Below are 70086 nucleotides of genomic sequence, written 5' to 3'. Positions count from 1 at the left end.
GGCCCCAATGACTTTGCTCTGGAGCACACATCCCTCCCTCTGAGCACTACAAGTTGTTAATCAGAGTTTGATACAGAGGAGTGTAGAGGACACCCAGCACCCCGCCAATCTAGTCTACCATCTACGAATTTATGATACATCTGCAATCAATTTGCTCTGGGCCAACGAAGCAGCAGGCAATTAATTTGTGGCTGGGTGTAGTTACATCAATAACAAAGTGGATAAAGGACACAAACTAGTCGTGCCTGCTACGAGCGAATTAACTGTCTGTTTGGGCAGAGCAGCATGCAGTAATGACCTGATAGCCGTATCAGTGAGTCATTAGAGGAGAGACTAGAGCTCCCGTTGGATGCTGTTACCGAGTTTTAGCTCTCCCCAGAAGCTAGGGCTTTGCAAAAAGGCAGGGCAGAAAAGACCACTTCCATCAGATTTAGCAAATGTGTGAGACACTGAGGTTTGGCCATGCTGCTTCTCACAGGGCCTCCAGCCTACAGCTGAGGCGCTCCCCAGTCTGGCTCTCCACCCCCTGCCAGTGATATCTCGCATGCACAGTGAGTGAGGGCTCATCTTCACTGACCCTGGGAGGCAGCTCAGCTCGCCAAGGAGGGCTGTGCCGGCAGGGCTCGGCAGTACAAGCTCACCTCACAGCACCAAGCACCTCCTGCCCAGCCCATCAGCACACAGCACCCTCTGCACATTTGTTGGTTTGAATACAGACACCTGGGGTTTGGGGTTTTTTTCCCCAAGCAGCAAAGACTGGAAGCCCAGAGGATCGTTGTCTTACTGCGTGTCTGACAGCTACTCCCATCCTGCATCTCCAGCTCTGGCCTTTTGGGCACAATTGCAACATAAATACCAGACTTGCTCCCGTTAACGCCTGCAGTGCTGCAGCCCCCTGAATTCAGGATCGGACAGACTTGACACCACCTATAACCCAATACCATGGGCAGCATCCTTCCTCCTCCAAAGCTCTCCCACACAGCACAGGAAACAAGCCTTTCAGGGGCTACAAGGATAGATGGCAGCAAGTTCTCAGCTCTTCAAATACCTGGAGGGTCCTGTGAGATATGCTTGTGAGGTCTTTCCCACCAACTTGCCACCCTATAACCACGAGTCATTTTGGGTTCTTATCCTTGACTATTGGTGCTTGGTGTGACAGGACTCTAACCCTCTGGCATTTCAACTCTGCCTCAACGGGGTCAGAGTCAGTTGAGTACGTGCTGGGTGTGACAAATCTCTCCCCGGGATCACATATAATTTCCTCCACCTTGAGACAGAAACTGCCTCTGAAGCAAAGGGCGGCAGCAGCTAAAAATCAAACCAGACAGCTAGACCAGGACTACAAACCGCATCACCACCATGTTGCTGCTGTAGGCAGTGCTGCTTCTAGTGCCTTCACACCGAATTCACACCCTGCCTTGTTAATAAGGCCTTTTGAGACAGGCCATGAAATTATGCTAAATTAAATTAAAAACCAAGGGTAAGACTGCCACATCAGAGGTACTCCTCTTCCTCCCAGGAGCCTGAATGCACTTTAAGTCAAACCTAAAAGGACTGGTGAGGGAAAAGTGTTGCATTTTCCTATTAGCATTTCCCCACTTCTCCTCAAAAAGCCCAACAAGCAACAGCTCCAGAAACTCATTTCTCTTACGAGTTAAAGTGGCAGAGAAGAAGCAACCAGGCAGCACTGTTACAGACCAACAGAGGAGGGAGATGGCCTCAGCAGTCATTTCAGACTTCCAGCTGAAATAAAGACCCTGCCCAGTAACAGCTGCAGCTCCTCATCCAATTTTAACCCTGCAAGGCAGCAGCCAAGCTCTGGCCTCTCTGTAAACACCCCAAACCCTGGACTCCAGCCTGCCAAACCAGCTGCCCCTGCAGCAAGGCACTGTATCCTCCCAAATCTCTACTTCTACCTGCAGCTTTTTCAAGAGATTTAAATTCATTTAACACCACAATTAAAGCTCAACCTTTCATGTTCTTTATCCTGAAAGAGCTGCAAAACCAGAAAATCCTTCACATCTGAGCAGGGGCAGGTCATCCTACATTAAAGATGGGGCAACAGAGCTGCATTTGTGCAGTGGTTAACAGCTAAGGATTAATTAGCACACACTGAACCCAGGCCAGTCCCTAGTTTGCTGGGCAGCCACACGAGAAGGCAACTGGACATCTTTTGGCAGCAAGCACTTGCCAAGACCTTTGTGGAAGGACACCCTTGACCTCTCATGGTTTAAAGCTCAGAGCTCAGTTCAGTCCTCTCCCCTTGCTGCAACTGGGGGGGCAACACTCCCCTCCAGCCAAAGGACCCATGACTCAGCTATGAATCACCTACCAGCCTCTTCACCTCATCCACCCGGCACCAAACCTTACAGATGAACAATTAGAGAGGTGTATTGTCGTGCTAAGCAGCCTGCTGGGCCCCTGCGGCCCCAACAACTCCTCCATTCACCGTCTGGGTTGCGGGGCCAGGGGTATTTTTAGTGCAGGCAGTGTTTTTAAACAAGAACTGGAAGTGGCGCTTTCCTGGCTGATTTCCCGGCAGCGGTTGCAGAGCGCAGGGCTGCCCAGTTGCCATCCTGCCTCGAACCAGGAGCCCCAGCAGGCGAATCGCACAGAGCAGCGAGGCTTGGGGGAGTTTTAGCCTCCGAGTTGTCAGAGCAATGCACAGCTTCACAGGTTCCCTTCCCAGCTGAGGTCAGCCCAGGTCTGTGTGCTGCACCCTCCAGAAAGGACCCTGCTCTGGCTGTGAGCTGAGTGACAGCTGCCCACAGTAGCTCAGTTTACTCCTTCAGGTCACACTGGAGACTCTCACTTTTGCCTGTGGAGAATTAAAGAGGCAAAAAGCAAAACCAAGAGGTTTCAGACAAGGAAAAGTGAGCAGCGTTTTTCCCAACATCTGTGTAGGCAGACAGTGGCTCAACACGCTGCAGACACCCCTTTGGGGTATCACAGCAGCTCTGCATCCATGGAGTGGCGAGTCTCCAGCACGAGCACATCACTGACAGTGATGCAAGACAGGTTTCTGGAGGTCTTCACTCTCCAGCACTGTCTTAGACAAATCTTCCCCAAACTGGTAGGCAAAATTATCCAGTTTTCTAAGCACGCTGAGGGATGAAGGCAATGGCAGAGAGGCAGCGAAGGACTGCCAGCACTGGGTAACAGTACCCTTTATCCTATAAGGTAAGCTACATCCTACAGAAGTAACAGCCCTACTTCACTGGGATGGGATGGGGGTGAAAGGGCTCATTCAAAGCAAAACCAAAGCAAAGACTCCTAAGCTCACTTTGCAAGAATTCACTATATCGCCCTCCAGAAAGTGATACTAACTAAACCCTGTCAGTCACACGTTAAACAATTTCTGCTTTGTGGGCTGCTCAAGAGCAGTTTTGTGAGCAGATGACATTTGAGATGGAGTAGGTTTTAGTTCTTTTTGCCAAGTGCAAGATACCATTTGATTTACAGGACAAAAACATTTTTATTTCAAAAGACAGATAAGCAGTTTCCAGCATCCACTACTTTCAAACTTTTCTGACAGGTGATGTAGCTGGGCACTCTTCAAGAGGGAAAAGAAGTCCCTTGTATGAGACAAGGACAAGACATTCAAGGATCTGCTCAGCTTTAAATAGAGACACTTCAGAAGGCAGCAGCCACTTCTAGAGTACCTCAAACACTTGAGCAGTTCAACATCTTTGTAAATTGGGAAACTGAGATTTTTAAGGATCACTTAATGGGCTTCAGTAGTTAAATAGCTTGTTCACATCCATCCTGGGAGGACTTATTCCGTTCCACTTTTGTGGTGAAAAAAGATCAGCCCCCATTCACCCACAGACAAAGTTCCCCAAACCTTCTTCTACCACCCATTGCCAGCAGCCTGATTCAGGCTCTGCAGGAGGTCCCTTGTCCCCAGGTAGCCATGTCCCCACCAGAGACCAGGAACTAGGGCTCACACACACCCTGCACCAGTTGCTGCAGCACACCTGGCTCAGGACAACCCCATTCCCCACAGACACATGCTCTGCCCCAACCCAGCTGTGGTGGGAAGCTGGTCAAGTTGAGCTCCAGCTTTTTTTTTGCCTGGAGTTAGAACTGCTCGTTTAGCAAAGTTACAGGCAGAGCTTATGATTTCCCAACATAAGACAAGCTTAAGAGAAAGGATCAGCTGGAATGAGGTAGGAGACTGGGAGAGATGCCACTGCCATCTTCTCCTCCTAGAGGTCCAACAGGCCAAGGGTCCCATGCTTTCCCACACCTGTGGGAGGGCAGCTGGCTCTTGGGTTTGGACCCTGTCCCTTCCCAAGCTGCAAGGGCTCTCTGAGCACATAAAGCCAGGAAAAGGGTCAATGTCCTGGCAGCCAAATTTGCAATCGCATGGACTCACAGCCCAGCACCCTCCGCAAGCACAGGCGGAAAGAAATATTGCAGCAGTGGCTGTGCTGCCTGGCAGGAGCCACACAGCAACTTTGCAGTCTGAAAAAAAAAATATCTGCAAACTCTGTGCTTTAATCATGTTTGAGGCCGGTGGAGCACAGAGGTACATCACTAAAACTGATTCATCTGCCCTGGAAAATTCATCTGATCCCATTTGGAGGGTGGTGGGGGGAGGTGCAGGGAGAGAGCGTGATACAAAATGAAGAGGGGTGGGTGCCCTCCTATTGTCCCTGCTCAGCACCAAGGCTTCAGCTCCATTATAGGAGACCTCTGTCTCATCTGCACACAGGCGAATCTCAAAGAACAAAGCATTTAAATGGACCGGCTTTTATTTCCAAAGAGGAGACGAATTCCTATTTGTTCTCAGGATTGCAGTTTACTCCCCATGCTGCAGAGGATACGAACAAATGAGCAGGGAAAGAAAGGGATTAATGAATGAATGGGACCTGGGCTCCCAGCTGCAGGAGGAAGGGGGGAAGCCAACCACAATGCGAGGGACTGCCGGAGCGAGATAACTGTCTGGCTAGTGTTTAGCATTACAGACACCAAAGGCTCCTGGGACCACCCCCGTTCAAATGGAGATGAATTAACAAGCATCTCTGAAAGGATTCACTTAAGAGGAAACCAAACAAAGAAAGGTAGGAAGGGTTTAAAGTTTAGACCAACCCCATATTGCATAAAAGGGGTGGTTTTGCAGAAACGCTGAACTTCTGGCTGCTGACAACACTTAGTTCCCAGCAGCTTTTGTCCTCTTTGAGAAATGGACCCATGTGATGCTATTTTCCTCCCAAAGTCTTAAAAGTTGCAGAAAACCAAAAAGGCATTTGCTATTTACTGAGCTATTTATACCAAGCATTGCTCATTTAAGACCTATTGACTCTCCTGGCTGGATCAGGGAGATGTAGCCCTCTGGAAGCTGCAAAACAAGCAAAAATTAAATCTTCTTTTTCCCTTATTCTCAAGCCATTTTAAGTCAAATCCAACATCAAGGGATTAGAGGATAAGTTTGGGATCAGGATTAGTTTTCAGCCTAGTGAGTGAGCTGGTCTGATTCACATGGCAGTCAGTTCCTGGTACTGACGATTTCCAGTGAACTGCATTGCTGCACCCTTGCTCACAATGCCCCAAGATCAATCTTTGCTTTGACTCCCAGTGCTTGGGAATGATGGGACACATTAAAGCCACATTAAAGTCACCAGTGTGTTTGGGTGGGAGAAGCAAGTGGCACAGCCATGAATCTAGAGAGTTAGCAGTTACCCATCATGGTACTATAATGCATGGCTTAATTCAAAAGCAAGCTTAATTTGCAGATTAATTATTATAGTCTCTGACTGGATGAGTTTGCAATAAATCACTTGGGTGTGAAATTGCACAGCAATTACCTGATTGTACGTTGAGCATGTAAATGTTGGTAAAGAGGTGTCACCTAATGGAGACTGATGTTAGGGAACGAAGAAAGTCACAGTGCAAAGCAGGTCAGGGGAGTAGGTGGCAAACAAGAACAGAGATTAAAATGTTCAGCACTATTCAAATCAACCTTCAGGAGCAACATGCAAAACCAACGCAGGATGTTCAGGGACCAGCAAATTATGATGGAAGCTGCTGGAATTTCTTGTAGGCAGTGCTGGAACAGCAGATTTGAGAGATGAGCCACAGGACAGGACAGCCCCAGCCTCACTAGCTTAGCAAGAAGCAACATGGACAGATCTCAAGAGGAGTAACTTTCAACAAACAGTGAGGTTGCAGCAGATGACAGCTTTCTGGCCACAAGCCTGGATTTCAGAAGCATCACACCCCACCATGGACAGAACAGTTGTGTGAAGCTATTCCCTTACAGCATCCTTTGGATGTAGCAGATCCCATTGACCTGCTGATCCTGGGCCTGGGGCAGAATATGTGCCCCTGGGACCTTGGAGCACACAAGCAAGAGACTCCCCAGCTCAGTCCCACCCCCAACTGGGTTTTCTCATGAATGCTGACACCCAATGCACCTCTCACCCTCATCAGGGAAGGTCTGAACCAGCCCGCTTCCACCGCAGTGGCTGCCCCCAGTGGCACCTTTCCGATACCAGAGCAGTAACACGCAAGTGTCTGCGCTCAGTGTGACTCACACAAACCCATGCAGAAACTTCTCTTTGCCTGCTTTTGCCACCGCTCAGTAGTGTCAGGCTCTGGTTTTGTTTGGGATTCCCTTTTTGAGGAACCAGATTTTCAGCTTCATTTTTAAAGAGTCTCAGCCCAAGACCACAGGGCACCCAAGACTAGAAACAGCTTTAGAACAGCAGAGCCAAGCATGTTATCTTCTCTAAGCCAGGATGAACAGGAAACAAGGCAAGTTTAAATAATTTTTTCACTGTAGCGGGGCATAAGCCTTGGAGAGCAGTTTGTCATCCTCAGGACTCACCTGCAAGGTGTCCAGGTGACTCCTCCCTCTCCTCAGCACCAGCACTCTCACCCCACGACACACTGCCTTGGCAGCCCAAGCACTTGCTGTCAGCACAGCACCAGTGCTGCTGGGTCAGGCAGTCCAAGAGGCAGAGGAAAAACCTCTCACATCCCTGGAGCTGATCCAAAAAATGGGCAAGTGGCATTGCCAAGGTAAGGTGGCACAGTCCTGCAGAGCCAGAGGAAGGTAGGAGATAGCAGAGCACCTCAGTCCATCAATGATAACAGCACTCATAACCTCCTAGGTGAGATTCAATTTGCCAGAGGAGCTGGGATTTATTACCATGATCAAAGCACTAGGAACAAATGCAAACACTGTTGGACAGAAGCTGTGAGCACTCCAGCATTATGAACACTCATCCACGGCTCAGGTTAAGAGAAGCAGCCGAACCAGGCTGCAATCTGCATCCAGGGCAGGGACCTTGATTAAAGGCGGCAGGAGACGCAGATCCTTCTCTAATTCACAGCCGCCTCCTTCACCACAGGCTGCCCACAGGGTTGCTCAGCAACACAAGGGCTGATACTGCCAATTTACCAAGAGCCAGCCCTCGGGCTCCCAAGAGGAGATGCTCTGTTTGCAAGTTGCATTTGCACTCAGCCATGGTGAGCTGCTGGGGAAAACCAGGAGCTCCCAGCAACGCAAAGGTAAGGAGGACATCGCTCAAAGGGCTGTGACCTTGCCTGCATTGGATGCATCAAGCAAAAAGCAGCACATTTACAAGGCACAGCTGTGTGAAACCTCCTGTTAACACATCCCATCCCAGCAAACAGGATCCTGGCACCAGCTCCAGTTGTCCAAACCATGTTGCAATAGGGCTAGATCCATCCAACATTGATTCTCCCTGCTGTTTCCCAGTAAGCTCTTGACATGAGGCAGACCTTGCAGGCAAGCAGAGGAAGAAGATCTGGAGCTGCCTCTGACAGCACGTTCACAGGCACAGAAATGCAGCAGGATCCTTCTCCAGGATAAAGACAGGTCACAATTGAAGTCCTGCAGCCCACAGCTGCAAGTTTTCCATCACGCTCCTTCCCTTCACCTCCCAAATGAAGCTTTTTGGCAGCAGCAGGCCCTCTGATGCACAGGACGCTCCCGGAACAGGGTTTGCTGTGCATGTGGCCCCTCCACTGGAGCATCAGGATTTGTCCAAAACCCCACAGCAGCACCTGACAGCATCCAGAGATCTTGACTTCTCCTTAACCCAAAGGGCCCTTGCCCAACAAACCAGCAAGAGCCCCAGCTGCAGCCCTATCTACTTCCCAACACACACAAATAAGAAAATTAAAAAGCAACAAAAAAGGAAATATGGAAAGCCCAAATTAATATTTATGACACCTGATTATCTGCATTATCAGGAAATTAGTAATGCTGTCAGGGGGAGCAGAGATAAACTGTTCCCCCAGGCCCCAGAGAGCCCCATGGGCCTTGCCTGGAAGGACCAAAGGCAGCACAAAAAAAAATTCATTCTTCACCAGGAAAGAAAAGTTTCATGAGGAATGAAAAGATGACAAAAGCTGCTTTGCTGTTGCAGAGCTCTCAGGGAAATGAGGCCAATTACAAAACCTGCCCAGGATTTAGCAGTCAGCTTCTGGGAAACATGGTGATTTGGATGGAGTAAGAGAAATTAGGTTGGAGAATTATTAGTGGTAAGAGAGAGGAGCTTTCCATGCTCTACACCCGAAGTCTATGCAAGTGTCTGTAGCATTTAATCCTTATCCACATCTGGTTGTACAGCTGAAGCTACAGGCCCATCACCTTGGGGACCACAGTGACTACCCAGGGCTCAAGCACAGCTCTCCATCCTGCTGTGGGTAGTTTCAGCCTCATCTTGCAACAGTGGAGCCTTTGCCTCTCCCAGCTGTGACACTGTCTGAGCTCCCTTGCTCTTTAACATCACATGCAGGGGATAAGTATATTGTTGTATGCAAGTTTTGACACATAGGATTGAGACAACTGGTCACATATCTTATTCTGTGCAATGGTAAAGGTGCAGGTCTGCTACTCTAGTGCACAGCAACATTCAATGCTGAGCACACAATGAGGTCCCAGTCCTGTGATTCCGCCCCTGGGCCCCCAACACCTCTCAGAGCTGCCCCCATCCACCCTTAGGATATATTTACCCTTTGGGCTCACACAACCAGTTTATTTCCTTGCTTGCCTGGGAGATGATTATTTTGCTGCTAGACAGCTAGTTCCCCAGAAAAAGCAAATGTATCTTTTGTGTCCCTAAGAAGCAAGGGCATCTCTGGGAGGTCTGGGTCTTCATTAGTCTCCAGACAATTTCCCATCGACAGCAGAAGGGAGAGGTTTCATTAAGAAAAAGGCGAGCCGTTCCCCAAGCAAGACAGCAGCTAGCAAAGGAAATCACTCAAAGCCACCTCCCAACACATACAACTTAATTAAACATGGATTCTTCCCAAAAGGCACCATCAGATTTCTGGAGCTATGGGAGAGCTGAGAGAAGAACTGAGCTGCCTGCAGCGTCCAGGGCTGTGTTAGCAGGTCACGTATCCGACACCAGAGAAAGCCACTCCATTTTTTTGCAATTAGAGCTTTTTGAGAGCAACACTTTCCTGAAGGTTTCCCATCCCTGAGTGGTGCCCTTGCCCAATGCTGCATCATCCCATTTGCACCCCTACAGACAGGGCTCAGACCTAGCATCCCTCCAGCATTAGGGCAAGTACCGAGGGAGCAGCATTTTAGGTGGACATTTCCATGCTCCTGAATCCTCCTTTGAAGACCTGTTGTCTCCCTGCAGCTTGCAACAGATCTGATTGACCCACATACCTTTCATCTCCAGTTCATAAGAGAGACACAAAAACTTATTTAATCAGGTGTTCTAAGCCTAGTGCTCCATTTCTCTCTACACCACCAGAGAGACTCACTGACAGCTTTTCCATCTGCAGATATGTCATTTAAATGGAATTATGCCAGTAGCAGGGATCATGCTGTTCCTGTTCTGTAGCCATGCTTTGGAAATGGATGCAAACTTATTTAATATCAAATTCTGACTTTCCTCAGATCTGTCAGTACAGCTCCCTTGGCTTCTGCACAACTGAAGTGCTGGGTGCAACCGAAAGCAAGAACTAGCATACAGCACTCCAGAATTATTAGCAGTGCATGAATAATGTGGGTACAATGCCCTTCTAATGCCAACAGCAGTGATAAAAGTGCAAGAATGGAGCCAGCAGAAGTAATTTTTCTACTCACATATGAGTACAGCCTGCTTTCCACCCACCGCCTCCAGCAAGCTTGGCACTAGGAAAGACCATGATTGCCACCGGCTCATGAAACACACTCTGGACACCTGAGTTTGTGGATGTTGAGGCCAAGGCAGGACCATCAGCCCACTTAACCATACAGCTGCCTTGTCACAGCCAGTACAAAGAGGTTGGCCAGGTGTCCGCAGGTGACCAGGAGCCCCAGAACTTCTGCTCACTGCAGCCCCTCAGTGCTGACAAGGGAGCCCATTCCCCACATCCCAGAGCAGGAAACACCTCCTCTTCCCAACTGACCAGTCTAACGACTATCGCCTTGTCAGCCAAACGAGGTGCTTGGTTTAGTCAAGACGCAAGTCTGGCCGATTTGTGCCATGCCATCAGACAACAAAATTTCCCCCTTGGGATGGAAGTCATTAGTTGACTGCACACTATTTCTAGCTTCAATTGGTCTGATTTTATCCTTCAGACACAGGATCTCATTGTGCCTTTTTTTTTTTTTGGCAAGATTAAAGTGCTCTTTGTTATCAGGGAAAGTACTTACAGTGTAATTAAGTCACCCATTCCTTCTTTTGATAAGGACTAAGCCGATTGAGTTCTTGCATTCTGTCCCTCCAAGGCATCTCCTTCTACATGCCTTCCAAACTTTCAACACGATTTTAAAAACCCTGATACCAAAGCTGTACAGGCAATTTTAGCATCTCTGGCCTTGCCACTACTCTCCCTGCCCTTGCCCCCCCCACCCTGTAACCTCCTCCAACCCACAGCAGCAAGAAGCAGGGAGACAACCTTCCCCATCCTCCACCCCCTTGGATGCTCCTATATTTCACCCATTTGATAGCAGTGCTGCACAATGGTAATATCAGCTGGCTGCAGGCATCCTGTTACAGCGTTGCACACTGATAACAGAAGGGTTTCTGTATCCAGGGTTACCTCTGGATGTGTAGGTATAATCAAAAGGCTTAACCTTGTCTGTTCCCAGCCCAGATCCCGCTAGGCTGGCAGGATTATTGCTAACCCACATTGCAGATGGCTTCCCACAAAACTCATTCCCTCCTAATGCTGTACCTGTATGCAGGGCAGCCTGCTAGCACGTATTTCAGAGTCAGCTCAGGCAGAAGCATAAATTCAATCTCATTTCAGGAGTGCACCAAGGAAAAAAGTAGTCTCTCCAGATGCATTGTGATAAAGTTACACCCAGCTCAAGTTGATACTGCCCAGCCACTTCCACTGGAACATCTTCTTGCTTAAATCTACCCATCCCTACAGCTACTGACAGCTCTTGGCAACAGCTAGAACTCCGGAAAGAAGGAAAATGAGGCTTTTGGGAGAAAGAAACATTTCTGTTCACTTCAGGGGCATTGCCCTCACTTTCCCAAGTACCTTGTTCAGAGCACTATGTACAAAGATTACATCCCAGCCTGTCCCCAAGTTCCACCTGAACATACTTTTTAGCTTTTAAAGCCTCATAGACAGACAGGGCAAGATTCGTAATGCCAGTCCTCAGTGCTCCCAACAGAAATAAATGAAATAAAAGCTGTTGATTTAGCTGCACACTAATGGGAACCACTCAAGCTACACCTGAGGCACAGCACAGCCCAGCCCAGGGGTCTGGAGGTTCAGATCAAGGGGCACAGCCCTTGCACTAAATTGTGCTTCCTGATGCACAGCAGCTCACAAGCAAGGGAGCAGCTGGCATAAGAAACAAGAAGCCACTCCAGTATCAAACGAGACTGCAGAGGGTCCATTTCCCTCATGTCTTCTATTCCCCATTGCAGACACACACTGAACTCTTCACTCTGATTAAAGACAAATATATAGGTACCTTTTCCTCCTGTAAGACATCTTACAGCTATACCTTTCATGATGAAGTCTCAGTTCTGGTGTCTGAGGGAAGCTGACACATCTCTTACAAGAGGTTTGGTGGCCTGCAATAACCACTGGGGAACAAGCACTGCTCTTGCAGCTCTAGATCAGAGGCACCTGCCAACTGCTGTTGTGAAGCTCAGTACCCCCAGAATGATAAACAGCAACAGCTATCAGGTATAAACTACTCCTCCAAAGCAGCCAGGACGTCCCCCAGCTGTCCTCTGCTCACAAGCAAACGCAGGCAGCAGGGCCCAGCATGGGAGCAGGTGATCAACTTAAATTTTTAGCAACACCTTTATAGGGGGACAGGGGGAAAGCAGCTTGTTTATTTGGAAAAGATTTATGGGACAATCCTTGCATGTGTTGCAGGAGCTCCTGCATCCAATACTCATCTGGATGCCCCAGGGCTACTGCACACGCACAGGTGGACTCCATACCTCCCCCAAGCGCTCCATCTAACACATCTACTGCCAACATGTTTTTAGGTGACTGAAAAACACTTGCTGGGTAAGGTGAAAGTTACTCTATCCTTCAGCATAAAGCCTTGTCGAAGAGTAAAAAGCAGGTAACTGGCTTTACAAGCTGCACCCAGATCCGTATGCAAACAGCCCTTAGGCATTTAGTGTTCCTTTTACACAGGCTTTTCGATACAGAAATGTACCACTTCTACAAGCCTGCCTTTTTAGTTCAAATGGAATCTAATCTCACAAAATACCACATACACATCTGAGAGAAAGTTCTCAGGTTATAAGTCTGAAACAAAAGGGAGTTACAGCCATGAAATGGCCTTGATGTAGGCTCTGAAAGTTGTGTACATCTTCAAATGCAAGAACAACCACTTGGTTGGTAAATGGCCTTAAGTCAAGGTCAGTCCTGCACAAGGGTGGCAAGAAGTCAGCTGGAGTCTTTAACATCTGTTTAAGGTCCCCAAGGGACAGGGTTCACCCTGCAGGATCCCACAAGTAGTAGGATATTTGGGATCAAAGACCCTCTGGCCATCCCTTCAAACCCACCAGTCCCCCAGCTTGGCTCCTGAAGCTACACATGCGGGAGGGAAGCAGCCCAAGGAGATATTAAGGCAGGTTGCAAGTGTCATATTTTTGCAAAACTCCTCCCAGCATTCAAGAGATGGTCAGGAGTGAGAGCTGGGATCCTGGCAGCAGTGCAGAAACACAGGGGCTCACAGGAAGAGAAGCATCAAAGTAGTTAGTGATGGGAAGGGGATACTATTTGTTTGAAGATGATAACGTGAAGCCTCCTAGCACCTTCCTTCTCAGAGCATGCCAGCCTCTCCAATGCACCCCACAAACACTTTGCCAGCTGCCATGGGCCAGCTTTCAAGCAGCAGCCCAGTTTTCAAATAGCCCAAAACATAATCACAACCAACCTTACTTCCCACTCCTCAGTGCCTGCTTCACGCCCGCTGCTGGCTGGAGACTCATCGCTTCCTATCCAGTAACCACATTGGCAATTTTCTTCCCACAAGCAAAGCAGCAAGCAAGCAACATCCTTTTAGCCTTGCATACAGAGAACAGATCAACATACTGTAGTGCTGGAACTGAAGTTGTCTTGACCTGTCACCATAATGGTGCTGCAGATGGGACTTGGTGTTCACAAAGCTGATTTGCTTATTTGAGCCATGAAAATATCTTGAAATTATTCTAACCTTTTGCTGTAGCACTTGAGTTAAACTTAAGAGCCCAGAGGAGCACAAATCAGTGCTCCAACTAATCAACATACAGACCTTTGTAACACAGGCAGTGACAAAGAAGAAAGTTTAGTGGTCTCAAGGGCTGCTGGTGCAGACACCGAGCAGCTCTTCACCCTTCCTTAGCACCTTAATTGCCCAGTGCTCCCAGCCTCATCATTGTTATGGACTCAGCCTTACAAGCAGCACAGCACAAATAGTTCATCCCATTTGGTTTAGAGCCTGGGGTGCTCAGAAGAGGTAAGGAACAGCCTGGAGCTTCAGACACCACAGAGCAGATCCTTGATCTCCCAGTTCCTTGCCTTAAACATCATTTCCTCCTTCTGGGTCCCCAGCACAAGCCAAAGACACCCTGGGAGTCCCAACTCAGTCACTTGTCTCTGACCCAAAGGCATGTCCTTACCAGGCATCTCCTTTCATGGAGAGGTCAGCAACAAGCAGCAGGTTTTTGAGTGCTTCTCCAGACCAAAGCCCAGGGACAACACTTCAAAGTACCCGGTGAGCACAAACACATTGCAGGAGAAGTCACAAAACCTGAGGTAGGAGCATAACCTATAGCCTTGAACTCTAGACACTGAGGCTCCTTTATCCCAAGGCAGGCATCCTAGTGTAAGTCTTCAGTCTTTCAAATGAACTGCAAGCAGGACGCCAAGACAAACTGGGGAAATGAGAAAAGCTTCAGCCATCCTCTCCAGATGGAAATAACTCAGCATTTCTCCCAGCCTAGTGCAGTGCATCATCAAGGTAAGAAAGACTCCTGACCATTTTAATCAATCTTGCTGGATGTGGTTCCTTGGCTCTTCACAAGTAATTAACAATGTGCAGTTTCCAGTAAATGATTTCAAATAAATCCTTCAAATAAACAGACAGCAGCTCTAGAAATTCACATGGTGGTGTTTGAAAGCCTAGGTTCTGATCAGTACTTGGGGCCTTATCTGGCTCATTGTATACCACAAGCCTGCATAACAATACTATATCAATTTTCCTGCTGCAAAGCAGAGCCCCAAGAATGGTGCAGCAGTCCATGGATGGTCACATCAAGGCAATTTCTATGACAAACTTGTCCGAAGAGAGAAGGCAAAATTTAAGCTCCTTCATTTCTCAGCCATCAGAAGGCTGCAGTAGATGCCAGTGAACCACAGCACACACACTGATTATGTAGAAGTATTAACTGCTTAATCCCCGAAGTCTTGTACTCAAAGACAAGGGTTTTTTCTCAAAAACCTTCTCCTTACACCTCCCAAGCCCAGTCCTGACAGGTGACAACAGAGGTTTAGCCCAGAAACCTTCCCCAGTAATCTCTGTTTTAGGCAAAAGTCTCTTCTCATTGCCCTGCCTAAACTCCCAGCTGTAACACACTGCAGGAATGATCGCAGGCATCACAAGCATCCTAAAGCAGCAAGGAATTTGCCAAAAATTCCTAGGTGAGGCTAGAAAACAGACTGATCCCATACCTCCCAGACAAGCTGTAACACCTGACACCCTTATCTGCTTTTCATCCAAAACCAAGTACTTCAGCGTCTATTTAAGGTCTGCCAAATCCTGTTGAAATTGATTGCCAAACCCTCCTTTCTTAAGTTGTCTATATGATGGTCTAGAAGCTCAGAGTTGAGATGTTTTCCCTTAGAATATAATTAAGTATAGTAATAATAATAATAATAATTACACAAGTGTATGCTGAGCTACAGCTAACTTGTGATAACAGGTTTGTTGAACAGCAATGAGATGAACATAGCTCTGAGCTAAGCAATTGTGATAACACCACGCGTATTGCAACACACACAAGAACTGAAGCACTTGCCAGTTTTAGGGAGTTTGTAACACCCTTTTCTGTCCCAAATCACATAGAACATCTGCACACAAAACGACCTGATATCGGGACATGCTCCATAGGTTGCAATGAAGTCAAAGTAGATGGGCTACGTTAGCCATCTCAGACATTGTTTTCCAAGTGTTACCACTTGTTGGCAAAAAGATAAAGCCTGAGCCATGAACAGCTAAGACACAGCTGGTTTCTGCAGAATTACTAAAATATTTCTAAATATCATGCCAGGAACTGCAGGAGTTGTTAACACAGGGATTAAAGCAGGTAGCTGTACCTGGCAGAGCTGCTTAGCTCAAGCACAGAGCACACGACTCCCCCCTGACTGTGTCTTGCACACTACACAAGACTAGAAAAAACAACCCCAAGGTCACAGTGTCTCTTATTTTCTCAAAAAATACCAAGTCTATTTACACCACTTTCATCCACGAGTTAACCACAAGGAACTTGCGATTACAGGGACTGCACAAACACGACATGGACACAAAGAGGACTGAAAGGGCTCAAACCCACCCCCTCGCACTGGCAGCTCTGATCCCCCCCCCCCAGTGCCAAGGTCAGCAGGAGGGAGACCTGGGAGGGGACTGCCCCATTCAGAAGAGGCAGCCAGCCCACATTTTCAATCTTGAGAGTCTTTTTACCCTTTATCAACATTTTTTCTGTTCCCAAGAGAAAAAAAAGAAAAAGAAAGAAAATAAAGAGGGGGGGGAGGGCACAACCACCCCACTTACCTGCTCTGAGAGTCCACGGTCCTGCTGCACAACACTGGTACATTCACTGTTGTGCCTCTCCAGTCAAATCAAGCATGATTTCCCTTGGGGTAGTGTCCCACAGTGGAGTGAGGAGCAGCCTTGGCCTCCACCATCAGCTTCATCCCATGGCTGCTGGAGGGCTGCACGTACCACACAGAGAAGGGCTGGATCCTGCTCTGCGACCTTGTGCCACACACTCGGTGCTTTTTCTCCCTGGCAGCTTCTGGGCTTACAGTCCCACAGCCGTCCTTATTGCAGCTCACAGGACCCACTGAGCAGACCATTCACTCACAAAGTCAAGTTCTGCCACCACTCAGCCCGATAACCATTATTTCAGCCTCAAGAGGAACATCTTGCAGCTGCCTACCTTTTCAAAATCCTGCCATAGAGTCACTGCAGAAAGTCCAGGACAGTCTCCATCACCACTATAGTCACCATTCCAAGACAGCTGTACAGAAACTTCATATTAAAAATCCCAACTTAAATCCAGAAAAAGATCTAAAGAGAGGAAAACCCCCCACACCCTAACACCTCATCCTCCATTTGTAAGTAAGGAAAGTGCAGCCCCCAGGACCACCCACACCCAGCTGATGATCCTCAGTCAATGAGGGCTCATAAGAGGCTTCAGCTGGGGATAACACGAGTCCCACCAGGGACAAGGCTCTGCTCGTGCCCCTGTGTGGAACAGGACTCCCACCCCCCCACCCCGTGACAGCTAAAATCCCAGTATTGAAAAGAAACACGATCTGAGATTAGTCTTGACATTTCTGGGTCTTGTAATCACAGTGGGTGACAAAAGCAAATTCTGGATCAGAGCCTTTTCCCGAGCAGTTTAAACACATCTGTGCTAAGGAAAGGCTGAGTTAAACAAAGGGGTGACAGCCTGTAAGTTGAAAGCTGCAGGACATGGCGTCCTGGGATTATGTTATAATCAGGCAGCTTGAGTAGCCTCCAAAATACATGGTTTTTGGAAATCAGGGGGAAAAGGCACTGCCACCACACAGCCTGCTGCCCCTCATGCTATCCACGAGTCCTTGTCCCCCCATGTGTCGCGGAGAGGCACTGCTGACCAAAATCACCTGACCCCTTTGCAGAATGAAAGCTCAGTTCAGAAGGAGAAAATAATCAGGCAGGAAAAGAAAATTAAACCATTCAGTGGCAAATGAAGGGGAATGGTTTTTGCATTCGTCTGTCTATGCTGGCATCTTGTCAAAGGACTATTATTGGGAAACCGCAGCGGAACCAGGGACTCCGGTGGGGGGAAAGCTCTATTTTTCCTACTTCAGGCTCAGTGACTCCTGCAAGATATCCCGCAGCAACAAGAGACAGGCTTGAGGTGAAACTTGAACTTTTGGTGCATTTCCCCACCAGGGCTGTTCATGCTTCCCTGAGCAGCAAATCCAGCTGCATCAGCAGAGACGCGAGGCCGTGGTGGAGGGAGGTTTCTTGTTTCCCAGCCTGGCCAGACTGCTGCATTGTCCACATGGCCTGGCAGCACCAGCGCCGGCATCAGCACTGCACTGGTCGCTGCTGGAGCCCGAATCATAGGAAACAGTGACAACCCCTGAAGGGAGAAACCTCCTTCCCCAGCTGCTTCTGCTCCGGGGGCTGCGACACATGTCTGAGGTGCACAGCAGCACCCGTGGGGGCTGCAGGGGGCTCTGTGAGGAGAGGACGGGACTGCCCTGTGCAGGACAGAGCCACTTCCAGATGGTTCTGGCTGTTTCCAGATGGCTCCAATGGCCCCATCGCAGGGCACAGCTGAGTTCGTCAGTGATGCTGATGGTGCCTCTGGGGAAAAGTATTTAAGAAAGTGCAAAATGCTGTGTGGTAATGGGAGGAGAGGGGAAAAAAAGTACGAGAAATGGCCCTATGAGCAGCATGGTTGAGGAGGGAGCAGTAAGAGGTGGTTGAGGTACTGGAGCAGGTGTTCCCTGGGTAGTCCTTAGATGAGTCCCTGCTGGAGCAGATATCAGCACCTGGGACTAATTGGCAATAAATTAATTTTCCCTAAGTTGCCTCTGTTTCACCCATGATAGTAGTCGGTGAGGGACATCCCTGTCTTTATCTCGACCGATGACATTTTTCACCTTGTTCTCTCTCCAGTCCTGTCGAGGGGGAGTGACGGCAGCTGGGTGGGCGGCTGGCAGCAGCCAAGGTCAGCCCACCCCAACGCGCCGGGCACGCCGCCCTGGCACACGCTCGAGTGCGGGGCCCCCCGTGCGCAGCTCAGCGCACGGCTCCTGTGCGCGGTGCGGCGCGCAGCTCCACGCACCTCCCGGTAACGCGGGACGGGTGTCTCCGCGCCCACCCCCGCAGCCCCCCCCCCCCCCGGTACCGGCCCCGGGACGCCCTCGTCCCCGCTGCTCGCAGCCCTCCGAGCCCCCAGGGGGCGCGCTAGAGCCCGCCGCGCTCAGCCGGCGCTGGGGCCCGGCGGCGGAAGGAAGCGGCTTCCCGCGACGCGCCCATGGAGCCCGGCGGCTCCCGCCGCCGCAGGTAGGGCCCGCCCGGGCGGGGAGACCGCCCGCGGAACGGGGGGTTGGTGCCCGGGCTGGGGCGGCTGCGGCCGCGGGGTGGGTGTCGGGGCGCTCCCCGCTCACCGCGCCTTCCTTCTCGCCCCGCAGCGCGGCGGAGCGGCTGGCGGCCCGCGGCCGTAAGGCCTCTCAGCGCCCCCGCGGCCAGAAGGACTTCATCCCCGACGGCTCGGCCGAGCAGGCGGAGAAGCTGCGGCTGTGCCGGGAGGAGCAGTGGCAGCTCCTCTCCGAGGAGCGTGTGGAGCGGCTGTGAGTCGCCGGGGCGGGGGGGCCGGCCCGGCTGCCTCGGTGGAGCGGCCGGGGGTCGCAGCGCTGTGCTCAGCCACCGAGCACGGGGCTGTAAATTCGTTTTTCTCTGGGAGGATCTGTCGGGGGGAGGTCGGAGCACATCTGCTGTCCGCTCAGGTGTTATTACGAGTAGAATTGAGCTGTTAATAGCAGGTAGGTGTGAGGTAGTTCCCTTGCCCTCAGTTCAGCTGCTCGCAGCTCCCCGGTTGGAGCAGCCGCAGGGCAGCGCACCCCGGCGGTTCCCTCAGGAGCAGGGGGGGCACGCTGGCACACCAGTGGCTTCAATGTGGGTGTTCAGAAAGTCCCTCAAAAGGCCCTTAGTTTTCTCAGGTGTGTGCATAGTCCTGTAGCCTTTGCAAGTAGCAGGCACCGTTTTCTTGGGCAGGTCTGAGTTACATAGCCCCTTGTGGATGCTCGTGCGCGGCCTTGTGCAGATTTGGCCGACTCGGTGTCTCTGGCTTATCAGTTTTGGTGATTTCAACAGCACTGCGGGTCTCTGGAGCTTATCGTTTCTTGGGAGATTTTCACAGGCTACCTCTCAGCACGCACTTCCCCTGTTTGGTCTGCTTTTTCTGGTAACAGTTTCTCTGTCTGCACTGATCAGTAGCAGCAGAAAGTGTTCACCTAAAATCACACCACTAGGGACTTCAGAGAGAGAGAATGGTGACTTCCAGCAGACGCAGGTCAGGCAGGATGGACCGCGGTCTTCCACTGTTGTCACAGTCAGGTTTGTTCAAGTACATCTGTAAATGTGTGTCTGGGGCAGCAGTGGAGACCCTCAGGCAGCGAGTTCCTGTGGGTGGGATACAGCAATTTGAGAGCGCCTTGGCAGCATCTGAACGATTCCATGGTATATCGTGGCTTAGGCCGTGCATCTTTAGCAGGCTGCTGTAGCTGTGGGCAAACATCTGCAGTGCTGACTTGAAGATGCTATTAACTAGTTGGTGTTGGTAAAAATCTTTAGCTGGTGCTGCTAGATCCAGAGGATGATGTCTTTCTAAGGCCGTACCCTGTAAAAATGCCACCTGGAAGTTTGCTGCCTTTTGATACTGTCCTGAGCTTGTGCTCCTACAATGGGAGTTGATTGTAGGGCATGCTAGCGATGACAAACTAATCTTTAACCTTCTCAGGGGGAGTCTGGTGAAAGCCGAGTGGAAGCCAGGACAGGGCATCGTAGAGCTGCAGTCCCCTGCGGTGAGTCTGCTGCAGAGTATACTCAGTGCCATCATCTCCCGCTGGCCATTGCAGATTCCTTAATTTGCTTCTGGAAGTGGGAGAGAGCCTGGTTGTCAGCAGGGAACAGCCAGAGCCCATCAGGGATTTGTGCTTTTGTTCCAGGGGAAGTTCTGGCACACCATGGGGTTCGCAGAGCGTGGCAAACAGTGCCTGCTGCCTGAGGAAGCTCTGTACCTGCTGGAGTGTGTAAGTAGGATACCTGCGTGTGGCTGGGGACATTGGGTTCTTCCTGAATGACTGGAGGAGCTGTAGCAGCTTTAGACTGAAGTCTGAAATCATTTGACTTGTGTTGGTCACTGCTGCAGTTTCAGCAGCTGATGAGCGCCTGGTTCTCAAGGAATTTTCTCTTTCAGCCTGTTGCTGATGGAGCTCTGTCTCCAGGCCATGGGTCCATGTACTCTAAAGCAGCCTCTGTGTCACTGACAGCATGTATTAGTTGGACCAGTGGCCAGTTTATTCAGCTGGTATCGTGTTTAACCCACTCATCAAATATGATAATAGAGACTAGGGGAATTTTAGCTGCTCCGAGTTGCTGTTAGTACAGTCAGCTCTCTTAGCAGAGTGGAAGAAGCATGAGGAGCATGTTGCAAAGTTTTCTATTGAGATCTCTACTTTCTTGCTCTGGGGGTGGTGAAACATGCGTTTACATATCAATTACTTCTGTACCAAGATCTATAGGTATAGGGACTTGAACTTCCTCAGTCCAGGAAAACTCACTGTTCTGGGAGTTTCTGGAAATGAGATCAAACCATTATCTTCTGTTCCTTGCAGGAGTTAATTGGAATAAAAGGTTTGATACTGAGAAATCTTTTTCCTCAGGACTGCTGTACAGTTAATGAGGACATCTGAGACTGGTCAATGCCTTCTCTGTCAAAAGTTGACTTTCTCCCTTATCCTCAGTGTATCTTACATGTTTTGCAATGGCAGGGTTCATAAGTTCATTAGCACAGGTTTTCTGTGCTTCTCTAAGAAGCTGATGGGAATTAGTGCAACTCTGTCCAGCTTGGTAGGGCCACGTTCAGGCACTGAACAAGGTCTTTCCATGTGAAGGGTGTTGGCATGGGAGGCAGTTACACAGCAGCCAGTCCTGTATGTGCTTTACACTTAAGCAGAGATCTTTGGGGTTGCTACTTGGCATCTCTTCCCAGTGTGTATGGCAGAAAGAAATTGTGGCAGACAGGGGAGCGAGACCAGGCTGCTTTCAGTGCTCCTCTGCTCACAGAAATGCTGGTTAGGGCTTAGTTGGATTTCTTTCTTGTAGAGAGGGATTTTTTTGGTCTCCCCACCGAAGCCTGTTAACAGTCGAATAGGTGCACTGATCTAAAGGAGAACTTTTTTCCCCTTAGCAAAACTTAATCAGATTATGGTCATTGGATGTCATACCTTAAATCCTAACTGCAAAGGTAGGGCTTTTTTACCTCTGGCATTTTGACAAACAGTAGATTGTAAACAAACTGATGAAAATAAATTGTTCAGTCAGTTGCTGGGTACAAAATCTCTCCCCAGAAGCAGAAAAGACCAGTGAGAGCCCTTCAGCCCGTTCCATGGGAGAGGTGTGGTTCCTAGTGTTTTGTTTTCTTTGTTTATGAATAAACACATTCTGGGAAAAAAAAAAGAAAAAAAAGGGGGGGGAGGGGAAAGAGGCGTAGCCTAAAACTGCCTCCTGGAGGTTAGTTGCTATTGCCTGGGGAATCTACCTATGGGACCACTGAGGCTGCAGTAAATGCCTCTGAGGGGCCACCAGTTGATGGCATCTGAGGATCAATTCCTCTGCTTCAGCTCTCTGTTATGCCGGTCCTAAATGTTTTTGTAGTTGTGCTGTGTCCCGAATCACTGAGGTAATCGAAGTTAAAGAAAATTATCTCCCAAAGCAATGGTTATTTTAATAGTTCAGCATTGTGCTCCCAGCTGCATCCTCCAAACAGATGCAGTTCTGGAGCAGGAGCTGACAACTGTGGGTGGGAACTTCTTACCTGGCTGCTAAAACCAGGGCATGGGGGGAACTGGGCGTGGGAGAGGGACTGTAAGTAATGCAGGTGGCACATAGGCAGATGTGGCTATCATGTGAAGGGGGGTGCAGAGACCAGTGGGAAGAGACTGCTGTGAGCTTGCGTAGATTTGTTCCCTGTGATTCTCTAAACACCAAGCTTTTGCCCTGCAGGGCTCTGTTCAGCTCTTTTACAGGGATCTGCCCTTGTCAATCCAGGAAGCCTACGAGATCCTGCTGTCCCAGGAGGCAGTGAGCCTGCCACATTACCAGGTGTGTTGGGACCTCCAGCTGTTGCAGGGAGGATGAAGACAGGAACCCCAGCCTCTGCCACACAACTTCTTCCAGTGGCTGAGAGCAGGGTAGGACAGTTAGGGAGGGAAGGGGAGTCATTCTCAGTTTTTCCTACTCATCTTCTTCCAAATGATCAGTTCCTGTTTCCTCACCTTTGCTTTGGGTCTTAACCCTGGTGTTTTCTCCTCTGCCAGTGCCACACTGCGTTTACCCAGTTGTAGCAGAACTGAAGTAAATTGTTTGGTTTTAGGGTAGTCATTTAACCCTCTTGCTTTCCTTTGCTCTAAGGTGTTCAGCCACTTGAAGCAACTGGGTTATATTGTACTGAGATTCGACCCCAGGTAACCAGCTTTTTCTTTCCACGCTGCTTTCTCCTTTCTGAAGACCCTGAGCAGCTCTGTGCCCACTGCATGGCCCCAGTGGAACGGCAGAGAAGAGAACTTTGACCCTGCATTCCATCTCTTGGGAGGATTAAAGGCTAAAAGTGGCACTCTACCCTTCATTGCTTCTCCCTTTTGAGGAGCTGATTGGGAACGTGAAATGGGGCATGAACTGAGGACCATCCTGGTCCTGCCTGTGGATTTTCTGTGCCTGGAAGAAAAGTTTTTTGTTGCTGTATTCTGGGGGCTGAGCAGAAGGGTAGTTTCACTGCCCCGCCCTGCTGTCAGCCTTTGTGTTGGTGTCTCCTTACAGCACTGTCCTGTCCCCCTACGAGAGGCAACTGAACCTGGAAAGTCACTGCCAGAGCTCTGGGAAACACCATCGCAAAAGGCGGAGAAGTTCCAGCCCCCGGTAAGGATGTAGCCCAAAGCCTTATTCCATCTTCTCCCTGGCTCTGCAGCTTGGGAACAGCATCCTCAGTCCTTTAGGTTCTGGGTGACTGGTCTGGCACAGCTGCTCTTGGCTGTCCCCAGGCAGTGCAATGCTTTTCCTCGACTCTTTGCAGTGTGCCCTTCTGTCACATCTGTACTTCATGCAGGTCTGATAGGGGCAAATTGCCCCTGAGCCTCCCAACTGCAGTGGTGAGATGCCAAAATAGAAGGGTAGAGAGGTCAGTGCAGAAGAAATACGTGGCAGATGTCTCCTCTTGCTCTTTTTAGAGGGAGCGCAGACACCACAGTGCACGTCTGGCACTTATCCACCCTGTCAGTGAAGCTTATGTGCTAGGACTGTACAGCAGAGAGCATAGTTGGGTCCTGGTTCTTGGACATGGCCTCTAGATGTTGCCAAAATGCAGACAGAAGCTGACACAATTAGTAATTTTGCTACTAATTATGACAGCTTCCAGTAGGTGGCGTCATCCTTTAAGAAACAGGGAGGACAAGACTGATCTGCAAGTCCTTTCCTGTTAAAGAGTAACTCAGTGCCTGAGGAGTTAGGAAGTTTTAGGAATTGGGAGATAAAACTACTGGTTTAAGAATTGTCCCATTTTTCTCTGGGCCCAGGGACTGAATCTTATACCAGTAAGAGGTGCTGGCAGGAAGGTTTCTGCCTAGCCTGTGCTGGTTTGGCTCAACTCCGTCATGCCTGTGTGGAGGTGTTTGGGTCAGTGTGTGTGGAGGCTGTATGGCAGGTTGGGAACGTGTGTCTATACAAATCAAGGCTGGGATTCTCCTGGGTGTTGAAGTCAAACCTCGTGCAGGACTGCTGAGAAGTTTATTCTGCCTGTGGCATCCGCTGCTTGTTTTGGCGTGTTTTTTTTTTTTTCCTTCTCCTTCTGTCACACAAGCAAACACCCTCCTTCCAGCCAAGGGGTTGTTGTCAAGGGTTTGCAGACCTGTCTCGGGGTTCCTGCTGCCTTTGCCATCCTTCCTTCAGGCTTTGCAGACTGCATTCTTCTGCTAGCAGGGAGGAGACAGGGTTCAAAGGGAATAAAGTTCCACCACACACTCTCCCTGTCCTTTATGCTGCTGCTTCTGTCTTTAGGTCGCATGAGAAGAAACAAAAGGTATCTGAGGACCTTTCAGAAGCTGAAGGGACCTCCGAAAAGGCTGGAGGCGACTGTGGAGACTCCAGCTGCCTTCCCATGGATGAAAAGCCCTTGTCAGAGCAGCCGAAGGAATCAGATCCTGGCAGTGGAGAAGGGGAGTCAAACCCAGTTCCTATTGATACAGGGCAAAAGGACTCCCTCAGCCCCTCCAGGAGCCAGGCTGGAGACCACAAGGAGAGCAGCACTGGCACCCATGCACCCCACTGGGATTTTACAACCATCATCTTGCCAAATGTGGCCCCAGACCAGCCGTGCACACATCTGCCCTCACCTGACAACGGGCTCCTGCCGGAGAACGTGCCAGGAAGGGAGGTTGATGCAGCTTGCTGGCGTGCACGCATCAATCAGAAACAGGAGAAGCTGTCACGGAAGGAAAGGGAGCAGCGAGAGAGGGAGAGCAGGTACAAGAGCAGTGTCAACGCTGACCGGGAGGTGAGGCGCTGCTCCAACTGGCAGGAGTACAAAGCCCTTTTGGAGCAGAGGAGCCAGCAGAGGGTTTGGAGACGACCACCGCATCTCTGGGAACAAGCTGTCACACCGCTTTTGCGGCCAGATGAAGCTACCTCATCAGGTAGTGGCTCTGGGAACTTGACAGGGATGTCCTTGTCCCCCCAGCTCTGTTTAACACAGTCTGCTGTGCAACAGCAACAGGGATGACATGGAGAAGCTGAATATCGGTTTAGGGGATGGTACCTTGAGAAGGAGAATCTGATTGAAGGCCTAAGCAAAGCAAGCAGAGTAGCCCAGCCATGGACATGGGGAGAGAGAAGAAAGCTTGTCCTCTGCCTTTCCATCGCTTTCCATAGCCCACTCAAGTGCCAGGATAAACAGGGCCTGGGGAGGTCTTCTAATCCTCTCCCCATGTCCTACTGTATTGCAGTCATTCCTGCTAGGCTGTTAGGCACGTCAAGTCAGGGCCAGCGAGCTGCAAAGCAATTGCAGGGTGTTCTGGGCCGTGTGCTGGGGGGAGATGAGGAAGTTGAGGTCTTTGAAGTAGCCAGTGGTGACTGTGGTGCTGCCAGCCATTGTCGGAGGAGGAAGGCTCGTGGGTGGTGGTGGAGTGCTTGGAGTGCGCTGGGAGAGAAATAGCTGGTCTGATCCTTTCCTGTTCCTTCTCCCTCCAGCTGCGCTCCTCCAGCAGATCAGCGTGCTGCAGCCCTCCCACATCCTGGATGGAGCCTCCCGGTTAGTACCCAGCCAGCCAGCTTGTAGCTGTTAGGGAGTGGGGGCGTCTTGTGACTGTCCCTGCTTGTGAGGTCTGTGAGATGCTCGCAGCAGCAGTTCGGGAGCTGCCTGGCATCCAGGATGCCAAGAGAATCCAGCACTGCTCCATGGCGCCCTTGCATTTGTAGCGAGAGGCTGACGTTTTCATGAAGTATCAGGTCCTGCAGCAACAGAGCAGGGGCATTCCAGACCAATTAAAACTCTCTTTTCCTGCTGTTCCCTCTCTGCACCCCAGCCAGGTCACCTCCCCCACAGGTTTGGTTGGGTTTCACCTGTGGCTCATCCCTGGAATGTGCTGCTATCCCTGCTGAGTGATTACGAAACCTTGGCTTTGGGACTTTTGGTTTTGCTCCTGCCTCAGAGAGTCTGCGTGATGCTTGTGTGCGGTCCCTGGAGGGCAGAGCAGTGCTTTGGTTCTGTAGCTGTTAGTGGTGCTTCTTGCAAAGGGGTCCGCAGAGAAGGGAGTGTGGCAGATATGGGGTGGGAGCTTCCTGGTCTGACTACAGGAAAGATCTGGAAAGTAGTTAGAACAGTGGCAGGATCAGTCCTTTCAAAGAGCCCAAACTAGCCAGGCTTCAAGAGCTTTTTCTCCCTCTTTCCTCTCCTATATCTGTACCCCCCAACGTTTCAATCCCATATGTATGTGGATGTGTCCTCTCTTCTGTAGGCTGCAGGAGGACCCAGAGAGCATGAAGATAGACTTCAACGTGTATTCAGCAGATGCTGTGGCCAAGTTTAAGAAGACAAACCCTGGGAAGCCGTATGTCAGGATGTGTGTTCGGAGGTATCTGTGCGTCTTACACTATGTTCTGAAACAGCAGTTGCTGTTGCAGAAATGAAGTCCTAATGATCTGTAAATGACCCAACATCTTGTGAGGTTTACAGATCATCAGGTGCCTCCTTTGAGGGTGGTCCTGCCCAGATTTTTTTTTTTTTCTTTCAGTTCCTCCTTTGTTGGAGGCTGTGGCTGACAATTTCCCCAGCCCTTGCGCTCAGCCCACACTATTTGGTCATCTGGTTGCTGCTCATGTCTGAGTATTACTGGAGTCAGGAATAAGAAGCTGCGGCTGTATTTGTGCAATACTTGTGAAACTCGGGTAGACCTCAGTTTTGCAGGGAGCTGTATGGCACCTGAATCCTCAGCCAGCGCAGATCCCTGTGGACTTCTGCAGAGATGTACCTCCCCAGAGCTCACTGCAGGCTCAGGGCCATGGGCTTGGTTTTGATCTTTGCCAAATGTAACTTTGAGATCAGTACAAAAGAGGATAGGTGTCCCCTTTCTTGTTAGATCCAGAATCTCATACTTGAACTCCATAGGCAGGTACAAAGTTCAGTCTCTGCCTTTTCTGATTTTGATACATACTAAAACTGTCCCTTCTCCACTCCCTGCAGCTGTAGTAGCCAGAGCAAGGAAGGCGGTAACGCAGTTCTACAGAGGTCTGTCGTGAGCAAGTAGGGTGATCCGTGCTTTATAAACATTTTCATTTACGAGCAAACAGACTCTGCGGAATTAAAAGGAGGAAAAAGCAGGTCAGATGTTGATCCCAGCAACCTAAAGATCTTCCCAGTACAAAGGTATTAAGATTGCACTGGATTGGCCATTTGCCAATAGCCCTGTGAGCCGCATCTAATAGGCACAGCATGGAGCAGTGTGTAGTTGCCCTTGTCTTTGGCAAAGGATTTGACAGCTCCCCGTTCCCGGCATGCAGTGTACTCTCTCAGGGCTGGCAGCCTCCTGCTTTGACTGAAAGGGGTGGGGAGGGTCACTGCTAACTCCCAAGACCAAAGCGAGCTGTTGTGATCGTTGGCCAGGACAGCTTTGTCTCTGTATCCTTCTTACTTTGAGAACAATGGGATATTTTTCTCTCTGCAGCTTTGACGAGCAGATTCCATCCCTCCGGGCTTTGAAGCAGGTTACATATCAGAGTGGGGACGTCCCAGTGGTGTTTGCGCTGGTGGATCATGGAGAAATTGCCTTTTATTCGCTGAAGGAATTCAAGCTGCCAGTTGATGTTAATCACTGAAGTTGCTGTCACTTGCAGAAATGGTATGGGATGAAGGGAAGAGCTTTACTTGCGATTTGTTTTCTTGATTAGTGAAATATTACAGCAAATAGAGCCTGTGATAAGTGGAAGCTTGGGCAGTTGACCACTTTATTCTCAATTACAGACTTCACCCAAGCAGGTGGCTCAGGCATAGTAGCGAAATTTACAGCAAACAAGTATGTATGGCTTAACTGGGTGTTTCTGGACAGGAATACACACTGCTTTGTGCTTGAAGCCACTGGTTCTCTAACGTTCTCGTCTCGTGGACCACTAGTCTGCCTTTTCTGTGTCCCTGCCCATGGTGGGAGGGTTGGTACTAGGTGATCTTTAAGGTCCCTTCCAACCCAAACCATTCTGTGATTCTATGATCTTTGGCTGACCTGTGGACCATTAGAAAACACTTTGCTGATGATCCTCTTGTCACATGTTAAGAACCTCTGTGCTACCCCAGTCGAATGGTTGGAGAGTCATTGAGGTCAATCAGGGACAGAATAAGCTGATCAGATCAGTGGTGGTGTCCTGAGCCTCTGTCATGCAGCTAGGCCAACAACTGTCAGATCAGATTCTGATCTGAAAAAGGCACAGCCATAAAACTCAGCCAACCGGAGTAAAGCGTCCAGGTACTCAGGAGCAGGAAACTCTGCCTTGAACGCTGTTTCATCAGCTGGAGGTCACAGAAAGCCCCAGAGCTTTGCAGATGACACCCCAGCCTCATGCTGTAGTGGCTGTGCTGAGATGCATTTTGGCCACACAGCATTATGCCATATTAAAGTTTGGCCACCAGTATCGGCACACTGTAGCCTATAGTCCCACCAGAGCGGTACTGCGGCCCCCTCTGTTTCAGCCTGTCATCCTCATTCCTGGCTGTGGATCCTTGTGTTTTCTTTTGCAAGTAAGAGATCCCTGAGTAAAGAAAGAAGCTACAAATTCCTCATGAGCCTTCCAGTCCCGTGACTGTTGTGCTCCCAGCTGAGGACATCATTGTTTTCCAGGCCCTGCTGTGGGAGCTTTCCACCAGGATAGCCAGGTACCAAATTTGCTTTAGCCTCTATGCAAAAGTGCCAGTGCCAGGTGCTAGAAGGTCTGTTCAGTGGAAGGAAGCGTGCTGAGCACGGCTGTGTTTGGTATCAGGGTTTTCAGAACTGTAATAGCAACTGGTTTAGGTGCATTTTATTTGATAATTTTTTAATTCCTTTTGGAGACGGGGAGAAGGCCAAGCAATAAAAAAGCCTTTTCCAACAGCACGAGCTCTTCTGTGGTTCTTAATTCCTGCAGAAATGTTAATAAGTTATGCAGAGGGAGACTCTGGGGAGGCTACTGGGACCCCAGTAGCACCAGCTGGTGAATGCCTGCTCATGGTCATGCAACCCTGTGGCTGCGTAACCTGGCTCCTACGCCTGTCTGTGTTTGGATCCAGCCGCTGCCCCATTGTCTGGGAGGGCAGCGTGACTCAGAGCCTGGAGAAGTCCCTACGTCCGGGTGCAGCTCCTGTCGGCACAAGACACCTCGCCATCTTCCTCCTGCGTGGTCAGAGGTATCCCAGTGTGGCAGGGATCTGCTGCAAGTGCTGCGCCTGGTCCTGTTGCATGCACGCACCCCGTGCGATCAGATGCTGGAAGTCAGCAGGGCTCTGCTGAGGTGAGGGTCTGACAGCTCCTCACACACGTCCTCCTCTTCCTCTCTCCTTTGAGCAGTGCTTTTAGTCTGATAGTCCTCTTCAATGGCTGGGGTTGTTGGCAGCTCCAGTCTGTGCCCTCAGCATTCTCCCAGACTGTTTTGCAGATTAAAGGCAGTGGGAAGAGAGTTTCTAAGAACAGGCACAGCCAGAAGAGCTCCGGTCTGACCCACAGGGCTCACGTTTGTCCTGGAATTAGGTCAAACTCCTGTTGATTTCAATCAGTATCATCTTCTTATGCCAAGGTGGAATTGTATTGATGAACTCGGCAAGAGCCACCCAGTGAGTTTCGCTGGGGCAGAGACTCCCTGATTCAGCACAAAACAATTGCAATTTAATAACCACTGCAGGGAGGATTGAGAAACTGTGGCTGCCTTGCTCAGCACCACAACATCTGATGGTGCCTTCACCAGGATGGGGTTACGATGCAGACAGATACCACTGCTTTGCTTTGGCCTGCGATGCGGATTGGCTGGATGTTGCAAGAAGATGACAGAAGCGAATATTTTAATTGAAAAACATCACTTTTGGAAGCTTGGCTGAATGTTGACTGTTACTGGCCCCTTGTTAAAGGTAATTTCAAGCTTTTGCGTGGATGCAGAGAGGTTGGCAGACCTTGGACTGCCATTGCACTCCACATAACCACCGATTCCTTGCCCAGCTGTTGTTCCGTGCGGTAGGATACGGGCTGTCTGCAGCCGAGCTGTGGAGGAAGACAGCGGTGGCGGCGGTGTGGCTCTTTCCAACCAAGGCTTCCACTTTCTGTTAAGCCGTTCCCTTTCTCTCTGCTTTTGCAGGAAGGCTGGCACCTTCCCTCGGCTTCGCGCTAAGTCCCGGCCCTTTGCGGGGCTGGCGGACGAACAGGGCCGGGAGGAGGGGGCCTGACATGGCAACCGGCTCTCCCGGCCCCGCTACCGCTGGCCTCGGCCGGTGCTCGGTGCCCGGGTCTTCCCGGGGCCGGGGCGCGGCAGTGGCAGCTTTCTGATTGGCTCCGAGCGAGCCGAGTGCTGAATTATTCATGACCGCGCCGGATAAAAGGGAGGAGAGGCCTTGGCTCAGGTTAATTTGCATGCGAGGCCCCGCCCCCGAAGGGTAGTTTGCATCTGTGGGGCCACTCCCCGCGGTGGTGGTTTGCGCTATAGGCCCCGCCCAGGGGGGGCGGTTACCGTGCGAGGCTCCGCCCCGCCGCGCCCCTCCCGGAGGTGCCCAGGGACGGAGGCCGCCGCCGTGCAGGCGAGGGGGGAGCGGGCGCGGAGCGGAGCGAGGCCGGGGCGGCCCGGCTCCAGGGCCCGCAGGTGAGCGCGGCTCGCTGGGGCTCCGCGGGGGGTGCAGGGCCGGGGCCGGCCTGGCGGGATAGGCTCCGGGGAGGGGGGGTCCTGGCGGGGGGTGGTCCGGCCAGTGCGGCCCCGGCGGGGGCTGGCTGCGGCGGGCCGGGGCGGCACCCGCCCTTGCCCGTCCCTCCTGGGCTTTGCGGCGCCCTGTGGGCTCGCTCCCGGAATTCCTCCGCTGCGGTTGGCAGGTGCTCGCCGGTCCCCCCGCCCCCGGGGGGTCCCCGCTTCGCCGGGTGCCGGCCGTGAGCTGCCCGCACCGGCCCGGACGCGCTGGGGCTGCCCGCACCTGAAGCTCCCGTGCCCCAGCGCACCCCGGGACACCGGCCTTGGCTGGCCCATAAAACTTTAAGCGCTGTCGCTGAGAGGTTGGGTTTGTTCGGGGGTTTTGTTTGCCTTTTTTTTTTTTTCCTTTTTTTTTCTTTTTTTGGCTTATCAAGTTTGATGCACCGTGTTTGTTCTGGCCGCGCGGTGCAGCTGAGGGGCATCGCAGGGCGGCTTTGCATCCTGGGATTTTCTGGCGGAGGTCGCGGCCGTGGCCGCCTGCTCCATAACTTCCTGGTTTAGCCCGCGGCGCCGGGGGGTCCGGGCCGGGGCCGCCCCGGGGTGCTGAGCCGCCTTTGGGGGGCGGAGGGCAGTGATTGCTGGGAACGGCCCCGTGGCGGAGGCTCCTGCGAGAGCCGCGGCCGCGCCGGAGCGAACCCTCGCACCGCTCCTGCCTCGTCCTGCGGTGGGAGATGTCCCTGCCTGCAACCTGGCCGTGTAGGTCTCCATCTGCTGCGACCGGCTCGAAGCAGAGGTGATTAGTAAGAATTGCAGTGTTTCCTTTGGGACGCTCTGTCAGCATTTTGATTTTTTTTTTTTTTTTTTTAAATCTTCAAATCCTTTCCCATATTAAATATATCATGTTACTCGTTTGGTTTTTTTCCTCCCTGAAGTTGTGAGTGCTTGATGAGCGAGGGAGCATGTTGCTTCTAACGGCGAGCAGGTGAAACGAGAAGGTGAAACAAGTTGTTTAGCCTTTGTCTCTGGTTGACCTGGCAACCGGCATGGGAACAAGCTGGTTTCTGACACCCTGGAGGTGAGGCTTAACCTTGGCTTTGGAGAAAGTTTTGTGTGTTTATATTTAGTGTTGTTAATGGCATAGAGCAGTTGAAGTAGACTTCTGGGTCTGTGTTTCTGCAGTGTGATGGCACGAAAGCTTTACACTCATGTGAGGATGGTGACAAGATAGGAGGGGGACAGCTTCACTGAGATAATAGAAGTTGTCCGTTGTAATGTGTTACTTGACAGGGAATGTTGCTCTTTGTAGTCATCCGAGAGCGCTTCAGTCAACTGGAATATCTTGCTTTACCAAGTTCCAGGTGAAGCTGTATGCCCAAAGCAGCTGCCTGGTGATTTTAGCTTTGATTTGGGAAGCTGGCGCTTCTGGCAAGCGGAATGCAAAGTGGTGGTACTTCCCAAGGCATCTCCGTGCCTCCTGGCACGTTCGGTGTAAAGACAGCCTGGCCCCCGGAGGGGACAAGGATGATCTGTGCAAGTAGTGAGCAGTCCCTAATCCTGCTCAGTGCTGCTTGTAGCCGTTTGAGGGGCTCCATTTAGTTTATGGTACTGAAAAGGGAGGAGAGTTCTCAAATACCTTCACAGGATGGTGCTGAGGAACGTCTCTTACTTAGTTTTGAACAAATTGTATCTGCTGTAACTACTGACCGAAGAAAATTATTGGAGGAGTTAAACCCGTTGAGAGTCCTCTATCTTCTAGCGCCTTTTTGGTTCAGTAATGTGATTATTACTGGGAATTACATACGGAAGAGGTGTGGTGTTTTCTTGGCTGATACAGAGGCTTGGGAGATGTCAGAGAGTAAGAGGTTTTAAACGTATATAATGTAATGCAGTTACATTACAGTACCTGGCAATAAAAGTATGTGATACTGCTAGTAGCCTGATCTTTCAGTAGTTTATCAAAGGGGGGACTGATGGTAGCTACAAGTTTGATTTCGGTGCAGAAATTCAGTGAAAACTCCAATTCTCATCTAAAGGTTTCTTCTAGTAGGTACCCTTTGTGTTGCTTTAAGAAGCAAATGCTTTCGTGGTTTGCTCCATTGACCCACTGTTTGGTGTAAAATGCTGTTCCAAAGTTACAAGCCACTCTTCCGTCTGAATCATGCTTCTTAGTAGAAGCGTGCAAAGAGTTTCACATCATGTGCAATAATGTTCAGTGCAAAGACTTTGTTCTGCTGTAGCGTTTTGAAACTTCATGTTGTCATGCTCCCGTGACAAGGAGAACACAATAGGAGTCATAATGACACACAAGATTTGCACAGTTGGTAAATTCATTGCAAGCGGCCGGTCCCTAGTAACTCCAAGCACAAAGCTGTGAGAGTCCATGAACTTGCCTGATTTGTGTGATTGGTTCTCAGTTATTTTCCAAGAGTTCTTGGGGAATCTCTCTGATCTTTTCTTTAATGTTTTCTGTGTTTTAGGAGGGTGGCCACCTGCACGTAGCGTTGACCCATCTGTTCAGTTGTTCATTTAACTGTCTGTCTCTCCAGATTCACAAAAAGAAATCGTTTTTACAGGAGGATCTTTTGCTTTATCTCTCTGACCACCGTATGCAAGGTGCATCTGAACGCTCCCCTGTTTATAAAGCTGTGGGCGCTGCGGGGCTAGCAGTTGGCCAGCGGTTGTGTTGTGTAGGGGAGATCTCTGCATGGTCTCGTTAAACTATGAGATTAATATTCTTAGAGCATCTTCCTGGTGAAGCCTTATCCAAGGAAGAGCGGGTGATATCTTACACTTCCAAGCTTTCCACATACTGCAACTGTTCCTTCCCTTGTTCTAGCTGTTCTGCTTGGCTTGTCCTTTCTTCTTGAATATCTGCCTTGATAGGGTGTTACAGTCGAGCATGATTGTGGAGATGAACTTTACAGGGACAGCCCAGTTAAAGAATAGCTAGGGGGTGTTTCATCGATTTCAAGCTAAAAGTGTTCTTAAACTTGTAATTTCACAGTGAGTCATGATAAACTTGATAAGACTAGTATTTAAATGGGGCTTTGATTATTTTTGTTGTTGTGAGATCAGTGGTGCTGGGGAATAGCTTTTTCCTGCGCGATTGATCCGGCCTCTTGTTCTGTGGCTGCTGACTGTGGTGGTAACAGGAACAAGGCGAACTTCTGGGTGCGGGAGGAAACCTAGTTCAGACAAGGCCATGACGGTGACTGTTTGTTATAGGAGCACTAACTGCTAGTAGTTCAAACAAAGCTTGTTGATAAGGCCTCTTTTATTTTAGCAGGGTTGATAAAGTATTATCAGATGCATAGGCAGAAGTTCTCCCTTTAAGGACCTGTAAGCAGGAAGGGGTGAGGAGGAAGGAATGAAAAGGAGACCTAAAGCAAGGCAAGATTTAAGAGTTCTTGAGATACTTCGTGGCGTTTTGAAAAGAAAGCTGTTGGACCTTATCCCATTGAAAACCTGTTCAAGTTGAGTGAAGGTTGCCTAGGAAGCACACGGATGGTACCTCGCAACTCTCCTACGTGAGCAAAATAAACTCATTATGGGTATGTTTTTGTTGTGGGGTTAACTTGGGACCATATCCACACTTAATACTGTCTACGTAGTAAAAAATTCTGACGTGGGCTTCCTGATCTTGTAAGACTGGATTAACTTGTGTGATTGGGACTTAGAGCATTGGTTCTTTTATACTTTTGGTTGGAAATTCCACCGTCAGGGAGGACGTAAGCTAAAATTGCAACAAATTTCTACAAAGAGTAATTCCCTCCCAGCCTGTGCCTAGTTGATGGATAAAATCCAGAGTGTCTCAGCAAGCTATGCTCGGGCATCGAGACACATTGCTGCCTGCAAAAGCAATGAAGACAAAGCAAAATGTGGAGCTCTGATAGGATTGCTAACATAGGGCAGTGAGGACAATTAATGCTTCTCCTAGGAAGAAGCATTTGTCCTTCTGTTGAATATGGGTCTGTCGTGAGACATGGCATGTGCACTTGCCGTAAATCTCAACATCTAAAATGCACGGAGCTGAGCGAGGAAGCCGGAATGAAATCTGGTTTTGATGTTAACTGCTCCTTAGTCTGTGATTGGAAACAGGATCATTTTGCAACACATGCTTTCATTGCCTTTCTATATGAATAGTGAAGAGCTTTTGTTTTGTGGCTGGATCTAATCAAATGAGGTGAAAAAGGGTACCTCATGGTATTTAACTAAGCATTCAGCTAACGACGCGGCAGGAGCTTGATGTACAGGGCACTCTGAGCTTTGCTGTCAGGTGTCCATGTACTGAATGTGAGCAAAATTGGGATTGACTCAGCCTTGGGCTATTGTTGCCTATAAATATTGTTGCTGACCTCAGTGCATCTTAGAAGAAAAGAATGTTGCACGTAGTTTCTGGTAAAAGTTCATCTTTGAAAGCCTAAGGAATTGTTTCCCTGAAAAATAAGAACATTAGATACATGCGGACCTGGCATGGCTTCAGAGGCTACTGGAGAATTCCTCTTTGGCTACTGGTAGCCACAACTGTTACCATATGGTTGTAAATGCTGACTGGCCGATAACTGCAGAGCACATGGGATTGGATTTTTATGTAAGACATCGAAGGTGTGTGGGAGAGAAACTGGTCTGCTAATATGTAAATGTGCATCTGGAAGATAAGATTCTACGATCTGTAGAATCTTTTTGTTTTTCTAGAATTGTAAAAGGCATTTGCTTATTGTACTAAAAAGAAAATTCTTCTTGTAGACGAGAGACTTGTAAACTTGTAATAGTAATTCCGCTTGGACAACCTGTGCCTCGGTGGATGCCATTGTCTTCACTGTTCTTTCTTTGCCTTTGCTCAAAACTGCTTTTTCTCTCATCTCGTCCCCTACTGTGACACTCAGGAATTCTTTGGTCAGGCATGAAACCCTGAGTCAATGAGAGATGACTTTAGTAGCATGCCTTCTCCGATCGTAATGGGCACATCAGCTTGCCAGGATGATGTTTCTTCAAGTGAGTTACTGCCTGATTCTGAACTACTATGCTCCTTAGCCAGTTGAGCAAGTTGTTGTGGGCTGGAGTGTGAATGCTAGAACTCTTGCATAAGCAGGTTAAAACAGCATACTTGTAGATGCAATTAGTATTTCAGGATTAAACATTCTAGCAGGATATTAAATCTAAAGTTGTGTCTCACATTGAGCCCGCTCTTCTCCTTACTATGCTTACTTGGAGTTTGTCTCTGCTGTCACAGCTGAGGACGTTTCTTTTCTAAAGTGGGGAGGATAATTAGTAGAGTTTCTCTGTGGGTTTGCCTAGTTTAACAGGTCTGGGATATTGATTGACAGTGGGAAAGGGTGCGTCTCTGGCACTTTCCTTTCCTTGTCTGGCTAAGGGCAAACTGTGTGTTATACATGGGTGTGATACACTCTCCTTGCATAGCACAGCAGCTTGTCACTGCTCTGTAGCTTTTGCTAACTTAGAGTAAATACAGCCTTGTGTAAATATGCCCCTCTTTCTTTTAGGAATGTCTGGTGAAAGAATACTGATACAATTTTTGAAATTTGAGTTGAGGTACCTGCATCGTTGTAGAAGGATGTACTTTTCAAGTAAACTACACTTGCATTCTTCCTCTCTTTTTTTGGGGTCCCCTGCTGTATGTGTTTCTGTGCATACTCTTCACCCCTGCATGTGCTCATGGCATGGTTCATGAACACAGATGCCTGTAGCTGCCTGCTCAGAGCCCCTTTTCTGTGGTGAGTGGAGATGCTAGTGATTCTAGGTGGGGACTAAATGACTTGGGCTCGTGGTGCTGATGTGATCTTCTGGTCCCCTGAACCAGGACTGCATTGCGGTCCTCTTAGTGAGCTCCGGACAGTACTGCCTAGGTGGCTGGAGATTTTGGAGTGTGAGCAAGGAAGGTAAAAAGGGAGTAATGCAACAATGAGGTACAAGTTCTAGCTCAGAGAGTTTCTAAAGGGACTTCTCAAAATATGGCTATGGAGCATCCTGTTTATAATACCATGTCCTTTTTTTGGTCCTTCACAGCTGGTAAGGCCTTGCTAGAAACCGTTTGAAAAATAATTCTAGCTCCTCAGGAATGTCTGGCTGATTTAAGTCATTAACCAAAGACCATCGTTATTGGCAGGAGCACAGAGATAGCCACCTTGTCTGCCAGCTCTGCCGCTCCTATCTCTACAGAAATGATGTGAAAGCTCTCTTCCCTCAATCACCCTCCAGTCCCACAGTTTGAACAAGGGCCTAAGGCCCTCTGTTCGCTTGACAGTCCCTTTGGTGCTCCGGGTCCCTCTCTTTCGCTTGTGACACTAGCCTTCTCCCTACCTTGCCGTACATGTGTATGTACCTTTTCTGTTGATGGGTTGCTGTAGAATATCTATATTGATTCTTCATTGCACCTCAGAAGTTCTGGCCCCCACTGTGCATGTGTGTTGTGTACAGAGTAGCTGGTAAATTGCTATAATTTCTTGTCCAACAAATTTAAATAAAATACTGACTGGAGTGTCCAGTAACTGCTTCATGAGCAGCTGAGCTGTCTGTGCACCTGAAATTGGAGCTTGTGAGAGATGGCTAGGGCAGGCAGGAGCACTTGTGCCAAGGTAAGTTGTTAGGGTGTGATTCAAACCTTTGCTCTTGGGTTGGCAGAGTTTTACTTGCCACTTAGCACCTCTGCAGAGGGGAGATGTGACAAAGACTCTTCTGAGCTGTACAGAATACGAGGCTGTAGCCTGCTATCCCCAGTGTGATTGCTAGCTTGCAAGTCAGGTCTAATTGGTCCTGCTTGGATCCTCCTGGTTGCTGTGAGAGACAAGGCAGTGAGATGTACTGAAAGGCTCGTGCGTCTAGCTGCACATTGAACTGCAGGTGCAAGATTTCCTTCCCCTACCCCCACCTTGAGCAGGGAGTTAGGTTGGATATTTTACAAAAGCAAGTTAATAATTAATGCAGCTACCCTGCAGGCAGCACAGCGCCCTTTCGGCCGTACCCATGGAGCGAGCTGAAAATGTGATTCTTTCTCTTTTTAGCTCAATAGCTGGAGGGTTACCTGGGGTGAAAACTGATAGTAGTCAATAATGCTTTTGAGCCTGGGAGTTAGCCTTTAGCTTGGGTTTGTCCAAATGTTTATGCAAATGCCGCAGTTTTGCTTGCCTCCTCTTTGGATAAGGTCAACTGATGTGATGGCAAAATGGCCAAGTGTAAAAACCCTTCTAAAATCCTCTTGGCTTAGCCGTACTGGTTAGCTTTAGCCATGCGAAAATGGTATTGTGCAAGTCCTGCACCAGAGATGCTGCTCTGTGGTGGTATCAGGTTTTAGTTACTCGATAGTGGTGTTGTCTCATTCTCCTCTGGCTGATTTATGTTACCTGCTAAACCAAAATAAGTAACCTACTTCTGCTTGCTTCTCTTCTCAGGCTGCCTTTGTTTATATGGCTTTGCATTTATTTTTTTTTTTGTTTTGTTAGGATTTTTGGTGCCAAGATACTACAGCGAGGAAGATGAGAAGGTTCTTAAGACCTGGTCATGATCCAGTGAGAGAGAGGCTTAAACGCGACCTTTTCCAGTTCAACAAGGTACAGTGCTTTCCTCAAACTTCAAGGCATATGTGTGCGAGGCAAATCTATCCTGAGCCACTGCACAGTGTGAAGGGAAGGAAAAACTACTTCAGTGTGGGTGGAAAAGTTAAATTTAGGAGAGGTGGTTTGTTCTCTTTTTCAATTCTGTCCTTTTTTCCCCCTCCCGATGTGCCTGACTAGTTTTCTTTAGGCTCACGAGCACGTTCTCAATTCTGGCTTTCGTTTTTAAGGAAAAGGATATTGTCACGCGGCTGAGTGGCACTTGCTGAAAGAAGAGATCTTCGCTTTGCAGCAGCTTTTATATACTCTGAGTGTTCTGTAGTTTGTCCTGCTATATGCTGTGACTACTTGTGTTATAGGTAGTCTTTGCAGTACCGCTATGAAAGTAAACATTTTTCTAAAGGTACGCATAAGCCACAGCTTGTGACGCAGCTGAAGCCAGAGTTCTTTGTCTGTGATTATACTTTGGGTTTATAAGTATACCTCTGGTTTTAAATGTCAATTTAAAAGTCTGTGGTAGAAATGTGGTAGCACCTAGGCAGCATAATGGCCATTAATAACGAATTTGCTATCATCTTAGGCTGAATCTGTATCTAGTTTCTTTCCTTCCCTCTGTGAAGAGGAAACGGCAATGGCTGTGCTATCTATCCAGCACTCCGGGCATTTTTCTTTTGAGCCCTGGCCAGGAACATAGTGCTTTCATCTTTGTAATGCCTAGTATTAATTCATTGCTAGGCTAATGGCTACTTACATCTTAATTGGTATCAGAAATATATTTGTAGGTTTTGTATTTCCAAGGTTTAAATGGAATTTTGCTGAAAAGTATAATGGATAAATGAAGTCAGCCGAGGAAATAACCTCCTTGATTCATTAACATTCTAGTGTAGATATATACTTAAAGTGGAACTTTGTATATTAGGGATGAATGATTTAATGTAATTTAGTACTAAACCACACCATTTCCATGCATACCTCTCTCCCATTGGGGAGACAAAAGGCACGCAGGAGTGCTTCAGGCCTATTTTCTGCTTGCTGCCATGATGAAATGCTAGTGCAGGTGCAGTAGAAATTTCAGTAAATGAAGACCAGGATTGAGTTGCTTGCATTTAGCTGAATGCAATGTCAGCTTCAGGAAAGACATCCCAGGGATGCGTCAGAATTGTTTATAAGCGTATAAAATTGTGTATGTCTTGGAAAAACCTTTTCTATTTCAGGGATATCTTTTCCTTGAATATGCCTTTCTCTTATGAGAATGTTTGGCTAAACTTTAGCTGCCAGAGACAGACTAATTTGGGTGATGCAAAACAGGGTTGAAAGAACTAGCTTTTGCAGCAGAGGGAAGCTTCCAAATAAATTAGAAGCTGGCATCAGGATTTGTGACTCCATTTGATTCAGTCCTGAAGGTAAATATTGCGTGTTTTTTCTACGGAGGTGACTACTTTGGACACTTCCTAATGGCTTACTCTTATTAACAACATGGTAATTAAAGGCCTTGCAAAATGCATTTACACTTTTAAGCCACAGTAATGTTCTTTTCTAACAAGAATCGGAAAAGGAATGAACATTATTCCATTACATTATACCAGAATCTTTTACATTATACTTTTTTCTTGCATAAAGTTTTGTTTGTGGTGGGTTTTGTTTTTTTTTTTTCAAGTCTTGTGTGTCCCATTCCAGTATTTCCAGAGTTAATGGAAGCCTCTACCCTTTGATACAATAAACATCTACTCACAGCTAGGTAGACTGAGAAGATCTGGGAAAGTCAAACCTTAATTCTGACCTGTTGAAGGTTGTGGCTTCAAGGAGCCAAGAAACATAGGACTTTCTGTGCTCAGGCTGTTCCTTGTCTAATGTGCTAGTAAAGCAAGCACGTTAGTGCTGGTAAGCAAGTTTTTAAACACTTGTTATTTGAGGTCTTTGAAACACTTCTGGTTGAGAACCTGCTTGGGAAATATTTAGTGGGACTGTAAAGTTGCTGATCAGAGAAATTGCGTGGTGTGCTTGCACCTCTTCGGTGTGTGATGCTGGTAGTGACGAAACGGAAGGTCTGTACCTTAAAAGTGCTGGGGATTCCTGCCCTCATTTTATTGTTTACACTGGAGTTGAATATGAATGCATAAGGCCACACAAGTTTAGTGTTAATACAGTGGAATGTATTTGACCATGCTGACCTAGTAATGGACTTCAATTAAAAACATCGTTTTAATTGTTGATGGTGGATTTTTTTGGTTTGTTTACTCCCTCAAGTATAAATAGGTTGCAGTCATTTTACTGTCCCCTCCTGCATTTCTGTTCCAGATAAGAGGTGGTCCAGATGCTTTTAAAGGACTGATTGACCACTGGACTAGCTCTTCAGACTGTCCTCAAACTTGTGTTTGTTTCAAAAAACACCTTCCTAAATTCTGCTAGTCATTTAGCTTTGCATATCTTTTTCTCTGTATGAGTAAGAACTTCCCATACTTGTGTGTACCTGTTGCAAGAATCTGTTTTTAGCTCAGTGGATAGAATGAAGGATAAGGTATGTGGACTTGGCAGTCTACTTCTTTAAGTTTATCCTGCTTTTGGAAGTAGTATTTGGATGCCTTTGGCTCAGTCCAAGCCCTGCAGAGCAAACATGTTCAGGCTGGCATTGTCAGACTAGATGATGGGTAACACACAGGTGAACCAGCCTGTCTTACAGCTGAATGTTACCAAACTGGGAACATTGCATTTAATTTATGGCTTTGTGTTTTTTTCTCCTCTTTTCAGTCTTCCTAACCCTTTACTAATGGGTGTGATGGATAGCTTACCTTAAATCTGAATTAGTGTCTATGCAAAGTAGATTTAATACAAACAGGCTTCATTGTTTCTTCAAAAGACATATTAACAAAGGGACAGGGTTTGTATTGCCTGTGGTTGGGTTTGTCTCTGCTTTGTCATAAAACAATCTGAGAGGAGAAGCGGAGAGAAATGAAAGAAGGAAGACAGCACTGCATTTCATCTGCACAGCTTTAGTGTGGGCTGGGAACAACTGTTGAGTTTGGCCGCATTTTTCCTGCAGTAAATATGACTGACATGAAGCGTTTCTTTGAGTTGATGCTGCTGACATCAGGCTTATTTTTACTGAGTCTGACAAATCTGTGGTCTGAGGAAAATGAAAACAAAAGCTCCTACCTTTCCTCAAAGAAACAAAGGTCCTTTTGAGAAGGAGGGCACATTGTGGGCACTCTAGTTTCTTATTTCAGGTCTGCTGAAAGGCTCCATTGTAACCTCTCCTGCCTTCTGCCCCCCCTCACTCTCTCTTGCTGGGTTTACCTGCTGAGCAGGTGAAAGGATTGGCTGATGAAAGCTGCCCGAGAGAGGGGAGGAGAGGAGACCAGCCGAAAAGCTGACTTGATGTGGTTTAACAACTGGGTGTAAAGAAGTACAAGAAAAGGATCTGGGTAATCAGTACAGTGGTGGTGAATGCCTGGCCCTGGTGGTGTCAAATGCAGCCAAAAAGCCACCCCGATGCCTTTCTTGCCTGGCTGTGGAAACAAGTGAACGACATAGGAGGAGTTATCTTCATTACATCTTATGGGCATCTTGGTTGAAGGTTCAGAGCTCTCAGAAACCATTAGTACATTACTGCATAAGCAGTTGTGTAACACACTGTGGTTGTTACTGATACTGTCTTTGTGCTTCTGCGTGTGGCACTGTTCTCTGCAGTGGCCTTCTATTACTAACAGTTTACTCCTGGATGTAATAGTTGCTCTAGCTTTTGCAAAGTTATCTATGGGATGGGGGGGTAGTTCAAAATTTCTATTGAAATAGGAAAACCAGGAGAAAAAATTACCCTTCTATTATTGTTGCCGAATGGTACGCACTCGGTTATGCAGTTCATAGGTCTCATACTTGAAAATTAAAGCTTTTATTGGCTTGTCTAATGTGTTTACAAATTAATACATCAAACCCAAGATCTAATAAGGCCAATATTAAGGTTAGTGTTGACAGCTTCCTAACAGGCAGTACAGTATTGTATAAGAGATGATTTTCTGTTATGAGAATTATGACTAAAGCCTTATCGCCTGGGCCGGAAGAAGTCTCAGAATAAACAGTATCTGATTGATGTTTCATTGAAAATGGTGCCTAGTTGTGCTGATGACATGACAGTGCAGTGACTGTGAAAAAATGGAAACTAAAACTAACGGTGGAATTACACTAGTGTCTCCCTAACAAGTTCCTCACTGTTTCGGGGACGAGTGGAATGGTGTCTATTGCTCGTGCTACACCTGATTCAATTAAATATCTGATTTGTTGTTACGATACCATGTTTCCTTGAATCTTCTTCCTGGAATTGTATACCATAGCTTCATACTCCCACAACTCTGAGAACTAGGAAGCTTTTCTGTGTTGTCTCAGTAGCTATCATGGTACAAAGAAATTCCTCTTTGCCTGTTCTGGATTAAAAAATGCCCTGTTTCAATTCTGAGTCCATAGATAAGTTTCTAATTTCATACAGTCTCCTCTAGGAAGTTTTATATGTGTAGCTAAGCAAGGTTGGTTAGCAACAACTTCAACGGTGACATTAAAAAGACTGACTTCTCAAAATTCATTGTTAATAATACAAACGTAACACTTAAATTATCTTCTTAGAATATAAATAAATAAGGATGGAGGTTAAGTTATCATATAAAGGGAAATACACTCAGTGGTGTTGGAGCCAGTAGTAATAATTTTAGTTTACTACATATAAAAGATTAAAAATTAGTAACTACTCCTTTTCCCAGTCTTAGGAATTGGCAAGCAGAAAATTGGGAAATGCTCCAGTATTTCCAATTTCTTATCATCTAAAATGGCTCAATTTCCCCTAATAGGACCTCAGACTGGTGAAACTGGTGGTTTAGAGGAAGGAGGTCTATTTTTACAGTTTATGAATTGTGATCAAACGGCTAAAACAGAAGCAATCTGGCAGACGAGGGGTCAGCCATATCTTCCTAGGACTGTGTCTTTGAGCAGGAGCAGTAAAAGAGCATTAAACTACTTTGTAGCAGCTGGGAGCACCTCAGGCTGATGGTATGACCACAGAAATGAAACTGGCTTGATTCGATTCTCCTGCAAGGGATTAAGTTGGGAAATCACTACACAGGAAATAAAGTCCAGGTGTTACTTTTTAGGTTGAATAAACCATGAAGCAAAGTGATGTGGTAGCTTTGTCTCAAAGACACGATGGAAGTGAAGATGGGAGTGAGGTGCAAGTGCTTACTTCTGTAGATGGAGGGTTGTCTGCTTATTCTCTCTTTTTTTGTGTGTTTTAGCATGAATGTTTCTCAGGCTGTTTTGTAACAAATTCCTATTCTGTAGCTGACCAGCTTGCCTTAGAAGAATGTATTTTCCAGAAGCTGGGACTGTAAGGATAACAATGTTTTCCAGGAAGTAGCCCTATTAATCTTTGGGCATACGAATCCCTCTTTACATGGCTATATGTTGTGAACACTCATGCATACTTGTTTTGTCTAAACAATGATAATGGCTGTACATTAGCACTTCTAAAAATTTGACTGAGCTGTTTTGCAAGCTGCTTGGTTTCATCCTGTAAGTATGGCAGAGTATTATTCCATAGTGTGTAACCACATCGGCCATGCTAAGTGTGGTGTGTACAACATGCTCCAAATCTTCCTCTTGGTGTGGTGTAAATTGTACTTTAGGGAAGCCACTAAAGCAAAGCAACATGCTGCTCCCCATGATAGTGACTGACATCTTTTTATTACCAAATGGCTTTGAATTAGTCTGAGGTGGCCTAGCAGGCTTCTGCTCTCATTAAATTCCAGTGTTCCTTGTGCTACCTCTGGAAGATGGGTGCCAGTTGCATTCTCTTACTGACTGCCACATGGGAAGTCTGTTTAGTTTTCTTGTCATACACTGATGTTCACTCAATAGTTCCTCGTAGCTTTGCACCATTTCTTGCTGTCAGTCAACAAGAGGTCATGAAGGCTGACCTGGGTGGAATTTAGCAGATAAAGCTGACCTTACAGTATGCAGTATTTGTGTTAGACTTTGAAATTGTGCTGAGCGGTTGGTTTACAGAAGTAAAGTTGATGTGAAGTGATGGAGTGTATTGTGGTGACTGAGTAAGCTGTGCTTATGCAGAGTTATTTATAATCTTAACATAAAGAGCTGCTTGGGTTACGGTTTTCAGAATATTCCTTTTTCATTTCTGTTACACTTCTGTATACCCTGGCTGCAGAGCCAGGGGTTCTTGGAACAGATTTATTCTTAGGCTATTGTTGAGCAAATCTAACCTGTTTGAACACTTTTCAACGGAAAGAGCTGCCATTAAGAGCTGTATTTCAGTCTGCCATGCCATATTTGACTTCTGTTTTTATCTGTATACGACAATGCCCATGAAACATGCTGTTGATCATCATTTTTCTTTCTCTTTACCAGACTGTGGAACATGGATTTCCCCATCAACCCAGTGCACTGGGCTATAGCCCATTTCTCCGCCTTATGGCCATTGGAACGCGATCGGGAGCCATCAAACTGTATTCTTTTGAACAACTTTGGCTAGATTTCTCTGGCCGCATCAGAATGTGAAACTTTGAAGACGCTGTAAAAAGTTAGATTAAGTATAAATTTGCAAGCAAGGGTTACTGGAACATTGGAAGAGTTTGCCGAGGTTCGAAGTGATTTTGGGCTGATCAGAACGGGATTATCTTGCCAAGAGCTGAACTATAGCTCAAACAGAAGCTGAGCTGATGCAGATAATAGACAAGACTCCTTGCTCTTGCTATGCAGAAGGTCAGACTAGATCTGGCCTAAGTTTAGCAATCCTTCATATTGTAAATTCCAGAGTTGTTTAAATATTTGGGGCAGGGTTCCTTTTTTTTTTTTTTTTTTTAAGGCAATTCTGTTTCAAAGGTTAAAACTGAAGTCAGAAATCCTTTCAGCTTCCTGAGGTTTTGACATTAAAAACCTGAATGTTGAAGGTGGTAACTTTTTTTGGCTAATGACATCCAGTCTGATTTTCGTGTATACACAAGGCACTGAGGTGATTCCCATGGCACAGTACCAGCTAGGCAAGCTGTAAAACAGGCATATCACTCAGCCCAGAAAGGAGAAGTTGGTGCTCTCTCTGCCTGCTTAATCATTCATTCCTGGTGGTGTTTGTGTTCAGAGGCTGGACTCCACATGCGGGCGGTAGCCATCTGTCTCTTGGTTACAAATTAGTTAAGCAGGATTGTAGTGTCTGGGAAACCACTAAACATCTCTGAGAAAAAGCAGGGTCCAGGCACCTCTTCTGCATATGCTCAAAGGATGAAGTGAACTTCCATGTTCTCCTGTAACCTGCTGCAAGCATATAAAATCAAAACAGATTTGCATTGGTTCTTCTCAGTCCAGATCACTAACAGTAAAACATGGTTTCAAACTAATCTCTTTTCGTCTTGCTTGCTAGCAAGCTTCTTATCAATTAATTGTAGCTGTGGGTCATCTTAAATACTGTAGATCCTCAACAAACTCTTCAGATATGGTGCTCCTGGGGTGGAGTTCATGGGTTTACATGAAGAAAACAATACTGTAATGCAGATTCACTTTATACCTGATCAGGTAAGTGTATTTTTCGGTACCTCTGTGACTTATGTAGGTACCTCTTAAACAGGTGTCGAGTTTGTTCCAGGCAACTGGTCTCCTATTACCAAGTATATTCAAATACTGCTTGGTTGGGAATGCCTGTCCCAGTGTGGTTTGTGCTCTCAACAGCACTTGTTGCTGTGGAGATGCTTGGTAAAACCTAAGAGTAGATTTATTGTCTGCAACTGTCATTTATCTCAAGCAACATATTGGGAATGGTAATAAGGCCAGAATAGTTCAGGCAGTCTGCTGCAGAAGCGAGAACTTCCTTTTCCTTTTGCAGCCCGTATTTTTTCAGTAGGACTGAGTGGTCTTTCTTCTGCAGAACAGGTAGAACAGTAGCTGCTGCTGAACTGATTTAATTATTTTCAGGAGTTCAAAACAGTACTGCTAACCTCACCTGCTCTTAAGTGTGTTGCCTTTGTGTTTTGGGGTATTGAATCTTGCTCGTGGGGATTGCTGAACAGTTACTGCCACAAAATAAAAATAGGAAGACAGAATTTTCTGAATGTCTGGTGGCTGTCTAACCGCTTTCCCTTCCCCTTGACTGGCAGACTGGTGTGTATGGCCACACACTTTGTTGCCTGATGCCCCCAGTATAGCACGAGTGGCCTCTGTATGAGAGGGATTTAATTCTTGAGGCGGTTTTGGTTGTCTGTTTGCTTAACTAATGGTATAAGCTGAAACTCCCATGGGGAGTGTTGCACCAGGTGTGGCTTCAGCAGGTAAAATGCTTCAATTTGAACATACAGCCAGCAGGGCTGGGCTCATAAAAGAACTCTGACACAACCCTTCAGAATGAGGTTGGACACAAAGAATGCAAGGAGTGTGGTGTAGTAGACTGTATCAGCCCCACCCAAAGCTGGGGTGTGTTGCAGGAAACCAAGCTGAGTGAGAAGGTGGTGAGCTAACAGCCTGCAGCTGTCTCGCTGAGCTTTACAGCATAGGCTGATCTTTTTCAAGAGCCTAGATTGTCATCCCCCTCAGTGATAACCTATGCCTTTGTCCTATATAAGAGGGTTTTTAGCCTTCAGGCTACTTCTTGTCTCCCTTCAACCCCCAAATCCCTCGCTGTTGGCTAACAGCATTGCTGCAGTGTGTATCTACCACTATAAAGTACTGTGGTTGGCTCCCCAGTCCTGTTTTAGCAGAGAATTATGAACAGCAGCAACTTTATTGCTAGATTTACTGTGTTATATTTAATACTGTGATTCTGAAAAAAGCATATTGTGTGGTTTTGTAGTGCCAGCTGGTGACATTGCTAGATGATAACAGCTTGCATCTCTGGAGCCTGAAGCAGCACAGTGGAGCATCTGAGCTGCGGGAGGAGCACCGCTTCACGTTGAAAGGGCCACCTGGGTAATCTGCAAGAGTGTTTTTGAGCTAGTTTGGGGATAAGCAAGCAAGAAGCTATTGCTCTAGCTAGAGCTTGTCCTGTTCTTACAGACTCTCACTCCTGTGAATCCATTAAAGGGGCATCCATGGAAACCAACAAGGAGTTGTGTAGGGCCCAGGGGACCACCTTTTAAGAGTGTTATACCTATATAAAGGGTGGCATCTTGTTTTGATATTGTGCATCCACTTCTGTGTGTACAGGAGCTGTAAATCTTAAGGTTAAGTAAATCTAAGCATTTCTTAAGTCTGTTTAAAATACTGTTACGGTTTTAGCTTCATGTGACCTTGCCAGTTTTGGGTGAGCTGTTTTTAGCTCCTTTGGGGACACTTAATAAGAAAGCCTTCTGTAAAAAGGTGTCTGGGTCTTTGTCCATATGCTTGTCAAAAGTCTTTTGACATAATTTACTTTAAAGCTAGTGTTTTCCTCCTTCAGAAAAAATCATACCTGGCTGAAAATCTCTGCCGATAAAACAAATGACACTTGTAAATATCGCTGTTGTGTCGTTAGTTCTCTCAAGTCCAGTAGCGATGAGAGTCTCTTTGCATCCTCAGGTCTCCACCAAGTGCCACGCAGATAACGGCTGTCCTTCCCCATTCCTCACGGGAAGTGCTGTATCTTGGCACAGAGAGTGGCAACATCTTTGTCGTGGAGCTTCCGTCATTCAGAGTGCTAGAGGACAGGACCATAACCTCCGAGGCTGTGCTACAGCGGTGAGTGAGCAAACAGGCAGCGCTGTGTAGAGGTGGAATCCCATTAGCAGACATATCCTTTGTTAAAATGTCACCCTAGATTATGTACTGGGGCCTCACTGTTGTGTTAAGCATTGTCCAAATCTGCATGACTCCTGTGAAAGTAACTTTTGCTCCTGGTATGTAGTGAGTAACAGTTTCTGCCCTGGTCACCGTGGAGATACAGCATATAGGCAGAACTATACAGGAGGGACTTGGAGTAAATCTGCAAACCTTGTTCCCTGTCCCTTGTGTTTACTTTTGCAAAAAAATGTTATGTTTAGCTGTAAGTGCCCATTTTTTTTATTTTTTTTTTTTTACGATTGGCAGAACTTCTGATGCTGCTTTGTCTAAATGAGGATTTTGTCACTCTGGAGATTTAAGTGCTGCTGAAAACTGTTCTGCTTCATGTTGTTGCTTCCTACTGATATTTGTGTGTTACCTTTGTTCTGTAAGGGTCACAAGAGAACAGGGCGGGTGATTCAGCTGTCTTTACACTCCTAGGATCCAGTCCTGGAATTAATTGTAAACCTTGGGCTTTCCCTAAAGAAAATGGGACTGGATGCATGTTTGTGAGTGAGGCCTGGTGTGATGTCTGACATAAGATTTTTTTTTTTAAATTTTTTTTTCTGCTGTTTGAAGGATTTATGCAGAGATTGTAGTTATTCTCATCTGTTTGAACTTTCTGTTGCTTAATTTCTCATTCTTATACATTTACTGTTATTACAGTCTATTAGGTTGTACCTGGAATAAACTTTTCTTGGTTTTCTCTTCTGCTTCTGTAGGGTACCGGAAGATTACTGTAACAGGCGATCATGTGAATTGGTGGAAGCCCTTCGGGAACATCCAAAGAACCCTGACCAGATCCTGGTTGGATACAGCAGGGGCTTGATTGTCCTCTGGGACCTTCAGAATAACAAAGTGACACACCATTTCCTGGGCAGCCAGGTACTAACACAATCCAAAGTCAGTTCAGCAGGGGAGGAAGGGCGCTCTCAGAGCACTCTGAAGACAAGTAGATGCTGCGAAAGCCTGACAAAGCTGCTTTTTCAGTAAGAATGCATTGGTTTTGTTGGGGTTAACAGCTCTCTGGAGAGCAGTCATTGTGTGTCTTCCTCTTCAGCAACTGGAGAACCTCTACTGGCAGAGGGATGGCAGTAAATTCATTAGTTGTCACTATGATGGAAGTTACACCCAGTGGCCAGTATCCAGTGACAACAGGCAGCCTGAGCCTCTGGAAAACCTTGTGCCTTATGGTCAGTAAGTGAGGTTTAATTGTTGCATATTTGTCTAAACACAAACTCATTTTGAGCTTGTTTAAGTCATGTTCTCCCCAGCGTTTAATCCTAATGGCAAAATGCAGAGCTGCCTTTTGAATGGGTTGTGAGCCCAGGCTAAGGGATTTCAGTCCATTTTTTTTTCTTGGATTTTAAACTGCTTCACAATGTTGAAGTATGTCCTGAACATGGAGAGCGAATGTGTTTAAGAAATCAATGCCCCTTATGAAGAAGGGTGATGGTGATTCAGCTCTTTGTTTTAGTTCACGTGTCCTGCTCAGCAGGACTTGCTTGGATCTTCTGTAATTAATAGTGAGCTATGTGTACTTTTTGTCAACCTGAGCAGTGATGAAATGAAGCCTCTGATTTGCTGAAACCCATCAAATGGGGATGACCTCATCTTTCAGGCATATAGAACCCTCTAAAGTTCTATCACCTTTGTATTAGTAAATTACATCAGGAATGCTTGTGTTTTTAACAATCCTTTCTAGTTAATCAGCCTCCACAACAGCGCTTCCACTCCCTGTTAGCCATGAGCAACATGGTTCAAAAGTTCCCCTGAGCCTAAGCCATGTTTTGCTGAGCAGTACTGTGGTCAGTGTGTCCCAGAAGACTTGTTGTCTGATGTGGCTTGGTCTGGGGAGGTGGTGGTGCCTACTAATTCAGGTGGCTCCCCTTGACCTGGAGGCTGAGGTGACCTAGGTGAAGCAGGATAAGGAACTTCCTACGTCAACATGCACTTCTTGAATTATAGCAAGTAACTCTGTTCTTTTAGGTCCTTTCCCTTGCAAGGCCATCTCCAAGATCTACTGGCAGACAACAAAAAATGGGTAAGTTTGTGGTGTATCCCTTCACTCTCACCTGTTTAAAGGCGTTTAAAGGGTGCAGTGTGCAATACCGTAAGAGCCCTTTAGGGTGACGTTGTAAGAATTTTTTGTCAAAGTTTGACTTGCCTTATGTCTTACTCCTCACTTCAGCATATCCCACCCTAACTCTGTCTTTCTCTTAAGGCTTCCTTACATTATATTCCAAGGAGGGATGCCCCGGGCTAGCTACGGTGACCGGCACAGTATCTCTGTTGTCCGTGGCAGTCAGCAAACAGCCTTTGACTTCACATCACGGGTGATAGACTTCTTTATAATCTTCAGTTCGGAGCCTACTGCAGGTATGCGATGAAAGGGCTTTACTGAGGAATTAGAATAGCTGTGTACACATGTGGAAAGCTGCCTGGTATAAATAGCATGTGAAAGTGATAAGGAGGGCAGTTGTTTGGGGGTTTTCTGAGGCTTTCAACAGAGAATCATAGAATCATTTAGGTTGGAAAAGACCCTTAAAACTGAGTCCAACCTTAAAAGAGATTTGCTGTTTCAAAGTGAAGTGTAAAATACTGGTATAAAGAATGGGCTGTTATAAATGCTGTACCTTCCTCAAAAAATTAAGCTATTCCATTGATGTGAGAAGATCTCTTGGGCTTATGTCTGTGTAAGCTGGACACTGGACATAACCAGGTTGTGAAATGAGGATCTGAATTTTGCTGTTTGGAAATAGCACTTCAAAGGAGGCAATAATTAAAACCAGAATTTACTCCCACTGAGACACTGTTTCTTTTAATTACTACCTGGATTTATGACTAGGGCTCTGTGTAATAAATCAGCAAAGGGCGACATAGAACCAAGGGTCAGTATATAGGGAACTTAATTTGCTTACTGCTGGTGAACGTGAATGTAAACAGTTCTAAAACTGAATAGCACTCATTCCACGGCTGGCTTAGAGCTTGTCAGATTCTCGCTTCTTGAAGAGCTTTGTTGCCCCTACTTCCACAGTAGCTGTAATATTGTTTCTTTTTATGGAATTGCAAAAGATTTTCCCCAAGAACTGTTCGTCTAATGCTCGTGTAGTTTTTGCTTCTGGTTACCTTGAAGTAACTGAGTATAAAAAGCGATTTCAAGCTCCACAAATGTGCAGTATTTGAAGTTGGGTCAGACCAGATTGCAGAAGTCTAGATACTTTTTAGGAGCTTGTAGGCAAACTTTCTGTTACTGAATTTTCTCAGGCTTTGTAGTTTCTGGTTTGCCTAGTAGACTAGTTTCCAAACCTATTTGTCTTGTGTACTGCCAGTGAGGGTGGTGACAGCTCCCAGCTACACATTGTGCAGGCGTGGGCATTCAAATATGTAGATGCAGGTTGGCTCCCTCTGGCCTATTGTACAAAGCAGACCACAGATCCAGGGGAGGGCCATCTTGAGAAAGTAGACATAGAGAAAGAGCTTTTGGATTCCCACCCCGCCTCTCTCCCTGGACCTTAACAGACCCTCTCAAGTTACTGAAAAGCCAGTAAAGAAATAGGCAGAATGTAACTGAGGTGAAGTGCCTGTGTGGGTTTGTTATTATAGATTTTTCCCTACACCACGTTGCCTTCTATAAGCATCTTCCCAATGTGCAGAACCTTTAGGTCTAAACCATCAAGCTTAATAATGCCATTAAACTTGAGGTACTGTCTAGGTTTTATCATTAAAGAAAGTAGACCCTTTTACTTTCTATGAAGTTGTCAGAGCTGAGATTCTAGATGATGGAACAAAAGTCTTAAAGATGAAAGAAATCTGAGTTGTTTAGATAAGAGATTGACTGCTTGAAGTTCAATTCCTGGATATGATTAAAAGTCCTTTAGGATGAAGTGACTGAACTTAACAGGGTTTATACTTCCCAAGGATTGAATTGTCTAGTTAACACAACTTCTAGTGGGTACAGACAGGAGCTGCTATGGGAAGCTGAAACTGTTGCACTTAGATGAGGAAGTCTTTTTTACAATAAAATGAGGTTTCTGTGGTTGACAAGCTTCCTTGTGGCTGATTGCCTAAGCTTAGTGGATCTGCGTAGCTTGCCTTGTTTGCCCTTAAGCAGTCTTCCCTGCGACGGCAATACGAAGGTATTAATTGTATACCAAAGCCACTTAATTTAATAAGGACAAAGCTTATGCATTGCAGCATGGTGGTAGCTGGTGACTTTCCACTACCCTGAATATGCTGTGGAAACAATTTTTAAAAGGCTAGCCCTTCCTGTTTTGTTTTGTTTTTTTTTTTTTTAAATTAGCAGGTGGATGAGTGTATGGCAATCATGACAAATTCTCGTATGCTTGCTGCTTCAGCAGCTTAAAATAGATTCTTGCCATAGGCAATGAGCTCAGATGTGTACCTTTGCAGGGGAAAAAATTATTGTTAAAACAGAGCCTATTTGGTTAATGTTGGCAGTAGCAGTCAGAGTGCAGGGCTGATCATGCATAATGTAGTACGGGTATGATATTATTTGTTCTATTTGGGAGTCTTGTATGCAACTGCAAATGACAGCATATAAGAAAGTAAAGCAAAACTGAATATAGAACATTTTTTCATGAAGAAACCAAACTGATTAATGGTGTGTTGTGGCTGTGGCTAGTCAGAGGTGAAACTTAGGGTGTCTGACTAGAATGGTGCCAACTACTAATTACTTGAAGTTAATTTTGCTGAGTGAACAGTGTTGGTATGTGCTTGCTTATAGATGTGCCATCTTGTGAGTATGTTCCAGGTAATCAAACAACTAAAGAAGGGAAATAAAAGTACAGGTTAGCAGGGAAGGTCAGTGAAAAGATGCTAGTTTGCTTATGGCTCACTGTTTATCACGGCCCCTGCAGTGCGACATCTTACAGCTCTGCATTCCCTTAGATGTCTGTAGCTGTGTTCATCGTTATTGGTGTCAACTGATTCATGGTTTTGGTTTTCCCCACCAGTTGCTGTTGTGGCTGTCTTGTGAATGTCACTGCAGTAATGTCCTTGTAGGCTGGATTTTTTTTCACTTTAGTTCTAGTTACAATGAAAAAATCTTAAATTCTTGATTGTCACGTGCCCTTTGTAAAGTTACATTAACAGATTTCTTTTGTTTGTAAAAGTCCAGAGAATGTGTTGCAACATATGAGAACAGGGCAACTGAAAAGTGAGAGAGCTGAGTTGTAAATACTTGTCAGTTCAAGCAGAGAAGCATTCTGCAGAACCCAAGGCATTACTGTGTTTAAGCAGCTTAGCCTAGACGGACTGCGGTCCTAACACAGTACTAAATGGGTCACTGCTGGGCTGTATGCGTGTCTGTCCTCCCATGCTGTTAATTAGCTGTAGGTAAAGTCCTTTGAGTTCTGGCTGTTACAGTGGTGAATATGAACTTGTGTTGTTTAGCCATGTATGTTGTTAACAAATTTCTTATTCTGCAGTGGAATCTAAAAAAAAGTCACTCTGACAGTCCCAGGAGCATGTAAAGAAACATGAATTTGCAGTAAATCTGTTAGTATCTTTAAATCTATTAATATCAGTGCCTCAGTAGGCCCAGTTAACACAGAAGCGTTTAGAAGTTTTGCCAACAAAAATGTTTGTGTAGAGCTCTGCGATAACGGTTTTCAAACAAGCCTTACAGGAAGCTTGGATAGTCATTTTTGTTAGCCTCAATGAATCTTGTTTCTGCAGAGTTTGATGACCCTTCTGCTATGGTGGTGCTGGCAGAAGAAGAGCTGGTAGTTATAGACTTGAAAACTGCAGGCTGGCCAGCAGTCCATCCTCCATACCTGGCTTCTCTCCATTGCTCAGCCATCACCTGCTCACACCACGTCTCCAACATCCCGCTGAAACTGTGGGAGAGGATTATCAGTGCTGGGAGCAAGCAGAACATTCACTACTCGAATATGGTATGGCAGCTTTAAATGTACATGTGTTCCCATGCGTTTAAGAACAGCAGGACTGCTCAGAACGTGGGTGGTCTGTGCTGCTGGCTGCGTGTGGAGGGATGAGTCGCACCAGACGTTGTCCTGCCTCTTAATAGGGTCAAGAAAGGCTTTTTCCCAGAGCGCCACCAATACAGTTACTCACACTGGGGGATTAAAATGTGATATTTTTTTCAGGCTTTGACAAGCTAGAAGGAAAGTCTGAGTGTTCCCAGCTGTCAGTGGTAACAAACTTCTCGTTTAGAAGCATGAAGCTTTCGGCACAGCTTCTTGAGGAAATGTGTAGAATGTCTTCTAAAAAGCACAGCTGGTGTCAGAACAGGAACATCTAATCCAAACAAAAGCTAACAGCATGGACTGTTTCACTGCACTTGCACTGAAGTTCATGCTCTCCTGCCGACTGCATAGTCTCTTCACACTGTCACTGCCTAGGAAATCACAGTCTTCCCTTAATGTATTTGTAGCCGTGGCCGATTGATGGTGGCACCAACATAGCTCCAGATCCTCCGCAGAGGGACTTGCTTCTAACAGGGTATGTACTGAACTGATAACAATCAAGGGGCCCTTTCCAGTTTCTGTTCTTCCTTTTGAGCTAACTGAGGCTTTCCCGTGGGATTCGAGTCTGCTCATCTTGTAGGGAGAAGGCTGCAACTTTACAACACAGCTTCGCAAAGCTGGGCTGCTAGCTTTGTAAAGCTAACTGAGTCTGCTACTTCTGAGCAAACAGGTTGAGATGTCCGCAGGTGACCTATAAAGTTGGCTTATTTGTAGTTCTGATCCATTCCTCCCACAAACATCAGTGTAATGGCAGGCAGTAATCCAGACTCGTTCAAAGGGAGCAATGTAAAAGTGGAGCTTACTCTTGCAGGTTTGGAAGCATTTTTCCCCCTACCTTACACTGTTCTGAATCTCACAAAAGAGGTTAGCTTGGACTCCTGTCTGCTTTGATCAGCATGAACAGGTCCAGCTAAGCGGTGAAAGGAGCTAGAAAGAGATTGTCTCATTGCATAGAAACGTATTACTTTCTTTCCAAAGCACTTCTAAGAATTTCAGTGGGCTGTTCGTCAGACTTCATTCTCGATGCAGCAAGTTGTTAGAAGTCCTTACGCTCACGTTGAAGAATGTTGCCAATTTTCACTTGGAGAACTAAGATTAATGCTTGATTTCTTTCTGTCCCTCCCAGTAATAGTATTTTTGTCAGGACGAGTTGTTCCTTCTATATGCTGAGCTTTTTTTCCCTTTCAGTGCTTTTCGGAGTAGTCTTAAATTGTACACTGGTGTCAGATCATCAAGAACAAACTGGATTAAAAACCCCCCACAAACTAAAACAAAACCAAACCAAAACCCAACAAACCAAAAACCTTTCTCTTGAAGCTCTAAGTTGCCACAGCTCAGGGCTTTGTAAACGGTGTGGTTTAGTCTTTGGTTGTGTTTTTCCCCCCTCTGTGTTACCATCCTCCTCTGGGTGATTTGCTGTTCTCCTGTATGATGTGTGTCTCTGTAACCCTCCCTCATACAGGCATGAAGATGGCACTGTGCGGTTTTGGGATGCATCTGGTGTCTGCTTACATCTCCTTTATAAGCTAAGCACAGTGAGAGTATTTCTCACAGATGCTGATCCCAATGACAATATGAACACCCTGGGCGAGGACGAATGGCCTCCACTTCGCAAGGTAAGGTAGCTATTGCTTGCGGAAACTTTCTGAAAACCTGCCGAGTTTTGATTCTTGTCCTAGTTAATGCATCTGCAAAGACTACCCACTGTGTATTCTCTCGCCTAGGTTGGTACCTTCGACCCTTACAGTGATGATCCTAGACTTGGGATCCAGAAGATCTACCTGTGTAAATACAGTGGATACTTAGCTGTAGCTGGTACAGCAGGACAGGTACCGAAATATAAACAGTCATCGTAAACTTTGCTTTTAGTGCAGGTTGTCACAGTGCAACTGGGAGATGTGTTCAAATTGGAAATACTCATTTCTCTAATGCTAAATCCATCTAGCTGTTGGAAGTGTTGTTTCACGGTTCTCTGCTTTCTCTAATCTGTATTTTAGACTTTATCTAATGCTATTTATCAGCCCTGAGAAATGCTGTAGTTTTGCAGCTGCTGAGAAGGACTGCTTGCATAGGAAAAGCTGTAGCGAAGTTTGTCCCCTTCCTTTCAGGTACTGGTGATGGAACTGAATGACGAAGATGCAGAACATGTTGTGGACCATGCTGAAGCAGATCTTCTGCAGGACCAAGAGGGCTATCGATGGAAAGGTCACGAGAAACTAAAAACTCGAGATGGACCTGTTCGATTTGAAGCTGGTTTTCAGCCATTTGTCCTTGTCCAATGTCAGCCACCAGCTGTGGTCACCTCATTGGCCCTTCACTCTGAATGGAAGCTTGTGGCCTTTGGTACCAGTCATGGTTTTGGGCTTTTTGACCACCAGCAGAAACGACTGGTCTTTGTCAAGTAAGTATCTTCTTTCCAGGAGATCTGTCGTAATCCTCTGTTAAAGCAGGCCTAGAATTGCTAACAAAGCAAGTCATGATAAGCTGTTTCTCAAGAGCAGTCAGTGTGAAAAGAAGACTTGCTTCGTTGGCCTCTGTCCTTGAAGGTCTTGAAGAATATATAAGCATGTTCCAACATTTGTGCGTGTCCTGTTGGACTCTTGGGAGTGACTGCCACCCAGTAGAAAGTGATCACGTGCCTACTGTCTCCCTCTTTCAGGTGTACGCTGCATCCCAGTGACCAGTTGGCCTTAGAAGGCCCACTGTCTCGGGTGAAATCCTTGAAGAAGTCCCTCCGTCAGTCATTCAGGCGGATCAGAAGAAGCCGGGTGTCCAGTAGGAAGCGACGAGGAGGTGGTGGAAATGCCTCGGAGGTGAGTGGCTCACCTTTCTGGGGCCCTGTCTGTTTACAGCTTGGAGCATGCAGAGTCCTGATTAGACTGCCTAGAGCAGGAGATGTTCTGCAGCCCTGCTGTGGTGTCGGTAGCTGTTGGTATAAGGGCAAAAATGGCAATTTCTGACACTGCTATCTGTTAGATAAAAAGTCACATTTTTAGAGAAGATGTACTGTCTGTAGTTGAACATACGATGCAGAGCATTACCTGTTCACTGGTATGATGGTGCTTTCCCTTTCTGTTGCTGCCACTGTTACTATCTCTCTCTCTTCCCCTATGTCTTTGCTTGACTGACAAAATGTCTCCTCATCTTTGAAGGTGCAAGAAGCAAATGCCAAATTTGACCAAGACGCATTGCAGGAAATGGAACTGGCTCCAGTCCAGCGGAAGATTGAAGCCCGGTCTGCAGAAGACTCTTTCACTGGCTTTGTGCGAACCTTATATTTTGCTGATACCTTCTTGAGAGACAGTGAGTAGAAAAAGCATCTCTGCTTTCTTCCGAATGGGTTTTTCCTCCTTCTGGCAAGGAATGTATTAGGATTTACTGCCAGGAAAATTCAGCACCTCCTGTGTCCTACTTTGTGCTGTGCTGAAAAACTAATATAGAACAAGAGCATATGTTGTCATGCAGAACTGTTATTTAGCCATTCTGGCTGTTGGTTAATCCAAGGCAAGTAGTAGTTCGTCTTTGGATGCAGCCTTTAGGTGTGGTTTTCAGATGTGCTGGAATGACATCTGACTTTTTACTGTAAGTTTTTCCTTGCCTCATTATTCTAAACTTCACTCTTGCCCCCAGCAGAGCCTTTTAATTTTGGTGAGGGTGGCTGGCTGTGCATCAGAGCCCAAACTGATATGCACAAGTTTGCTCTGCTCATAGGCGATATAAATATGTGAAAACTGGATTGTGGTGGCTGATGGAAACAGCAGCCTGTTCCCTTTGCTCACATGCCGTGTTCTTCATCAGGGCTGTTGATGGAGACATATTGGGAAAAGAAGTGCTAAGAACCTATAGTCTCCTTGGCAAGCCTACCCTAATATAAAGATATTTAGGATGTAAACTGAGGGAGCACGTATATAGCTAGTGGAAAGCAGTTATCCAAGGATCTCACAGATGGTGCCTTGCTCATGAGCTTTCTTGTTGCTCCAGGCTCCCGCCACTGCCCGTCCTTGTGGGCAGGCACCAATGGAGGTACAGTCTACGCCTTCTGTTTACGTGTGCCTCCAGCAGAGAGGAGGATGGATGAACCTGTCAGGGCAGAACAGGGTAAGTATGCCTCATGAAAGCAAGGTCCTAATGGATCCGAGCTGTAGCTCCTATAACCAAGAGTTACATACAGAAAGGTGAGGTAGCTCAATTACTGCTGTTTATCAGTGAGAGTGGAGCTAAGTGTAGCAGTGTCTGAGCTAAGTGACGCTCACTGCAGCAACTGAACTGAAGAGTAAGTGAGCTCCAGCACTGCTGGACATGCCTTAGCCTCATTTCCTCCTACTCACCTCAGAAATTTAAACTTGCATCAGCTGTCAGTGAAGTTTACCGTCAAGCCTCTGTGCACATGTACTTTATTCTGACAGCTGGACCTGATATCTTTATGTAATAATACTGTTTAACAGGAGCCAGTTCAGTCCAAATACCCATTAACTACTATATCTTTTTAGGCAGGGTTTCTATAACCACCTTGTATAGGTCTCCAGCTCTGAGAGGGCGTGAGAGAGGTTCTATCACAGTGTCTGACTAGACTCCTGTTTGGTTTTTCTGTTTGTTTTGCTCCTTATCTTGCTTGTCTAGCCAAAGAGATTCAGCTGATGCACAGGGCTCCTGTTGTGGGTATACTTGTCTTGGATGGACGCAGCACTCCCCTCCCAGAACCTCTAGAAGTAGCACATGACCTTTCTAAGAGTCCTGATATGCAAGGCAGCCATCAGCTGTTGGTGGTGTCTGAAGAACAATTTAAGGTAAGTATCACCTGAGAGGTTCGTATGGACTGCACATAAAATCTGCTAAAGCACCGAGTGCTCAGTGGAAAGATAACTCTTGGGAGTTCTTGTTCTTCTGTACCTGAATAACGCTCCTGGGATGGTGCAGTCTGTAAATCAGGTGTGTGCTGACAAATTGGGTATTCAGCATAGTGATGGACATGCTGAACATAGACATTTTATTTCTCTATTACATTGTACTCTTTAGACAAGGCTGTTTCTGCTTTTGGGAAAGAGCTTTTGCTGTGGTTAGTACAGAAGCAGGAATTGGTAGGCATTTCTATGAAGCAACTTAAAAAGCTTCTTGTTTTGCACACTAACTAGTGAGGAAAAAAAGAGAAGACTTGAAGTAGCTTGCTATAGGCTGGCCTTGTCTTTTTAATGTGGAAGAGCACACAGTGTAAATGCTGTTCTCTTTCTGTAACAATTTGTAGCCAAACATGGAGGGGTTTTGAAAGAACTAGAGGAGAAATGCAGTTTGCAGCCTGAAGAGTGAAGCCACTTGATGTCAGAACAGAAACAGATTTAACGCTGGCTGTGGCTGACTCCTACTTGTCCCTGGAGCAGGGAGCCAGCTTGACTCAGATTACACCTGTGTGTATTCCCTGTGAATGAAAACATTGTTAAAGGAGGGAGCAGCAGATGGCCTGGGGTGCAGCTGCTGCCATTGTGCGGGAAAAAGATGTCAGTGTCTTGTTTCTGTTGACAGGTATTCACATTACCCAAGGTTAGCTCCAAACTGAAGCTCAAGCTGACAGCCCTGGAAGGCTGTAGGGTACGAAAGGTGACGGTTGCGAACTTTGGCAGCTGCAAGACCGACGATTACAGTGAAAATGACCTGGCTGTCCTGACTAACCTGGGAGACATTCAGATCATCTCACTGCCCTTCCTCAAGTTACAGATCCGCTACCCTTGCATCCGCAAAGAGGATGTGAGTGGCATCGCATCCTGCGTCTTCACCAAATATGGCCAAGGTAAGGTGTGCTTCTCCCAAATCATCTGCCTCTGTTGTGTGTTTGAGACAACAGAAAAGGGATTATAGGGTTTAGTGTTAGGGCTGTGTAAATATGGGAATATTACGTAAATATGTCCATTATATGTTTCTGTCCAGGACCAGTTGCCAACAGGTAACTGTGACATGCAAATTAGCAGAAGCTGAAGTGAGTTTCTTCCGTTATTGTTAAGGAATACACTGGTTTTCAGCTAAGAGGTTGGACGTGCCCCATAGGTAGCTTCTGTCTGGCCACCTTCTTGTCTGGAGTCAAGAGAATGGCTCGCTCAGCAGCAGGCACTGGGGAAACGGCTGCGTTGTGCCTCCTATACATGCCTGTGTCTGAACACTCAAATTGCAAAACTGGGATCCCAGATCTTATGGCTGCTGAAGGTGGATCGCTGCTTTGCAGTTCAGGTTTTACATCTTTCTGTGCTTTTCATAAGTGTCAGCACAGGTCAATACAGTTATCTCTGAGCATAATCTTAAATTGCCCAGTCTCTAGGCTAATGAATCCTTGGGAAATTTGAGTAATAGCTTCCTCAATGATTCCTCCTCATTTAGATGGGAGGAAATGCAAACGCTTTCTAACAAACATAGAGGATGCTTAGATCTGTTCTGGTTTGGATCACCTCTAGTCCTGGAACTGTATTCTTGGACTTGAGAATTGCTTTTAAATTCTTAATCACCTGTAGGTTTCTATCTGATCTCACCATCGGAGTTTGAGAGGTTTTCCCTTTCTACCAAGTGGTTAGTGGAGCCCCGGTGCATTGTAGACGTGCCAGAAGTTACAAGCAACAATCATGTGCACAAGAAGTCTGGCATGGAGAATGCTTCAAGAAAATCCAGGTAAAGTCTATAAAATTCTTGCGCACTGACTGTGTCTGAGTAGTGAGGAAAAAAAAAAAAAAGACATTGGAGTCTGTTAACAATGTTCCTGGATGGATCAGCATCAGGGGGTGTAACCTTCTCCATGATGGTTTTCCTATTTGCAGTACAGCTGGTGGGACAAAGTAGTGAAGCATCAGAGTTAGTATCCCTGAGCTAGAGTCATAAAACTGCAAGTTCTGGCTTGCTTTACTTGTTCCCTAATGATGTGTCTGGCTGACACCTGACTTGGGTACTTCAGGGGCTGTGTCTTACTGACAAAGCTGAACTGTTGCTCTGTGAAGGGAAATCCAGTGTTCCTCCTCTCCTCTTGGAACATCAGCAAATAACAGTAGATCTGACACTCATGGAGGTCCTATAGGAATTTTATTGCAAAAGTTTAGAAGTGCTCTGTGATACCTGCAGACTTCTGCGTCGCCAGCATGCGATGAAGCCCTTCCTGCATTCTTGCTCAACAAACCATTTAGTTAACATGCGCTGGAGCTTCTTGTAGCTGCCAAGAGTATGCATGAATCCTCTGCACCCCTGTCTCAGAGTCAGTGATTGTTTTCTGCCCCCTTTTCTTTTCTAGGGCATCAGGAAGGAGTTCGGGTGACTATGGAGAAGATGGTAAGCAAAAAATAATTGTACTAAATGTAGCATGGTGATGTGTAAACCTGAAACGTCTTTCCTGATGTCGTACCTAAGAAAGGGGAAAGTAAGGAGGGACATGAGGGAAACATTGTGACCTGCCTGGACAGAGTAGTTGCTAAAGTTAGTTGCATGTGGCAAGACTGCCTTGAAAGGATAGAATGTAGTTTCTGCTGGAAAGACGAGGCCGTGGGAAGGTAAGGTTTGAAATTACAGATGAGATCTTCTATTAGCCAAACTAGTATTGCTGGAAAATACAGTCCAGTATGTGAGAGGCTTTAAGGATTAGTTGTGAAGCATTCAATAAAGTCAAAAGGTACTTAACAGGGGGGAAAAAAATACAGTTCTTTTGTGGATTTCCAAAACCGCACATACTTCATGAAAAGGGGAAAATATTGTTAGGTAAAAGCTTTTTTCCTACTCTTTTTTTAGAAAGGAAGTCTGGGAGGCTGATGGAGCATGCCTTACTCAATGATGAAAGTGAGTGAGATGAAGTCTTGCTGCTGACAGGGCAGGTGCCTTTCTGGGTGGGAAAAGAAGAAAGCTGCTGAGAATTTTGTGGATTCCAGTGCTCAGTTCCAAGGGATCTGCAGTTACAAAGACTGGTAGAAATACTGGGTTTTCATGAATCAGTAGAAGCGAGGGGTTGGACAGCTAGTCCCCTCAGGCAGGGGTTGTTCCACATAGCTGCATTGGCTGCTGTCATAAGAGAAGGATCTTTACTTTCCAGTAGCACTTGTGTAAAATGACAGCTGGAACAGACTGTTCCTTTGGGGCTTCGGTACACTGGGACTGGCAACATTTCCTCGGGCAAATGATTGCTTCGGTCCTTGATGCCCGCCTGTTCAGTAAAAACCTGGGACTGTTGAAGAGGCAACGATATTATAAGGTCTGACCTCTGTCTTTCGGGAGGCAGGTTTTAAAGGCTGTTCAGTGGGAAGGTGGAATGTGGCTAGGCTGCTGCCTGAAAGCAGATCTCCACTGGTTTGGCTCACTGCTTTAACCCTCTGCTTTCCAGAAGTCCTGAAGGAGATCCAGAGTACTCTGGAGGGGGGGAGAGCGTGAGTATCAACCAACTTCTGCTCCTAATGGGTGGGCCTGGCAAGGGAGGGAATTTCTAGCTGAAAGCAGGGGGATGCCCAACATGATGGCAGGGATCCTTGTGCTGGAATCTGGTCATCTATGTGTCCCACGGACTACCAAAGGGCAATAGTAAGAGAGAAGAGGCAGGTTCTCTTTCCCTTGACGTTTGTTATGAATAATGCTTTGTCTCTTTCTCTCCGAAAAGCAGGAGAGATCACATTCCCACATCCCAAAGGAACAGGACTCTGAGTATTCGCATACAGGTTTCTATTCGTGTCAACCCATACTGATCTAAGGGCAGGCCACATGGGCTTAGTTGGTTGAGGATGGGACTCTGGAGTTTTAATCCTGGCTTGACACTGTCACTTGGACGTGTTCAGTATCTCTGCTCCCATTCTGTCTGTACAGCAGAACTAAGCTACCACCATGGGCGCGGGGCTTTATCTTGTCTCCCTAGAATACTGATGTTCAGGTGACAGGGGCTACGGAAGTGTAGACAAAGGACTACTGTTTGCAACGGATGCAGGAAGCTTGGTGGGATTGGTAACTGCTGGTGTGTAAGGATAAGTGACTGCCTGACATGCTCTGCTCTGCGCACTTCCTCTGGACACTACCTAATCCTGGTCTTCTGTCAGCAGCTGGGAGTGGATGGGATGGCACTGCATTGCAATAATGAATCTTTTCTTGTGTCATTGCAGGAGCTATGCAGAAAGAAATTTGGCAAGAAATCCATTAGGACATGGACTAAGTAATGGAGGAGGTAGGTGAGGCTAAAGATGTTTCACGCCCAGTGAAGTAGCCAAAGGAAGCAGAAAGTAGAATAAAGTTTCTGTATAAAATTCAGCTTATTTAATGGTTTGCAATAGTGCAGAACTCTGATCTGAATTTTCAGGATGGGAATCTGCAGGCCGAGTGATGTACTAACACTGTTCAGCATCTTGTGCCACATGCGTAAATAAGCTGTATCAGTTTTCAAGGAAGAGCTAAAAAGCCTTTGAAGGTTCCTGCCTAACTCTTAACCTTGCCATGACGCAAGCTGGAGAGGTAGCCAGAGCTCGTAGCAATAATCCATTCAGTATATCAACTCATTAGTTCTCATTAGCTTTTAACTTCTGTTTTCTAAAATGGCTTTTGCATTCTTGTATCCCAAAGCAGATTGACCAGAATTCGTCACGGGCTTTCTGGCATTGGATTGAGTGCCATAACACTACTGATTGGGCAAACCGTCCCTGGGGAGAGGGCACCACCACTGCTCCCGGCACCGCAGGCTACTGAGCTGCAACTTGCATGCATACGCATGCCTGCCTCTGCCTCCCCTCTTAGTGCCTCATTAGAGACATCTCCTCTTGGAGCCCGCCTTGCATTAGGACAGAAGTGGATCGCCAGGTCTGATGCACCACAAGCCTCTGAGTACATCTAACTTTTAAATGTTTGCACATTTCTCTTTTCTACTGGGCTGGGTTTTAAATTATAAATGTTACTGCCTTCGTGCAGGATTTTAATAAACGCACACTGTTACCTCCAACTGGTTTAAAATTATTTTTTGTACAATTTTTTAAAATCTTATGGGTGTTTCAGTTTTAACAGAAACATTTTAGAAATTTACTTTTTAAAAAACCCCAACACATTAAATAATATATGCTAGATTCCTGTGACTGCTGTACGTGGTATCTGAATGAGTAATTTTGGCTTTTGTTTGTTATGGTACTGTTAACTGGCTTTATGGATTTGGGTAGAATCTATTTTTGTAGCCATTCAAATCAAGAGAAAAACTAATTGAACTTGATTTTTGTTTCAACACAACATTGCTCTTTTTTTGGAAATAAAACTCTGAATTCCCTTTTGTGATCCTCGTCTGCTCTCATATCTATTCTTTCCATCAGCAGCTTCTTTCACATTGGCAACAGGCTCATGCCCACTTACCCCTTGAAGAAGGCAGAGCTGTCCCTCTGAGCTGCAGAGGCAAAGAGCGCTCCTGGAGATTAAGTGGCCTCCTTCAGCAAGGTGGTGGTTTGGAGAAGACGCATGTGGCACGCAAAGTGATTGTATCGCTGTCCTGCAATCCGTACATCGTGTTGCCAGGAGAGGGCACTGGCTCAGATTATAGTCCCCGGAAGGTCTGCTAGCTTGTCCTGAAATAACTTGGGTGATAGCACACTGAAGGGAGAAACAGTTGATCTGGCAATGCTGCTGTACTGGTCAGCCAACAGATTGTGAGTTGAAACTGGTGGAACTCTGTGTAGAGCAGTTCATTACTCTTTAAACTTTTTGGTTGCTTTGTCCCTGACCTAACACCACTTTGCTCTTTTCCAGCTAAGAAAAAGAACAGAGTATTCTCAGATTTCTCTCCTGTAACTTGCTTGTAGCGCTATGAGAGTCAGTGAGAAAGAGCTAAATCCTCCCAGGCTGGGTGCTAAGCTGCCATTCTTGGCTTGCTTTGGAAACCTCTCCTTGGAAGCCCTCTTGTTTCAGGCTCTGTCTTATCTTCCTGAGCAAGGTGGGGGGAGCCTTTCATTCCCAGAGTAGTAGGGTGGGACTTTCTATTCTGCAGGAGAACATGGTTGCAGAGTTGCTGTTGCTCAGGTGGCGTTTCAGGCACCCTGCCTTCTAGAAGTAGTAGTATCTTCTTTGAGACCTAATTTATTGCTAATGAGGTTTCAGAGAGCCTTCTCCCCTGCTCAGTGTGGTCTGAGAAACTAGTTTCTACTTCCTTATTTCTACTAGCTTCATTATTTCCTCATTTCTATTGCTGCAGGACTGAGGCTAACAGAAAGGTGTCCTGCTGCTTTCCGCTTGCTGTGCCAGGCACTGATATTATGAATGTACAGGAGGTTATGGTTTAATCAGCAGCTCCTGAGCTGGTGTGATCCTGTGCATCATCCTGGTGCGCCCAGCTGCTGCTTTCTGCTCCTTGCAGATGGACTGATTCTAATGCTTTTTCTGAGTATACCGTTTGCTGGCAGGCTTGGGGTGAGTGACATGGCAGTCCTGCTCAGAAAGGGCAGAAGCAATTTATTACTTCTCCCGATTTTCACCCACGTAACTTGAAAAATCCAGTAGGTCCACTGAAAGAGTTAAAGTAGTCACAAAAATGCTATCATAATTTGTACACTTTAAAGTGAATTTAGATTTAAAAACAAAACAAAAAAACCTTCATTCAGGCATCTTGTTATTTACCTGAAAGCACAAAGCAGAATATTAATGGGACTGAGTCATTTAGGATGTGTGCTGATACATGGCAGATTTTTCCTAGCAATGCTTTGAAACCCACAGCTGAAGGATTCACTGGAATAAGTTCCTTGGCTTGATTGTTGTGAGCAGAGGCATTAAGAATCCTTTTAGAGCTGCCATGCCTGAAATACAGGAGAAATAGCAAAGGGGCAAAGCAGGGGAAGACTGGAACTCCTGTGTTGTGCTTTCCATTGTATTCTGAACTGAGCAGGAGAGGATGGAAAAGCTCATGACATTCAGAACTATGATGTATTTTTTGTGCTGTCAGAAAACCTCTAGCAAGTAAGATCAGTGATGGGATGGCATGTTCATGAAGGATGGAGCCTTCAATGAACGCCTGTAAGGAGCTTTTGAATGTAATGGGAAAAAATCCCTCTGCATCTCTCCCTTTCAGGAATTGCCTTCTGAGCCTTGCTGTTACTCTTAGTCTGCCTGTCAGCTGACAGTAATAATAATAGCCTGTTTCTGATCAGAGGATTCAGCTGCTGCCAAACTCCTTGAGTTTTGTGCCTACCTCTACTTTTCACTTGAACTCCCCTTGTCTGGGATCTGATAGAAGCTTGCTGTCTCCAAGAGCTAATGCTTAATGCTTGGAAGCACTCTGAGGCCTCATTGGCCCTTGTTAACGTTATTGCCAGTCAGGCTTTGGCAGTGCTCTCCCCTTCTCCTGCTTTATGCAGTCTCATTGGGGTCTGGCACTGTAAAGTGCCCCTTTGCTGCAGGAGCTGAGCTGCTGTTAACACTGGCTGCCAGTGCTTGAGAAAATCCTTTCTTATAGCTGTGCTGGCAGCGTGTTCCCTAACCCTTGCGGACCTGTTTCTCTGCAGAGGGGAAAGTCTTGGATCACAACTGAAGAACAGCCCAAATTTTCCACATCTGAATACACATATTTGGTATGTAATATGGGATGCTGTTTTATAGTGGCCCGAGTTTTAGGTGAAATGCTTTCTTGTAATGTGAGCGCTTTTATAGGATGCATATTTGGTGCCAAAATTCTCTAGTCCTAGAAAAGCTTGGCCTGGGGCTCTTTTTTTTTTTCCCCCTTTTTTTTCCCCCAGTAGTAATGCAAGCTTTCCCCAGTTTAGCAACTGAATATTTGCTGAATTTGTCTAACAATTCTATTAGAGGAACATAATGTTGGAAGGAAAAGTACTTTTCATCTTAGTCATGAGGCCTGAGGCATGTCTGGTTAGTGAGAGAATGCAATTTTTTTACAGCTTAATTGGTCTTAGAATATAGTTTGTATCTTATTGCAGCTAGAATAAATGCACGTCTGGGTTGTAGTCCTAAATTCAGCCTGCAAAGCACGTTACTGCCTATGTGGCCTCATAAATGGGGATTGTCTTGTAGTAAGAGCAGGACTGGGATCTGGTGTTGAATTGGCATGGCTAAAGAATGAGAGACTTCAGTGGAAATTTTCTTCTAAAGCCCAACAGTCCTTGTTAAGCTACATTATTTGACTTGGTGATCACTCTCAAGCAAAGCCCAAGGTTGTGTTGCAACTGTAGGTGATTCCCTGAGGTAAGCCAGGTGGAGACAACGTATTCCTTCAATAGCTGCCACAAGCCCTTGGTCACAGAAAACTCAATGCCTTCACTAACAGCCGCCATCCCCAAGTGCTTGGATTACTTCCATGCAGCACATTGACCTCTTCCTCTGTCAGGATGATGATGGGCTGTTAGACAAGCTCTCCAGATTAGGCACAACACAACCCTATGTGAAAAGACTGCTGTAGCAGTAGGACGGCCCTTGAGGTCATCCTTGCTGTTAATTTCTTTGATCTGTTGCTTGTGTAGAAATGCTCTCTCTCAAGCAAAGCCCCTGGCCAAACGCGTCTGGGTAGTGGTTTCTGGTCGAGGAAGGGCCTTTTCTTCATGCTGTGCCCGTGGAGATGGGTAGACTGAGGTGGCCTGGCTTTCTCTGGCAGCAGTTGCAAGCTCTACGATGATAACAGTGAATGGTTGCAGGGAAAGGGGATTGTTTTCTCCAGTTACCTAGTTTATCCTTTAGTTAGTCTTCCCCACAGCACAGGAAGTAAACAACTGAAGTGAATGCTGTTCTTGGAGCCAGTGGTCATCTTGCAGCATCTAGCTGCAAGACTGCATAGGCTTACGTGTCAGGCAACAGGGCTGAGGCCATCTCTGGGTGTCAGCAGAGGAGTGAGTTTCTCCCCTTCTCGGCTGGGTGCTCCACAGCCTCCTGAGAGGTCAGTCTTTGTTGCCTTTTATGCTTCCTGTCACCGCGGCCTCTGTTCAGAGAAGTGTTTCCAGAGCGGGAGGGCTGAACCTGCCCTCTCACAGCTGTGCCGGGGTGTCAGCTCTTTTCCTGCCGCTTCACCTCCGAGCCGTGGCAGCCAAGAGGTCGGGGGTCTGGCGGCGCTTGTGGAAAACGCTTCGCCTGGAGCGCTGCCCGCCCGGCTCCGGCCGCCCTCCCCGGCGGCCCTGCCCTCGCCTCAGGGCGGGACGCGGCGCCTTTTCCCGCCCTTTCGCCCGTCTCGCGGAGGCGGCAGGGGGTGCTGCCGTCCGCCATGGCCGCCCCTGTCAGGCGGCTCAGCGCCGGGCCGCGGCCGTGCCCTAGGACAGCTTGGCTGTGCTTGCGGGCTCTGGCACTGCCGCCTCTCTAGAGATGTGCCACTAAGGAGTTTCTCTGTTGTGGTAATGGTGGAGCGAGGGCTACAGGAGGCCAGGGCAGTCCCAAGAAGCACCTTTGTCCCCTAGAAACACACTGAAGTGTCCTGGATGAGGTCCAGAGGCTGTTCACGGATGTCACCATTGAATGCTTTCTGAGCCTTCATGTAAACGTATGAAATGCTTCACCTTCCTGATACTTTACCCTCAAGCTGGGTCACAATGTCCATCCCGTGCTCAGCAATGCTGTTCCTCATACTGCCTTTGCAGCAGCCTCTGCTTTTGCCACCGAAAACAGGACTGTGAGAGCTACAAAGCAGCAAAGGTGGGAGACGGGAAGTTCAAGCGAGCGGTCTCTTCTACCACCAGCTCTGAGCAGAAAAGGAGACCCCCCTGGTGCTGGGGAAAGTCATACCCTGCAAGGTCAGTCAGCTCTGCCAGGCATTCCAGAGGCACCGATTTTCTTGCAATTAAACTCTCTTCTGTAAACAAACTCCTTGTTTTCCTTTTGCGTTTCATGAAGATGTACTTTTTATAAATGTTGACTGAACTGTGGGGATGGCAGGAGGAGGGTTGCTGGGAACACAACAAAGAGCTGAAAGGCTCCTTGCGCTTGTGGCCTGTTTCAGTAGAGGAGACAGCAGCTAAAAAGGTACTTTGATGTGTGGCTGTTACCACTGCACACCTCTTCACCAGCTAAATGCATAGAGACTGCTGTTCTCCGCCTCTTTGTGGCATAGCTTTTGTGTCTAGAGCTGAGTTATATTTTAAAATGGCTTTTTGGTGAGGGGGCTTGACTGTGCGCTTGTCACTGCGCTTGTCACTGACTCTTCCCCTTCAAAAGATACAGATGTCTTCTCGTATGCCTCTGTGGCAAATGAGTGTCTATATTATGTGCTTATTCCTAAAGAGACTCTGAATGTTGCTCACTTGTTTAAAGTCAGTCTCCTGTTCTCTGCTTATGCTCAGAGCAGGAACTTCACAAAATGAAGCTTGGATTCTGCTCACACTCTCCTTCCTTAAAGGGAACTTAGCTTTATCAGATTGCTGTGCTGAGCCCTTGAAAAACAGGCTGAGCTCTTAAAAAACCCGAATCTGCTACACAAGGACATCTCTGAGCTGCTCAATGCCACCCTAAAGTCAGATGTTACAGCTCAAGTCTCAATGGAGTTGAGTCCAAGGAAGCAGAGAATATGGCAGGTTCAAGTAACGGCTTAGTGTTATTTTAGGAGAATCTGCTAGCTTAGGCAGTATATTGAGTTGAAAGCAGTTTAAGCTATTGCTGAGGGAGCTTTATTCCAAGCTGCAAAGTCTGAAGATTATTGTATTTAGAAGCACATCTGTACTGTTAGCAACAGGAGTGGAATTTGGGAGAGGTATTCTTAAAGGGTGTGATTGTTCTACAGACAAGTACATCCTCCTGTCTTTATTCTGACACAGATAAGAGCAGATGAAATGCAGGCTTGTGACCAAAGGAGGTATGATAGCCCTTAATTGGTTTGGAGGCCTGTGACGTTGTCTCTGCTGTGACAGTTTGCTCACAGTTCAGACCTGATGATATTTGACTGTACTTTCATTATAGGAAGACATTTTGAATGCCATTGAACAGTAATGAGGACTTT

At 46.9% G+C, this 70086-nt stretch overlaps 2 protein-coding genes across 2 annotated transcripts; both read left to right on the top strand.

The window, feature by feature from the left end:
- Positions 1-18707: 18707 nt before the first annotated feature.
- On the top strand, positions 18708-29082 carry TSEN54 (tRNA splicing endonuclease subunit 54). The gene is made up of 11 exons (XM_086473536.1): positions 18708-18736; positions 18865-19023; positions 20193-20256; positions 20401-20484; positions 22460-22558; positions 22868-22920; positions 23273-23371; positions 24506-25140; positions 25694-25754; positions 26461-26577; positions 27667-29082. The coding sequence occupies exons 1-11, from the start codon at positions 18708-18710 to the stop codon at positions 27815-27817; spliced, it is 1551 nt and encodes a 516-aa protein (XP_086329662.1). The 3' UTR covers positions 27818-29082.
- A 9253-nt stretch (positions 29083-38335) lies between these two features.
- LLGL2 (LLGL scribble cell polarity complex component 2) lies at positions 38336-64131 on the top strand. Its single transcript, XM_086473398.1, has 26 exons — positions 38336-38415; positions 44824-44921; positions 45903-45984; positions 47252-47367; positions 47956-48114; positions 48918-49080; positions 49256-49388; positions 50185-50239; positions 50420-50574; positions 53896-54113; positions 54614-54681; positions 55669-55822; positions 55931-56035; positions 56315-56607; positions 56866-57019; positions 57359-57509; positions 58188-58304; positions 58827-58993; positions 59724-59988; positions 60701-60854; positions 61465-61502; positions 61956-62003; positions 62542-62584; positions 62812-62869; positions 63305-63366; positions 63759-64131. Exons 1-25 carry the CDS (start codon positions 38341-38343, stop codon positions 63356-63358), a joined length of 3123 nt encoding a protein of 1040 aa, XP_086329524.1. The 5' UTR covers positions 38336-38340; the 3' UTR covers positions 63359-63366; positions 63759-64131.
- The last annotated feature ends 5955 nt before the right edge of the window (positions 64132-70086 follow it).

Source organism: Leptosomus discolor, chromosome 15 (genome assembly GCF_034619465.1).
Source record: "Leptosomus discolor isolate bLepDis1 chromosome 15, bLepDis1.hap2, whole genome shotgun sequence".
Lineage (NCBI taxonomy): Eukaryota > Metazoa > Chordata > Aves > Leptosomiformes > Leptosomidae > Leptosomus > Leptosomus discolor.
This window is presented reverse-complemented; position numbering and strand designations above follow the sequence as displayed.

Bases quoted from the DNA above. Each gene is read 5' to 3' on its own strand.
- TSEN54 (XM_086473536.1), top strand. From the start codon at position 18,708: ATGGAGCCCGGCGGCTCCCGCCGCCGCAG. The intron at 20,257-20,400 runs GTGAGTCTGCTG...CTTTTGTTCCAG, and splicing joins TAGAGCTGCAGTCCCCTGCG to GGGAAGTTCTGGCACACCAT. The intron at 20,485-22,459 runs GTAAGTAGGATA...TTTGCCCTGCAG, and splicing joins CTCTGTACCTGCTGGAGTGT to GGCTCTGTTCAGCTCTTTTA.
- LLGL2 (XM_086473398.1), top strand. From the start codon at position 38,341: ATGAGAAGGTTCTTAAGACCTGGTCATGATCCAGTGAGAGAGAGGCTT. The intron at 50,575-53,895 runs GTATGCGATGAA...TTGTTTCTGCAG, and splicing joins CAGTTCGGAGCCTACTGCAG to AGTTTGATGACCCTTCTGCT. The intron at 61,503-61,955 runs GTAAGCAAAAAA...CTCTTTTTTTAG, and splicing joins GGGTGACTATGGAGAAGATG to AAAGGAAGTCTGGGAGGCTG.